Raw genomic sequence first — 72089 nt, forward strand, 5'->3', positions numbered from 1 at the left:
ATGAGTTGTCATTTGATTAAGGGATCACATCATTAGAGAATGATGTGATTGACTTGACCCATCCCGTTAGCTTAGCACTTGATCGTTTAGTTTGTTGCTATTGCTTTCTTCATGACTTATACATGTTCCTATGACTATGAGATTATGCAACTCCCGAATACCGGAGGAACACTTTGTGTGCTATCAAACGTCACAACGTAACTGGGTGATTATAAAGATGCTCTACAGGTGTCTCCGATGGTGTTTGTTGAGTTGGCATAGATCGAGATTAGGATTTGTCACTCCGATTGTCGGAGAGGTATCTCTGGGCCCTCTTGGTAATGCACATCACTATAAGCCTTGCAAGCAATGTGAATAATGAGTTTGTTGCGAGATGATGCATTACAGAACGAGTAAAGAGACTTGCCGGTAACGAGATTGAACTAGGTATTGAGATACCGACGATCGAATCTCGGGCAAGTAACATACCGATGACAAAGGGAACAACATATGTTGTTATGCGGTTTGACCGATAAAGATCTTCGTAGAATATGTAGGAACCAATATGAGCATCCAGGTTCCGCTATTGGTTATTAACCGGAGATGAGTCTCGGTCATGTCTACATAGTTCTCGAACCCGTAGGGTCCGCACGCTTAACGTTCGGTGACGATCGGTATTATGAGTTTATGTGTTTTGATGTACCGAAGGTAGTTCGGAGTCCCGGATGTGATCACGGACATGACGAGGAGTCTCGAAATGGTCGAGACATAAAGATTGATATATTGCACGGCTATGTTCAGACACCGGAAGTGTTCCGGGAGGGTTCGGATAAAACCGGAGAGCCGGAGGGTTATCGGACCCCCCCGGGAAGTTATTGGGCCCTTAGTGGGCTTTAGGGGAGAGAGAGGGCAGCAGCCAGGAGGTGGCGCCCCCCCCCCTCCCCCACAAGGGAGTCTGAATTGGACTAGGGGAGGGGGGCGCAGCCCCTCTTTCCCTCTCCCTCCCCCTCTCCTTCCTTCCCTCTCCTAGTAGGACTAGGAAAGGAGGAATCCTACTCCTACTAGGAGGAGGATTGCTCCCCCCTTGGCGCGCCCTCTAGGGCTGGCCGGCCTCCTCCTCCCCTCCTTTATATACGGGGGAGGGGGGCACCCCATAGACACACAAGTTGATTGTTTAGCCGTGTGCGGTGCCCCCCTCCACAGATTTCCACCTCGATCATATCGTTGTAGTGCTTAGGCGAAGTCCTGCGTCGATAACTTCAGCATCACCGTCATCACGCCGTCGTGCTGACGAAGCTCTCCCTCGACACTCAGCTGGATCTGGAGTTCGTGGGACGCCACCGAGCTGAACGTGTGCAGATCGCGGAGGTGCCATACTTTCAGTACTACGATCGGTCGGATCGTGAAGACGCACGACTACATCAACCGCGTTGTCATAACGCTTCCGCTTTCGGTCTATGAGGGTACGTGGACTACACTCTCCCCTATCGTTGCTATGCACCACCTAGATGGATCTTGCGTGTGCGTAGGAATTTTTTTGAAATTACTGCGTTCCCCAACAGTGGCATCCGAGCCAGGTCTATGCGTAGATATTATATGCACGAGTAGAACACAAAGAGTTGTGGGCGATAATAGTCATACTGCTTACCAGCATGTCATACTTTGATTCGGCAGTATTGTTGGATGAAGCGGCCCGGACCGACATTACGCATACGCTTACGCGAGACTGGTTCTACCGACGTGCTTTGCACACAGGTGGCTGGCGGGTGTCAGTTTCTCCAGCTTTAGTTGAATCGAGTGTGGCTACACCCGGTCCTCATTGAAGGTTAAAACAGCACACTTGACAAAAAATCGTTGTGGTTTTGATGCGTAGGTAAGAACGGTTCTTGCTCAACCCGTAGCAGCCACGTAAAACTTGCAACAACAAAGTAGAGGACGTCTAACTTGTTTTTGCAGGGCATGTTGTGATGTGATATGGTCAAGACATGATGCTAAATTTTATTGTATGAGATGATCATGTTTTTGTAATAGAGTTATCGGCAACTGGCAGGAGCCATATGGTTGTCGCTTTATTGTATGCAATGCAATCGCCCTGTAATTGTTTTTACTTTATCACTAAGAGGTAGCGATAGTCGTAGAAGCAATAGTTGGTGAGACGACTATGATGCTACAATGGAGATCAAGGTGTCGCGCCGGTGACGTTGGTGATCATGACGGTGCTTTGAAGATGGAGATCAAAGGCACAAGATGAAGATGGCCATATCATATCACTTATATTGATTGCATGTGATGTTTATCCTTTATGCATCTTATTTTGCTTAGTTCGGCGGTAGCACTATAAGATGATCTCTCACTACATTTCAAGGTACAAGTGTTCTCCCTAAGTATGCACCGTCGGGTATGATAAGCTCTACGTTCACATACAACGGGTGCAAGCCAGTTTTGCACACACAGAATACTCGGGTTAAACTTGATGAGCCTAGCATATGCAGATATGGCCTCGGAACACTGAGACCGAAAGGTCGAGCTTGAATCATATAGTAGATATGATCAACAAAGTGATATTCACCATTGAAAACTACTCCATCTCACATGATGATCGGACATGGTTTAGTTGATTTGGATCACGTGATCACTTAGATGATTAGAGGGATGTCTATCTAAGGGGGAGTTCTTAAGTAATACGATTAATTGAACTTTAATTTATCATGAACTTAGTACCTAATAGTATTTTGCATGTCTATGTTGTTGTAGATCAATGGCCCATGCTACTGTTCCTTTGAATTTTAATGCGTTACTAGAGAAAGCTAAGTTGAAAGATGATGGTAGCAACTACACGGACTGGGTCCGTAACTTGAGGATTATCCTCATTGTTGCGCAGAAGAGTTACGTCCTAGAAGCACCGCTGGGTGCAAGACCCGCTGCAGGAGCAACGCCGGACATTGTGAACGCCTGGCAGAGCAAAGCTGGTGACTACTCGATAGTTCAGTGTGCCATGCTTTACGGCTTAGAACCGGGACTTCAATGACGTTTTGAACATCATGGAGCATATGAGATTGAAGTTAATATTTCAAGCAAATGCCCGGATTGAGAGATATGAAGTCTCCAATAAGTTCTATAGCTACAAAATGGAGGAGAATAGTTCTGTTAGTGAGCATATACTCAAAATGTCTGGGTATCATAATCACTTGACTCAGCTGGGAGTTAATATTTCGGTTGATAGTGTCATTGACAGAGTTCTTCAATCACTGCCACCAAGCTACAAAAGCTTCGTGATGAACTATAACATGCAAGGGATGGATAAGACGATTCCCGAGCTCTTCGCAATGCTATAGGCTGCGGAGGTAAAAATCAAGAAGGAGCATCAAGTGTTGATGGTCAACAAGACCACCAGTTTTAAGAAAAAGGGTAAAGGAAAGAAGGGGAACTTCAAGAAGAATGACAAGCAAGTTGCTGCTCAAGTGAAGAAGCCCAAGTCTGGACCTAAGCCTGAGACTAAGTGCTTCCACTACAAAGGGACTGGTCACTGGAAGCGGAACTGCCCCAAGTATTTCGCGGATAAGAAGGATGGCAAGGTGAACAAAGGTATATGTGATATACATGTTATTGATGTGTACCTTACTAATGCTCGCAGTAGTGCCTGGGTATTTGATACTGGTTCTGGTTCTTATATTTGCAACTCGAAACAGGGACTACAGATTAAGCGAAGATTGGCTAAGGACGAGGTGACGATGCACGTGGGAAATGGTTCTAAAGTCGATGTGATCACCGTCGGCACGCTACCTCTACATCTACCTTCGGGATTAGTTTTAGACCTAAATAATTGTTATTTGGTGCCAGCGTTGAGCATGAACATTATATCTGGATCTTGTTTGATGCGAGACAGTTATTCATTTAAATCTAAGAATAATGATTGTTCTATTTATATGAGTAATATCTTTTATGGTCATGCACCCTTGAAGAGTGGTCTATTTTTGTTGAATCTCGATAGTAGTGATACACATATTCACAATATTGAAGCCAAAAGATGCAGAGTTGATAATGACAGTGCAACTTATTTGTGGCACTGCCGTTTGGGTCATATTGGTGTAAGGCGCATGAAGAAACTCCATACTGATGGACTTTTGGAATCACTTGGTACTTGCGAACCATGCCTCATGGGCAAGATGACTAAAACTCCATTCTCCAGAACAATGGAGCGAGCAACAAATTTATTGGAAATTATACATACTGATGTATGCGGTCCGATGAATATTGAGGCTCGCGGCGGGTATCGTTATTTTCTAACCTTCACAGATGATTTAAGCAGATATGGGTATATCTACTTAATGAAACATAAGTCTGAAACATTTGAATAGTTCAAAGAATTTCAGAGTGAAGTGGAAAATCATCGTAACAAGAAAATAAAGTTTCTGCGATCTGATCGTGGAGGAGAATATTTGAGTTACGAGTTTGGTCTTCATTTGAAACAATGCGGAATAGTTTCGCAACTCATGCCACCCGGAACACCACAGTGTAATGGTGTGTCCAAACGTCGTAACCGCACTTTATTAGATATGGTGCGATCTATGATGTCTCTTACTGATTTACCGCTATCATTTTGGGGTTATGCTTTAGAGACAACTGCATTCACGTTAAATAGGGCACCATCTAAATCCGTTGAGACGACACCTTATGAACTGTTGTTTGGCAAGAAACCCAAGTTGTCGTTTCTTAAAGTTTGGGGCTGCGATGCTTATGTGAAAAAGCTTCAACCTGATAAGCTCGAACCCAAATCGGAGAAATGTGTCTTCACAGGATACCCAAAAGAGACTGTTGGGTACACCTTCTATCACAAATCCGAAGGCAAGACATTCGTTGCTAAAAATGGATCCTTTCTAGAGAAGGAGTTTCTCTCGAAAAAAGTGAGTGGGAGGAAAGTAGAACTTGATGAGGTAAGTGTACCTGCTCCCTTATTGGAAAGTAGTTCATCACAGCAATCAGTTCATGTGACTACTACACCAATTAGTGAGGAAGCTAATGATGATGATCCTGTAACTTCAGATCAAGTTACTACTGAACCTCGTAGGTCAACCAGAGTAAGATCCGCACCAGAGTGGTACGGTAATCCGGTTCTGGAGGTCATGTTACTTGACCATGACGAACCCACGAACTATGAAGAAGCGATGATGAGCCCAGATTCCGTGAAATGGCTTGAGGCCATGAAATCTGAGATGGGATCCATGTATGAGAACAAAGTGTGGACTTTGGTTGACTTGCTCGATGATCGGCAAGTCATCGAGAATAAATGGATCTTCAAGAAGAAGACTGACGCTGATGATAATGTTACTGTCTACCAAGCTCGACTTGTTGTGAAAGGTTTTCGAGAAGTTCAAGCAGTTGACTACGATGAGACCTTCTCACCCGTAGCGATGCTTAAGTCCGTCCGAATCATGTTAGCAATTGCTGCATTTTATGATTATGAAATTTGGCAAATGGATGTAAAGACTGCATTCCTGAATGGATTTCTGGAAGAAGAGTTGTATATTATGCAACCCGAAGGTTTTATCAATCCAAAGGATGCTAACAAAGTGTGCAAGCTCCAGCGATCCATCTATGGACTGGTGCAAGCATCTCGGAGTTGGAATAAACGTTTTGATAGTGTGATCAAAGCATATGGTTTTATACAGACTTTTGGAGAAGCCTGCATTTACAAGAAAGTGAGTGGGAGCTCTGTAGCATTTCTAATATTATAAGTGGATGACATATTGTTGATTGGAAATGATATAGAATTTCCGGATAGCATAAAAGGATACTTGAATAAGAGTTTTTCAATGAAAGACCTCGGTGAAGCTGCTTATATATTGGGCATCAAGATCTATAGAGATAGATCAAGATGCTTAGAGCATCTCCACTAGTCCCCCCAAGAAGCCTTTCCCAGGCACTTTTTCACCGCCGGCGAGTAAAATTCCTCCCACTCGTCATCCCAAGAGCACAGTTTTCACCGGATTCGAGGAAAAATACGGCTGGCGCGCCCAGGCGAAACCCAGCCCCCCGGGAGGCAGCTGGGGACGCCGGCACTCTTATTTTGCATGCAAATGGTCCACTTTCAGTGTCCCAACACCCTCTCTCTCTCCCTCTCTTTTCTGCAGGCCCACTCACGTGCTCACACTCTCCCATCCCCCACCCACCGAAGCAGGCGCGCACGGGACGGGACAGGTGCGGCGAGCAGGGCGCCGAAGCTGGGGCACGGGCAAGGCGTCATGGCGGGCGGCCGCCGGAGCTCGCGGGGAGGGAGGGCGCCGGAGCAGGGAGGCGGGGAGCTCTCGGGGAGGGCGCCGGAGCAGGGAGGCAGGGAGCTCGCGGGGAGGGCGCCGGAGCAGGTAGGCGGGGAGCTCTTCCATGGCGTCCTGCTCGTCCATGGGGATGTTGTAGTCGTCATTGCTGGCGAAGGACACGTCAGGGGCCACGACGGCGGCCCAGCTCGCGTCCGTCACACGACGCTCTGCAGCTCGAGCCGCTTGCCGGCGACGGTGCAGGCGGTGCCGCTGGGCTGGTGCACCATGGACATGGACGACGAGCGGTCGCGCTGGAACAGCACCGGGCCGCGGTAGGAGGCGGCGTCGGAGTCGGCCAGGCACGGGAACGGGGGCTCCTCCTCGCCTTGACCTCCTTGTCGATGCGGAGACGTGTGCACCCACACCTTGCACCTGTACCATGAAGCCGCCGGCCCATCCTCGTCCGCGGCCGCGCTCACGTGCACCACCTTGACGCCACGCTCGCTCGCCACAAGCAGCCCCGCCCTCCGCGGCCAGCAGCCGCCGCCCCTGCTCCACCGCCGCCCTACCCGAGCTGGCCGCCATGCTCCTCTCCTCGCCGCGCTGCCTGCTCGCCGCCGGGCTACCTTGCTCCTCTTGCTCGCCCCGGGTACGTGCGTCGGGGGGTGGGGTGGCAACAAATGGATATTTTTCCACCCCCGGGCTAAATTTTTCGTCGGTAGCCCCCCAGGCGGCGAAAAAAATGCCTCCTGGGGGGCTCAACGGCTGGAGATGCTCTTAATTAGACTTTCACAAAGCAGATACCTTGACAAAGTTTTGAAGAAGTTCGAAATGGATCAAGCAAAGAAAGGGTTCTTGCCTGTGTTACAAGGTGTGAAGTTGAGTCAGACTCAATGCCCGACCACTGCAGAAGATAGAGAGAAAATGAAAGTCATTCCCTATGCTTCAGCCATAGGTTCTATCATGTATACAATGTTGTGTACCAGACCTGATGTGTGCCTTGCTATTAGTTTAGCAGGGGGTACCAAAGTAATCCAGGAGTGGATCACTGGAGAGCGGTCAAGAACATCCTGAAATACCTGAAAAGGACTAAGGATATATTTCTCGTTTATGGAGGTGACAAAGAGCTCGTCGTAAATGTTTACGTCGATGCAAGCTTTGACACTGATCCGGATGACTCTAAGTCACAAACCGGATACGAATTTATATTGAACGGTGGAGCTGTAAGTTGGTGCAGTTCTAAGCAAAGCGTCGTGGTGGAATCTACGTGTGAAGCGGAGTACATAGCTACTTCGGAAGCAGCAAATGAAGGAGTCTGGATGAAGGAGTTCATATCCGATCTAGGTGTCATACCTAGTGCATCGGGTCAAATGAAAATCTTTTGTGACAATACTGGTGCAATTGCCTTGGCAAAGGAATCCATATTTCACGAAAGAACCAAGCACATCAAGAGACGCTTCAATTCCATCTGCGATCAAGTCAAGGAGGGAGACATAGAAATTTGCAAGATACATACGGATCTGAATGTTGCAGACCCGTTGACTAAGCCTCACTCACGAGCAATACATGATCAGCACCAAGACCCCATGGGTGTTAGAATCATTACTGTATAATCTAGATTATTGACTCTAGTGCAAGTGGGAGACTTAAGGAAATATGCCCTAGAGGCAATAATAAAGTTGTTATTTATATTTCCTTATATCATGATAAATGTTTATTATTGATGCTAAAATTGTATTAAGCAGAAACTTAGTACATGTGTAAATACATAGACAAACAGAGTGTCACTAGTATGCCTCTACTTGACTAGCTCGTTGAATCAAAGATGGTTAAGTTTCCTAGCCATAGACATGATTTGTCATTTGATTAATGGGATCACATCATTAGAGAATGATGTGATTGACTTGACCGATTCCGTTAGCTTAGCACTTGATCGTTTAATTTGTTGCTATTGCTTTCTTCATGACTTATACATGTTCCTATGACTATGAGATTATGCAACTCCCGAATACCGGAGGAACACTTTGTGTGCTATCAAATGTCACAACGTAACTGGGTGATTATAAAGATGCTCTATAGGTGTCTCCGATGGTGTTTGTTGAGTTGGCATAGATCGAGATTAGGATTTGTCACTCCGATTGTCGGAGAGGTATCTCTGGGCCCTCTCGGTAATGCACATCACTATAAGCCTTGCAAGCAATGTGACTAATGACTTAGTTGTGGGATGATGCATTACGGAACGAGTAAAGAGACTTGCCGGTAACGAGATTGAACTAGGTATTGAGATACCGACGATCGAATCTCGGGCAAGTAACATACCGATGACAAAGGGAACAACGTATGTTGTTACGCGGTTTGACCGATAAAGATCTTCGTAGAATATGTAGGAACCAATATGAGCATCCAGGTTCCGCTATTGGTTATTGACCGGAGATGAGTCTCGGTCATGTCTACGTAGTTCTCGAACCCATAGGGTCCGCACGCTTAACATCCGGTGACGATCGGTATTAGGAGTTTATGTGTTTTGATGTACCGAAGGTAGTTCGGAGTCCCGGATGTGATCACGGACATGACGAGGAGTCTCAAAATGGTCGATACATAAAGATTGATATATTGGACGGTTATGTTCTGACACCGGAAGTGTTCTGGGAGGTTTCAGATAAAACCGGAGTGCCGGAGGGTTATCGGAACCCCCCCAGGAAGTTATTGGGCCCTTAGTGGGCTTTAGGGGAGAGAGAGGGCAACAGCCAGGAGGTGGTGCCCCCCCCCCAAGGGAGTCCGAATTGGACTAGGGGAGGGGGGCACAGCCCCTCTTTCCCTCTCCCTCCCTCTCTCCTAGTAGGACTAGGAAAGGAGGAATCCTACTCCTACTAGGAGGAGGATTCCTCCCCCCTTGGCGCGCCCTCTAGGGCCGGCCGGCCTCCTCCTCCCCTCCTTTATATACGGGGGAGGGGGCACCCCATAGACACACAAGTTGATTGTTTAGCCGTGTGCGGTGCCCCCTCCACAGATTTCCACCTCGGTCATATCGTTGTATTGCTTAGGCGAAGCCCTACGTCGGTAACTTCATCATCACCGTCATCACGCCGTCGTGCTGACGAAGCTCTCCCTCGACACTCAGCTGGATCTAGAGTTCGTGGGACGCCATCGAGCTGAACATGTGCAGATCGCGGAGGTGCCGTACTTTCGGTACTAGGATCGGTCGGATCGTGAAGACGTATGACTACATCAACCGTGTTGTCATAACGCTTCCGCTTTCGGTCTATGAGGGTACGTGGACAACACTCTCCCCTCTCATTGCTATGCATCACCTAGATGGATCTTGCGTGTGCGTAGGAATTTTTTTGAAATTACTGCGTCCCCCGACAGGAAGCCATCCACTTTCGATCTCACCCGAAACTTGACCACAAAATCCCCCCGAACCACGTTAAGCACCTCAAGCATTTCGCACCGAACCCCTAGTAATATCCCACCAGATCTTCCTCTAGGAGGTAAAACGTGCCAATCGAAATCAATTCCTCCGGATAAAGTTCCAAGGAACTGTGAGGTGAAATTATCTCGTCCTGTTTCGAGTAGAGCAATAAAATCTTTTTTTTCTCTATCGTTGTCTCTGCCAAGAACCTTCGTTTAGCCAAGTCAGCTAGACCTCTGCCATTCCAAAAGATTCATTTCATAAGTCATCATGGAATTTTTTTCTTAAGCTTAACCCTGGCACTTCTACGAACCGCCGAAGTAGGATAAATTTTCCGTTTCCAGGGTCTCTTGGGCTTCTCCCCATTGCCCATCTGGAACGTAGGATCTACAGAACACGAGACAGTGCCCTCCATCATTAGAGGCTCTAAAGTGTCCGCAGTCTTCGACCCCTCCTCATCTTCGGCTTTCGCATTCGACAATAGATTATTACATATGTTTTCAAGAGCAGCCATTCCTAAATATTTCATGTCGTCATCATTCATAGGTTTGATTGATGCGAGATTTCGAATTATTTCAGAAGCCCTCTCCGCTTCTAAATCTAAAAGATAATTTATAGATTTCGCAACCTCCTTATCATTGGAACCCAAAGATATACCTAAGTCGTTTGCCTTATCAATAGTTTCATTCTCGGTGAAATGCAGAATTGAACAACTCTTATCGAAAGACATACCTGTAGTTGCCTCGACATCTCGAAGCTTGGCTGCCCTCATGGCGCGCGCTAGCTGCAGGTCATCTGCATCTGGCTGTCCTTGGATCCGGTTGCTGACACGCCTTCCAGCCGTCACCGGTTCCGTGATCCCACTGAAAGCGATAAGCTCGTCCGTAGTCCTCTCCCGAGGCGTGTGCTCCCCGCTCCCACGCCCTTCCCTTGTTTCCGGTGAAGAAGGGTAAGGCGCAGTCGAGCGGGAATCACCAACCGTAGTAATGGGAGAAGGAAACCATGGAGCCACCTGCTTGACAGTCCCACTCCCCCCCAAACCGTCAACGCGACGTTGAGTCGACACACGAGAAGGGGAGGTGCGGGCCTCCTGCCCGTGCCCCTGTCCGTGCCACCCGGAGCTACCCGCGGAGAGAGGGCGCCGCGGGCCTCCTGCCCGCGCCCCTCCCCAAGGTGGCCATGGACCATCGTGGGTGGGCTGGTGATGCGGGCCTCCTGCCCACAACCCCCCCCCCCACACACACACGTACTCTGCAGTCCGATGCCCGGAGAATCCTTCGGCCCGAAATCAGCCCTCTAAGATGAATTTACCTTCGGCGACACAACATCAGGGAGCATCACTGGCGGTAACTCGAGATCCTCTGGATCGTGCGCCTCAACTCGGTTACTCCATAACCGGCTAGGCGCAGACCGCGCTCCAAAACAACCAAACCGAAGTGTATTCATCGGTGTCGTGGAAGATGACGCCTCCTTGGCAGACTTATCCGCCTTATCGGACTGCGCCTTCGGCCCCTTAGCCGACTCCCGTGGCGTGCTCTCAGGCCCCTTATCCTGATTCCCGGGGGCTCCATCCCCCTCTGTCGTATCCATATCCTGATGCTCATCCCCCTCCTGAGGTATCGGTGTATCCTCAATCTCAATCTCTAGCACGTAAGTGACCCCGGCATGAGTCCACTTGACCACATCCGGCACGAACTCAAGACTGACTATGCTGACAAGTAACCTCGCAGCTCCATGTGCACGAGTGAATGGCATATCAACTTTTTCTGTCTTGCCAATGAGCGATCCCAAGATCCAAGCTACCAAAAAGTGATTAATCAGTTTGGGTGGTGCACCATAGAACCGAACCCAGACCTGCTCCAAAGGTGTGCCCTCGGGCTCTTTCTGCTTCCATTCGTCAAAAGCCATGATAATGTTCGTACTCGGTACTCTGCACATGCCAAACTTAAGAATATGCAACTGATCCTCTTTGGTAGGGAAATCGACCTTGTAAGTCTAGGGAATACGATAGCCATGTAAATTCACGCAAAAACTATTAGCCAATCTTGGAAACAAGCAGCATGCTTGTCCCTAATCATGTGTCCAAGAAGCTCTGTATCTGCTTTACAGAAACCGGTCATATTGTCTAAGAAACCTGTAGTAATTATTTCCCAATCGATTTAAAAAAATATATTTATCAGTCAACATTCTCACCCGTGGGATACATAATGATATAAATTAGATAAAAAATGGTTCTCAACGTTTTGATTAGGCACTAAGTGTCAATTTGGAATTGCTTGTTTTTTAGTCGAGTGAGTAAGAGGAAAATTATATAAAATAGATAAATTAAATGGTAGCGAGTTTTAATTTGGAATTGCTTGTTTCTTAGTTGGCTGAGTAGGAGGAAAATTATAAAATAGGTAAATTATACACACTTTGTGAATGAGACATTTTTTTATTTACAAATAGAATGTGCACAGCAGATGGTCATTCCCCCGGCAAAAATAAGGTCGATTTGATTATATGTTGTTCAAGGAGGTAACTATCAGCATGATTTATTAGGGCATGTTTCCTTTGAGAATTTATTAGGGAACATTTGATTTACATGATTTCTAAATATAGAAATAGAAACACACATCCTACATAATTGAAAATCTACACAACTAGCACCCAAGAGTGTTTAACACACCACATGACGTGAGGATGCATAAATTATTGCAAAAGATATGAGGGTTGTAAATTTTCTTCTAATGTAGAGCAATCCTTTCTATATAGAGTGTCTTCAAAATGTCATGTATATTTGCTTTTGGTCAAAGGAGTAGTAAGTAGTTTTTAGTGCAAACGAATGGACTTCCTGTAAATTGCGCACATACATGTCTCCACAATGTTACTTATTTTTAAATTCACCACGCTTTCTGAGTTTGAAACTCTCGCAATCAATTGAGGTATCCAATTTCGGATTTTGCCTGCAATTTTGACTGGATCATAGTCACAGAATCAGCCTGGGGATTGAATCCTTTCTTGGAAACATACTTTTCAAAACAAAAACGCGGTGTGCAGTAGCCCCCAAGACTCAGGTCGGGTGCGACCGACCGACCTAAGGATCGTAATCTTCTTGGAAACCATATTGCACCTTAATTTTTCGCATTGAACCATCAATGTAGTAGCCCCCGAGACTTGGCTTGGGCAACATTGCCGACCCTAGGAACGTATCTCCTCGGGAACTTGTTCAGCCGAATACCAGCATGTGTGTTGTGCCATTACCGAGGTGCAGCTCGGCAGGGAACAGCGGGAGTGGTCCTGCGAGATAGCTCTGGGATTTTTTGGTAGTGAGTAAGAATATAGCTAGTGGTTGCATGGACGTTTTCATGGCAGAAGGCCTAGCTTCCCGGTTTGGGCTAAACTTGGCAAATTCTATAGGATGCACAAGATTGATCATGAATTATGATAGCATGGACGTAAGGGCATCTCCAACGGCAACCCGCAAAAAACCTCCTGCATCCGTCCACGGACAGAAGGGGACCAGTCCGCGGACACGGATGCGGGAGATAGCTATCCAATGCTAGTCGCATACATTTCAGACCGCATTTTAACAAGGCAGACGAAATTCATGCAAACCAGTCGATATTCATCAAAGTTCGGATAGAAAATGGCACAAATCATCCACACATAGCATGCAAATTAAGTCTAGTACAACAAGGTCTCAAATTCGACTAGATCCCGGATGTCCAACGGGTTTTCATGAACGGGTCATGTCCTCCCACACATCAACATAGCAATGGGTACCCGATACCCGCGAACCCAGCGGGTAAAAACCCCATTAGGGTAAGGGTATGGGAAATAAAAATACCCATGGGTTTCTTAATAGGAAAAAATTATGCCCAATGGGTAAGGCGGGTATGGGTACGGGAAGGCAATACCCATACCCGTGAACCCGCAAACCCGTATAATAAAACACCTGTCAAGTAGGTCCCATATGTCATTGACATAGATTGAGAAAAACCTAAGCTAACTAGACACGCAACCACACCCTCACCCTCTGAATTCCTGATCCAAAATGCGCCACCCCCCTACTTTTGTGTCATGTTGGTTTGGTGTTATGTGCTGAAATGTTTGTGCATATATGCTGAAATGTTATATAAATGTGCTGAAATGTTGTATAAATGTGCTAACAATGTTGTATAAATGTGTTGTAGTGTCGTATATATGTGTTCAAATGTTAAAATATGTGCTGAAATGTTCTACATTTGTGCCGAAATGTTGTATATATATGTGTGTGCGCGCTGAAATGCTGCCAATATGTGTCAAAATGCTGAAATATAAATGCTAAAATATACACGGCTAGATGAGTATTTTTACCCCCGGGTATTACCTGTACCCGGCCGGGTACGGGTATGGGAACAGTTTGAAACCCAGGGTGCGGGTACGGGTACGGGTATGGGTGGAAATTTTGGAGGCGGGTGTGGGTTTGGGCACGTAATACCCATACCCAAACCCTGCGGGTGCCATCTTGACCCACACATACTTCCCCTTCAGCTTCATCCGACAATGTGTGCACGTAATGGCCGTCCCTCTGACTTGTGGTGCACCACGGCGGCGTGTGCGGGCTAATATAATGTGTAGACCAACATCGAGTGAATGAACCAATCAACAAGTTGAGCAAGAGGAAGTAAAACTTACCATCTCCTCCATGTCCGCGTGCAATGGCCACCCTTGCCTCGAGCTGACTAACCAAGTTGCAAAACTTGATGATGCTGACCTGGATAGCGCGCCAGCGATATGACAACGACCTCATGTTGCGTCGTTGAATGATGTACATGTTGTAGGGCGCAACGTCCTTTCCTGCGTGCAACTTTTCATGCACTTGCTCCCAGAAGGGCGGCCCTCTGGTCCTGCCTATGAAATCAGCGGATACGGCCAGCCATGCATCGCACAACAACTCGTCCTCCATGGTTGAGTAGCCCACCATCCTCCGTACTCTAAAAAATGACATAGCATTTGAAAATAAGCTCAATGACATTTGACCGAACACCTGCCGAGCGTGGTGTCCGCCATGGAGGTCGTCGACAGGGGGCGGAGTGTACCTGGGTACAAACAGCTCCAGGGTTGAAAGCTCCGTCAAAACGACGAGCGGGCGTGTTGGTGCTGGTTGTGGCGTCCGGTAATTCCTCTATGGCGGACGGTGACGAATAGCAGCGGTGGCGGAGGTGGAGGGTGCGGATGCAAAGTAAGGGGAGAAGGGGCGGAGTGGAAGGAAATACCAGGAGGGAGGATTGGGTGGGCCGGGGGTGTCGGAGTCCTAAGTTTCGGGTGTCTGGACTCCCGCAAAGCTTCCACACTTTTATCTCCAATTTGCACGAGAAATCGCGTCCGGACCGCCCCGCGGACCGATACAGGTTGGTGTTGGATGGCTTCCGCGGTCCGGACAGCGTGGTCCGGACGGTTGCGGGAGCTTTACAGATCCGCCTTGGAGATGCCCTAATAACAGCAATGCAAGATGGTGGTATCTCTTCAGGACCGTCTACTGCCATTCTAATGATTGTTTTCATATGACGAGGGATTTGACACATGCTCGGTTTGAACATTGTGACAGAGAAGCAAATGATGTTGCTGATGAACTAGCAAGGCTATGTAAATTGACTCTCCCCAACTCTTGGTTTGATGAGTCCCCAAATGCCATCATGCCCCTACTTGTAAACGATGTTCTGTTGATCACGAATTAATAAAGGGGTGTTGAAATGTTTTAGGGGTTGTTTGGTTTGTGACCAACTTTGCAAAGGTTGCTACACCTAAGGTTAGACAAGTTTGACTAACATAGGTGAGTGTCGGCGTTCTGGGATGGGGAGTACCCAGGCAGGCTTGCCTGCAGCCCAGCATGTGGCGCCATCAACGGCCTGACGCGACCCAGCTACGAGTCTGCACGGACAAGACCCTCGCGAGGCCTCCCGCCTCGCGAGGCGAGCAACACCAAGGCCCCCTGGGGGCGGCCTCCCGATGAGCAGAGATCTCTATGCGTGCCTCCCGCCTTGCGAGGCGCGCGATGACGTGAGTCGTGACGACCAAGACTAGACGGGCGCAGGAGAGGACAGTTTCCTCTTTGGTGCTAAGGAGGCAAGGATGCACGCGAGTTTCCAAGGAATTCCCCAAAGGTTTCCATTCCGGTGCAACAAGACCAAGATCACGAGCTCGGCAGGACGGAGGTCATCGCCGAGCCCACCACTGCGTCATGAGCAGAAGCTTTGCAGATGAAGACCACCTTTAGTCAGGGTAGGGTGTACTCCTGTCCCTTTTCAAATTGGCCGTTGTGGAATCCCTTCCGTCTAAGCTATGAGGGAAGAGGTCCAAGGCACTATAAATATAGGCTAGTCTCCACCGTAGAGAGGGATCGAAATCCTTTGGCCATTGAGCTCTCCCGAGGCAGCTCATCCTCTGTACCAGTTCATCCTCATCCTCCTCGCGAGGCAATCCACCACAAAAGAAGGAGTAGGGTTTTACACCGCAAGGTGGCCCGAAACTTGGGTAAACTGTCGTGTCCATCTCTTCTTCCCGCTCGCTCGAACCCGACGAGGCTAGGCCGCGAGGCAGTGAGCTGAGAGCTGTAGCTAGGCGAGATCCTTCGTACACGCTCCTGAGTTCGAACCTTGTTTGGGTCTGCGGAGCCCCGATCCCGACATTGGTTCAAACCACACCTTAGACAAGTCACACTAGGGTCCCACATGACATACACATAAAATGTGTGGTAAGATTTATTTAGGCTTGCCAACTTATGGCTCTCATTTTGATGAATTAACCTTAGACAAGCTTGGCAAAAATGTACAACTTGTGGCTCTTATTTTGATGAACTAACTTTAGACAAGTTTAGCAAAAATGTATTGCAAAATACGGCAATGCAAGTCCTAGAACCAAACAACCCCTTAGAAAGAAAAACCTTGCTCTTATGTTTCGACAGCCGGCAGCTTTTGAGGAGCACCTCTGCCACTCTGGCAACCCGTGAGTGGTTTCCGTTATCTTGGTCCGGGCCACGAATGATCTACTGCACCTTGGAAATGAGTACACGGGCGAAAGTGATGGGCATTGGTCCTCCTGCGTGCACCGCAGCAGCGAGGCCGGCCGGTGTCGCGGAAGAGATAGCAGCAGCAGAGCAGCAGATACTCCAAGATTTCATGGGAAGTCGTACCATATCAAAATGGAATGCATGGCCTCTTGCAGTTAATGGCTGGGTCGGTCGGTCGATCCATCGCCCAAATGCCGCGACTAGTCCGCTCCGGACACGAGGCCACCACGCACGACGCACAGCGGGGGAAAAGGGAGCAGAGAGGATTGGAGCCTTGCGGTGCGTCCTGGCATGCATGGGCATGGTTTTACGGAGTGCTGCTCCTCCTCCGGTACTTTTCTCGGGCGCCGTTGTAGTACTGGGCTGGGCGCTCCATGCTCGAGAGTGCACGCTAGGCTAGCTGCTGGTGAAGCTGTTTTTGGTTACGAAGCAGGCAACAGCGACGGTGGCGAAAGCTGCTGCAGGCGGGGTCGTGCACGGCCACGTGAACTGTGATGCATGATTACCGGGCTCAATTTTGGGATGTCACAACCACCAACAGCCCCTGTGCCGCCATTATTATTGCCCGGGCACAAGGCTGCAGCACCCTGCATCTCACTCACGCGCTCCAATCACTAGTCAGAGTCGTCAAAAGTTGAGTCGGGTTCGGGACAGACCAACATGACCCTCATCGGTCATCGCTTGTGTGGTCATGGCCAAAGTTTGTTGCGCTTTCGCATCATCTCTACAGGTGCTGTGGTTAACTGGAAGAGTCCACATGGACACTGTACGAATCCAACTTTTACATACTAGTACTCAGTCGGAAAGGGCATGGAAATTTTACCAAATACGGCAAACTTATTGTTTGGCCCTCTACAAGTGTCCCGCGAATGAATCGCACAATCCAGATGTAGTAGAGCAGAACTAAGGCCAACTCCACCGCGCGACCCCGTCTTGTTCGGGTGCGTCCGTTTGAGGTAAAACGGACGAATAGCGCGGCCCAACGTGCGGCCTTAAACGAAAAATGTCCGAATTTCGTCCGTTTTCGACCCATCCCTGGCCCAAACTTGCGCCGAGTTTGGGGTGAAATGGACATCGGGCGGACGGGCTCGCCGCACGCCCTTGTCCTCCCGTGGCCCGCCTGTCGGGGACACAAGCAGTCCCTTCGCTTCCAACGCCTACACCCCTCTCCCCGCCCCGCCCCGCCGCCGGCGCCGCCGCTATTCTCCGGCCGCCTCCTCACCGTGCAGCCGCCGGCTGCCCATCCCAAACCACGTCCCGACATGGCCGCCACCACGCCCGCGCTTTCGCCGTAGTTTTGGCCGTCGACCGGAGGAGGTTTGGTCGTTGCCGGACGGCAGAGGGGCCAGTAGCTGGCCGGCAACCACCCCTGCTGCGTCGAGTTGATCATCGCGGCCTCTTTGCCACCACGACCGCAAGGTGTTCGACACTTTGCCCACAAATGTATGGACAGTGGAGATGAGTTTTTCTTCCACCACTTCATTTGTTCATCGGACGATTCGTCATCGGATGATGAAGATCTTGTGGTGGCTGCACTGGTCGTTCACGACCACATTCAACGGCAGCTACCTCGGTACAGGGGGTCAGTCCCTGGCCGTGCTCCCAACCTGAACCGCAACAGGGAGAGAGGCCACGCCCTGCTCTATGCCTATTACTTTTCCAACACCCCGCTCTTCAAGCCGGATAAATTCCGTTGCCGTTTTCGAATGGCAAGGCATGTGTTCAATCGTATCCGAGAGGGAGTGGTTGCTCATGACCCATACTTCGAGTGCAAGACGGATGCCCTTGGCAAGCTTGGATTCTCCTCTTACCAGAAATGCACCGCGGCCATCCGCATGCTTGCATATGGAATTCCAGGCGATCTGGTGGATGAGTATGTGCGTATGAGTGAGACAACATGTCTGATGTCAATGTACAAGTTCTGCCAGGCTGTGATCGAGGTGTTTGACCCTGAGTACTTGAGGCAGCCAACTGCCGCTGATACAGAGAAATTGTTGGCGACCAACGCAGCTAGAGGCTTTCCAGGCATGCTTGGCAGCATAGATTGTATGCACTGGGAGTGGAAGAACTGTCCATTTGTTTGGCAAGGCCAGTACAAGGAGCATGTCAAGGTGTGCACTGTCATATTAGAAGCGGTGGCTTCGCATGATCTTTGGATATGGCATTCTTTCTTCGGCATGGCAGGTTCTCACAATGATATCAACGTGCTGCAGCGTTCTCCAGTCTTCGCAAGGCTTGTAGAAGGCCACTCCCCACCTGTAAACTTTGAGATCAACGGCCACCAGTACAACAAGGGATACTATCTAGCTGATGGTATATATCCTCAGTGGTCAACTTTTGTGAAGACAATCTCGAAACCTCAAGGTGAGAAGAGAAAGAGATTTGCCCAAATGCAAGAGAGTGCTAGAAAGGATGTGGAACGTGCTTTTGGTGTGCTTCAATCCCGGTGGGGTATCGTTCGAAACCCTGCACTGTCATAGGATGAAACGAAGCTTTGAGAGGTGATGACTGCTTGTGTGATCATGCACAACATGATCGTCGAGGATGAGCGTGACGAGAGTATCTTCGACCAAGGATTTGATTATCAAGGTGAAAATATTGAGCCCCTGCACCAAAACCCGGCCACATTTGAACGGTTTGTCCAATTCCACCGTGAGATGCGTGATTGGCATACTGATTTGAATCTTTAAAATAACTTGGTTGAGCACGCGTGGGATCACATTGGCAACCAATAGATGTATTGGTTCATTTTATGTTCAGTCAAGACAATTTCGATTTGGTTGTAAAACTATTTTATTAGAGACAATTTCAATTGGGTTGTAAAACTATTTTAATTTTCAGACAAATATTTGGACGTGCAAACTAGTTTTGATGAAAATAAGGGCATTTTTGGCCCTGACGAACAGGATGGGGCAAACGAATGCGGCCGCGCGCTGGGCGCACGGCCACCGCATCCCAGGACACGCCCGGACACGACCCCATTGCCCTACCCAAACGGACAGAATCCGGACAAAAGAGACGTCCGTTTGGGGTCGCGCGGTGGAGTTGGCATAAGGGCAATTCTAAGGCATCGACCCAATTCGCCCTCGCGTGTTCTTTTAGGCCGAAACGAACCAATGTACCAGCCCAACACGCAGACCCAAACCGCGTCCACTCGGTGTCCGTCTGGACGCATTTCAGGCCTAAATTTGCGCATGGTTTGCGTCCACGCGGACACGAAAAGGACAAGGCGCCCCCTCATCTGTCGACCGCCTAATTGCCGCCCAGGGTCATATTAAACGCGACAACCTACCTTGAGCCCGCCTGGCAGTGGGTGGAAGCGCTGCGTGGCCTTCCTTTTTAATGCAAGTGTGTGGATGAGGGCGGCCTCATCCACTTCCATCCCCCGTTCACATTTGGACACGCTTGCTCCCTCGCCGGTGACCGAAACCCTAGCCAACCAGCCATGGGCTTCTTCAGCGGGAAGGGGAAGTTCAGCGTTGGCGCGAGCTCTTCCCACACGCCTCCTTCCACGCTCCCCACTACGTCCTGCCGTCGCCGCCTGTCGTCAAGCCCAAGGCCGAGCCGGAGCCTGAGCCCACTCGTAAGTGGTCGCCGCCGTCGCCCGCTTGGCCCAAGGAGTCCTACTCATGGACCGGCGAGCTCCGCGAGTGGGTGAGCGTGACTCCCGTCCGCGACGCCGGAGGAGACGGCCCACCTGAAGCACTGGAAGGCGCACTGGCTCGCCGAGGAGCAGGCTGACGGCTAGCGGCAGATGCTCTTGGCGCGTGAGGAGGAGGGCGCCCGCGGCGCCGCAATGCCGCCGCCGCAACAGACATCGGAGGATGATGCCTTGGTGGCCTGGCAGAGCGCGTTTGAGTGGGCTAGGCCGCCGCCTGCCTTCATCGACCTCATCAGCAACGGCGGCGGCGACAAGGGCAAGGGAGAGGCTTAAGGCAGCCTGCGGGCACGGATTTTTTTTAACATTTAAGTAGACTTTGGCCGACGTTTGACCGGCCATTTATGTTTAATTAAGTTTATTTCGACCGTGTGTTTACGATGTTTTATTTTTTGACACGCACAAATATGGTCCTGGCAGCCGTTGGACACACCGGCCAATCCAAATCAAAATGCGGATGCATCTGTCCGCTTGGCCGACCCGAACGAAAAAAAACCGCGTCCGTTTGGGTTTGGGTCAGCTCATTGGAGTTGCCATAACACTCCTTTCGGCTAAAGGGGATGGTCTCGAAGGATAGGAACGCGTCGAAATTCTCTTCTTTTCTTCACTGCGCGCAGTGGATTCGGTGCGGTGAAAACGCATGCACAAACTATACTGCCTGCCTGCACAGAGGACAGCCTGACATCTCGCCCCACCCTATTTACAGCTCAACTCCTGACAACTAGCCTCTTACTTTCTTGAACTAAGACGCAAATTTGAAGTCCCAACCCAAATCATCATATTCATAGTACACAGCAAGCCGCTACTGGCGTTATCATTAGTACTACACTAATCGATTATTTTGACGCCACCTGAGAGAACCCCTGCGCATGATCAGTACTAGTACGGGTGTCCGGCAAACAGGCGATGCCCACCCAAGCACGCAACAGGTAAGCAATTTAAAGCACATCGCAAGCACCGACCTGGCGGCAGGTGGCGACATTTATCTGAATCCAAAATATGCAACACCAGTTCCATGTTCCAAGTCACTGCGCCAGGTGACACAGTTGAGCAACGAGTGCCAGTTTGACAGACACACACACCTGGCGGGCACACACGCACAGATCGAGAATGTTACAAGAGGGACTCCGGCGACCCATCCGCCGTCTTGCATTACATGGCATACCTCTGCGTCCAGGTCCTGGCGGTGCTCTCGTACTTGTGCCGGTCCGTCTTGTACATGTGGGCGATCTCAGGAACCAGAGGATCATCAGGGTTTGGGTCACACAGCAGGGAGCAGATGGACAGCAGCACCTGTATGTATGTAACCCGACAGAGTAGCAGATGAGCTCAACTCTCACCGTGAAGAACAAAGCAATTACAACCAACTTGCACCGGAGAGGGAGAGGAAACTAGCAAACCTTGGAAATAGTCAGAGCGGGGCTCCATTGGTCCTTGAGGATGTCCAGACAAATGCTCCCGTTGCTGTTGATGTTTGGATGGAACACCTTGGTGCGGAATGCCACCTGCATGTTGCATAAGGAAGAGGGTTCATACTTTGCATTTTTTTGTAATGTAAAAGCTATGGATGATATTCAGTATGGCAAGTAAACCTCCCGACTGAAACCTTTAAGCTTGCATGAGATAATCAGAAACCTCCCGACCTTTCAGTTACTTGTTTGCCTTACGAATAAGCAGATGAACACCTAGGCGATTAATGTGGCCATACAACTACTGCAAAGCAATTCTGTAGTTATAAACAGCCGAGAAAAAGTGTTTGTGTGTGTACACTGCAAAGACTTCAAACTTCATGAGAATATAACTGATGTAGCACTACAGACACTGCAGTTTGCATTCAGTTTTGTAGAACCACACGCGTAATTTGCCAACTCTATATATAAGAATCTAACTGAAGCCTCATCTTATCCAAACACATACATCAAATCCACCTTGCTTGGTAATTGCCGCCAAAATTTGTCATTCAGAACCACTTCACATGAACATGATGAAATGGCTCCTTCTAAGCCATCAAATGTCTTCAGCAAGTGTGCTTAGAGGCATGGAGCCTGACCGTTAATCTATTGCAGAGTACTTATAAACATGGATTTCTAAAGCTACCACACATTTGAAACCCATGTAAGGCTTTATAAAAGACCAGAAAAGAAAGGCAAAAAGATAAACCGAACCAATGAACTAAATAAAATTGTGTGTTACCAACACAAACAGAAATGAACCACATCTGTCAGAGTTCCATTCTTAGATGTGAACTGTGAAATGACCTCAGGCATATACGATTCGAAATTTTACAAAATACATATGAAACAGAACAGAAGAAATGCAGAGAAACAACTGACAATTAGGCTAGTGCCAAGTACCTTTGGTGGTTTGAAAGGATAATCAGGAGGGAAGTGGATAGTAACTAGGAAAACTCCACCAGAATATGGGCTGTCAGATGGGCCCATTATTGTTGCCTGCCAGTGGAACATATCTTCACCCACAGGACCTGTAAAATAGTATCATATCATCATCAACTAGCTATATTCGCATTATAACCATCTTATCTGATAGACATATCGACTAGCTATATTTGACACAGAAATGAATTTGCAAGAAGACTAGGGGTACCAAACAATGTCAAACAAAACAAATTGATGGGAAAAAATGACTATAACAAAATTTACATCAGTGTTACTTGATTGGCACAAGATAACTGGATTTCAAATTCACACACCATCCAAAAAGCATTGTGCGGTCAAGTAAGAAATATTAATTGGCGATACATCTAAGACAATTCTACATACAGTTGTACCCTGAGATAATTCTGCGTAATAAATTTTAGATAATAAAAATGGTATTATGCAGACATTTTTTTTCTTGAAGCCACAGAAACAAAAATATTTTTGAACTGCTAGCCCGTGTGGTTGCATGAGTTGGTAGTAGTTACACTAGTGTGCCGAGCTCATAAGATTGCATATTCAAGTGCACATCGGCAAACAAAATGCAGAATAGTCACAAGCATGGTCAAACTTTTGCTTAAATAAAACCCAAATTGCGACATAGTCATTAGTTGCTATTTGGTAATTAAATTAAATGCTGCTTGGACCTCAGTTGAGACAATAATACAATGCACGACCCTCAAGTTCAGGGACCATCAGATTGAAGTGAGATATCTGTGCCAGTGTAGAAACATAGGGGACAGTTTGCAATAGAAGTTATAACCATGTCATGCCAACCTAGTAGTGCGATGAGTAATACATGGGTGAGCTGTACCCTGCTCACTCTGCATATATACAACTGATCTAGAACTAGAAGTAACAACTTAATTTATTTTCTTTTCAATAGTTTGGTGTCATCAATGTGAAAAGATGATGACGTTGCTGCAAAATAAGAAGGGAATGCACCTGGTCTCATTATCAGATCTAATACAGCCAGTGTTCTAGACAACAATATAACATTGCTTCACACGTTACCCACAGAAACAGCGTCGACATAGCTAGTTCTAGTGTAAGCATTTGTTGGGAAACATAAAAACAAAACACAAATCGATAGATAGCTAGATCTCCCCAGAAATAAGTCAAGCCATCCCTTATCTTTTCTTAATGAACACCTGTTTTAACTATCTGAATCTTACTGTTAAACGATGTATTAATTTGGAAATAATAGCTCTTTAATCAAAACCTTATAAGTTACAACTGAAGTGTATTCAGAAGCCCATCCTCACATATCAGATGTTTAATTACTTTGAACAATTTCGAAATGGCTGCCGCTTATGTTCGGGCCAGCTTGGAACTAAATCCCACCAAATATCCCATATCCAGCCAGGGATTTTATGATCTAATTGTATTGACAAGACATACAGTATCCACCATGACGAAACTAATGTCGTTTGTCAGATCGCCTAAGAGTAAACACCGTATCTCCGTGAATCACTGTGATATTGATTACTGATTGCGCGATTGCATCAGTTACGCGTTGGACAAACTGTGTCATGTTACCCTGAACTACGAGCTGTGGACACGAGAGAACGAGCAAGACATTGAATTTTGCGCTGTGTAATATTGCAGCTTTTCTGCTCTTTCTTCCTCCTTTTATTTCTTTAGAAAAGGGAAACAAGTCGTAGCTCATGCAGTCATGCCCAAGTACCGAACGTGCAATCACATGTCCCGAGCTAGTGCTATGCGGATACAAAGTCGTCGGGGAGTGCACAGACCGCGTCCTCTGGGCAAAAGTTAACTAAACTGCTGAAAAAATTCTAACAAAAACCGGACCGACGGTAAAGGGCTGCCATGGCAGCAGTTTTTGGGTTGGGCCAAAAACGCTGCCATGGCAGGCTTATTTGCCTGCGACGCGAGCAGCAGGGTTTAACAGGCCACAATCTCACCCTTCAACCCTGTCGTGAGAGGATGGCGATGTCGACGATGCCGATCGAGGCTCGAAGCTCTGAGAATCGTACACGCCCAAGGGACTTCGTCAGGGTATCATCCCGATGAACTCCACGGTCACATTACCGTTCTCAATGATGTCATAGCGGAGATCGATATGCTTGCTGCGATCATGGATTACAGGGTTCTTGTAGAGTGAGATTGCAGACTTGCTATCAATGGGGCAGCCTCCTGGTTCAGAATTTCTCCGAGGAGGTATGAGAGCCAGATTCCTTGGCATGCCGCGGTGGCGCAGGGATCATCGGCCCCTCTAGCATGGAGTCGACGCAGACCATCACCAGCCCGGTCCCTTGCCCTCCTCGGTCTGGACAAGGTTCGCCGCCGCCGCCGCTTCATCGCGCTGCTTCTTGCGAGCCAAGTGGCCCTTCTTGCCGTAATACCTGCACTTGGGCTGGCCTGGCTTCAGCCCACGGTTGCCACTGCCGCGTCAGCCACGGTCACCACCACTCTCGAGGCGCCGCAGCCCCGTGGTTGTTTCTTCCACGCCTCCCACTAATCTTCCGTGAGAAGCAGGCGGCCGCTGCTGGCACTCTCCCGGCCGTCGTCCAGGCAGTCCTCGACCACCCGCAGCCGCCCCATGAGCTCCTCGATGGAGAGCATGCACAGATCAAGCAAAGTCTCGATGGAGATCACCTCCTACACAAAACGGGAGGAGACGACGCGCATAAATTTTTGGACGACCTTTGTGTCGTCGACAGTGTCACCTAGGGAGCGGAGGGACGTCGTGAGGCTGGTGGTCCTCATAGCAAAGTCGTCGACCCAGTCGCTGTCCCTGAAAGCGATGGATTTGAACTCCACCCACAGCCACTGCTTGTTAGCCTCGCACGATCGCCGCCGAGGCGTTGGGTTTTGCACCGGAACACCTCCTTGGCGATCATCTTCTCGGCGAGCATGTTGTGGTTCTCCAGCGGGGTGGACGGGATCAGCGCCGCCATCGCCTCTCTGTCCTCCTTCCGTGAGACAGTGTCGTCTTCACTGGTGTCCCGCAAGCTTGCCGCCTGCAGGTTGACCTCCATCATCAGCGCCCAATCGTTGTAGTTTGTGCGGGTCAGCATCGGGAAGGAGAGGTTGGTGCCACTCTCGCGCACCACCTTCTGCACCACGATCTCGCCACCCGCGCATCATCGTGCCCTACTGCACCCTCGGCTTGGCGAGCGTTGTTGTTGCTGCCGCTGCGCAGATGGCGTCTTGGAGCCGTGCGAGGCACACCGCTCGGCTGCTCTCTACCACTTGACATGGCCACCGGATCAAGCTCTGATGCCAATTGTTACTCTGAACCACGAGCAAGCAAGACACTGAATTTTGCGCTGAGTAATATTGCAGCTTTTCTGCTCTTTCTTCCCCCTTTTTTCATCAGAAAGGGAAATAACCCGTAGCTCTCCACGTCCTGAGCTAGTGCTAGGCATCTCTCGTAGTCAACCGGGACTGCACAGACCGCGTCCTCTCGGCAAGAGTTAACTAAAGGGGCAGCCCGGTGCACGTAGCTCCCGCTTGCGCAGCAGAAAGGGCTGCCATGGCAGTGGTTTTTGGGCTGGGCCAAAATCGCTACCATGGCAGGCTTATTTTTATCGAAAAGGAGGATAACCCTCGGCCTCTGCATTGAGCGAGGCACAGCCATATATTATTTATTTACTTCAAATCCAGCAGCCAAACAATATCGACCCGGAAAAAATACATGAGGCCGCATGCCTCGTGGCGGTAACTCCACCAAACAGCCAGTAACCCTATGATAAAGACAAACGAAATGAAAATACACAACTCCTAGGCTAAGCTTTCAAGAAGGAGTCTCCGCACATGCGCCGATGATGACGAGTCCAACCCAAGGCCAATCTCAGGATTTTCATCCCTAAAGCCAAGCTTCGATCCACCACCTTCAGCATGGGTACGACGCTGGCACGCGTGACATAACCTGATCGGAGATCTAGTGTTTCCACCGGAGTGCACATGCTCGTCATTGAGGTCAACTCTACCATCAACACTTGTTCGGCTACCGACACCTAGCTAGCCAAGTACAGCAGGAGAACAAACCGGAAGTCAAAAAGTCCCATACCGCCTCGCCTCAGGTCACTAAGTCACTAAGCACCACCTTCGATCCAACAGCAACATGCATAACATGATACCTCCACCAGAGCCACCATGCAGCACCTGCTGACAGGCATGACTTGACATCTCCGCATGAGACATCGTGCGTAGCACCCGCCGGTGGCTTCACCTGCCGGCGACAGGCAATGCCCTGACGCCTCCGAAAGAGACACATGTCACTCACCGAGCCGCATCGAACCCGATCTGTTGGTGGAGGGGGCGTCCCATATCGCCGTCAGCCTTATGGAGGCCGTCACCACTGCAAGACCCAACCACCGCATCATCCACTTGACAACGGAGGCCACCGCCAATGAAGAAGCTGGGCCGCGGCCCCATCGCACAACTCCCACGGCGCCATACGATGCCACATCAAGCAAGAACACTGCCGCCAAACCGGCTGCAGGCTACTGTGTTGCCACGACACAACAGCCGCCGACAGCCACCACACGGGGGCGACGAGAGGAGAGAGAGAGAGAGAGAGAGAGAGAGAGAGAGAGAGAGGGGGGGGGGGGCTTTTTGGCCCGATCCTCCAGAAACCTTAATTTGGGGAGAGAATTTCACTTCCCTGCACCAACTAGGGATGCACACACCGTTTTTAGTATGAGTACCAAGATTTTTATCTTGAAGTGTAGTCTCACCACATATCAAGCATGGTCCCCAAATATATTATTTGTGAGTACCAAGATTTTAGCTTGATGAGTGACCACACATCAAGCTTGGTCCTCAATAAATGGGGGGAAACCCTTGTGCATCACCTGTCAATTCTAAGAATTGAACCCGGCTGGTTAGACTGCACAACCGCATACCTAACAATCTCATTGCAGGCAGCCTTATTCGGCTGTGACGCAGGTTTAACAGGCCACATGTCAGTTCATACTACCATTGATCCAAGTCCAGATTCATGTTCCCCGCTAAAAAAGAAAAAGAAAGTACAAGTCCACGCGTAGTCTTCATCAAGAACTCTAAACATACATCGCACCTTCTCTCCTTCCCCTTTTTGGGCAAGCAGAGCATACAGCGTTGCTCCAAATATCTGCGAAGCAAAGCATTTTTTTCCCCAGACGTACAGTTCTGTGGGAGGACGCGAGCATGTGCACAGCAAGTCATTCCGAAGCATAGCATATGCACAAAAATCTGACTCTTGACACAAGGTCATGCATGTCCTGGAAGGAAGCGCAAAAATCCAGGCCAAAAGAAGCAAGCAAAGCGAGAAAGGAGCAAGACCTGCACTGCATGAGGTGGGGGGATCCTTCTGCAGATCCTTGAGCTCCTTCTGTATCCTCTTGGACGCCATCGCGCCCTCCCTCGCCGCCCTGTTTTCCCCCCCAAGAACCAGAGCAGAGAAACCATCAAATCTGCTGCCATAAACAGGTTAGTACACATCACAAGAGGAACTGAGACGGAAAGAACAAACCTCTGTGCTTGAAGGGCTGGCTGATCTCCTCTCCGCCTCCTGCTTCCGTTTCTCCGCCCCCTCCTCGCAAGAACCAATAATGGGATGGAACTGGGGAAAGGGGCCAGGAGCAGCAGGGCTATATATGTAAATGTAAATGGGCCTCCCCTTCCTTTGCTCGCTGTCTGTCTTGATGCAGGTTTGCGTGCTGGTTTTATTTATTCGTTTCCGTCGAATCGTCCTTCAATGCGGTTGGGACCTGCTTCCTTACTTTTTAGTGGTGCGGTGCCATGGCTGAACGGCAAAGGCGGGTGGCATCAGATCAAATGCCCCATCCATCCGCTGCACTTGCACTGACTCCCTTTCGTATTAGTGGCTGCTGATGAACAGAGTTATATTCTCCCTTCTTTTCTTCTATCAATCAACGCCAATAAATTAATGGATGGAGAGAACTGACGTGGAGTGAAACTGACGGAAAGGCAGCCGCGTCTCCTCCTGATATAATAACCGTGAATTGAAAAATAAAGAATCTGCAGATTCTGGTGGGAGGCCCTGCCGACGGATTGATTCCTCGTGGCCTGCATGTCAGTGACGGGGCGAGAGAATCCAATTCATGCAGCCCAAGTGGACATGAGTGGAACCCGGCTTTTTGTTTGGGTGGCTGATTGCCTGACAACCGATAGTGATGCCAACACAAGAAAAAAAAAACCTCCCCTCGTTATTCCATAGTGTAAGATGAGAGAGGAGAAACGGTCCAAAACAGGTACTCCCTTCATTCCTAAATTTAAGTCTTTGTAGATTTCACTATGAATTACTCTCTCCGTCCGGAAATACTTGTCAACGAAATGAATAAAAAGGGATGTATCTAATGTATTTTAGTTCTAGATACATCCCTTTCCATTTTGATGACAAGTATTTTTGGACGGAGGTAGTACATACGTAGCAAAATAAGTGAATCCACACTCTAAAATGCATCTATATACAACAGTATGTACTCCCTCCGTTCCTAAATATAAGTTTTTTTAGAGATTCCAATAAGTGACTACATACGGAGCAAAATGGATGAATCTACACTTTAAAATATGCCTACATACATCCGTGTTGTAGTCCATTTAAAATGTCTAAAAAGACTTATATTTAGGAATGGAGGAAGTAGTTCATAGTGAAATCTTTACAAAAACTTATATTTAGGAACGGAGGGAGTATTTAGCATGCGTCACAAGGATCTGCGGTAATTGAACTGCAATATGCAAGAAACTGACATTAGTTTCTAGAATACATTCCTTTCTTCCAGATGAAGCGTGCTATCTTGATAAGCTTACCCTACTTTATTTTATTTTATTTGTTCAAATTCCTTCCATTCTAACAAGCCATATATCAATCAACGATTGGTTCTGAATATATGATGAGACACTAGTTGAGCCTTATGAGACACACAACAGGCAGTTTTATAGGTATATATGCTGAAGATGAATAGAAGGCTAATTACAACAGTCCGGGAAATGTGAATAGAGCAAATAAATACCAAGGTTTGAATGATGCCGATAAACACGCCAGAAGGATGTGATCAGTGTACGGGTAAGAAGGGATGTATCATGTTCAAGGAAACCGATCGAGATTATTCATCTGTTAGTTGGGGGCTAGTACACAAAGTTTAAACAGAAAATTTGACGCCTTCATCATCTGCTGAACTGCCCTTAAAGATAACTGCCTTTCCCTTCTGTTCCAGCAGCCTCAAAGCTCGCATGAGGACACCACGATCAATTCCCGCAAGTTCTGCAACAGGCGCCACAGGAGAGAATGATTCAAACTGGGCACAATACTAAGACAACTTTTATTATGAGCAAGGGGCATGGCCTATGTATTACTTTTCTTTTCTTTTTTGCGAATTATGGGCTGTGCATTAGTAATGAGGCACCAGCACCAACTTATGTCACGGCCTAAGCTCCAGAGCGTAGCTGTGCAGGGGAGGTTGCATCATGGCGTGATAGCAGCTGGAATAGGGTTTTCGGAGGATAACCTCTGGCTTATTCATTCATCATATAACATAGATTATCCCTAGCTTTATAGAATAGCCATCCCTAAAAGGAAAACTGTAACTGCATAATTCCAATAGATTCTTATCCAAACTAACCGACTAGGGAATCGAGAAAAAGTAACTTATCACTAAGCGTAGGCTTGGCCAGAAGGCTCCTCCTGAGGCTTGTGCCCGCTATAATACCAAGCCCACATGACAAGTTGGGTAAACATGGAAATATGTATCCAACAGCTAGCTAAGTCTAAATCCTACATGTATTTTACCGTTTCTATTTGATCAAAAAATTTACCGCTTCTACCGCAAATTGCTTCGAAGCAAGAAAATAAGCTTAGCCTCACGGAAATATTGAAAATGGAAAATCTAATCTTGTTGGCTAAAGGGGGGAGAATCCCTCCATTAACTGTGTGCTCATTTAGATAGAAATGAGCCTTCCGCGGATCGAACGCGAGTGGGTGGGCTTACACCATAAGCTCCAAGCCAACCGAGCTAGCGCTCGGTTCTTAATGGAAAATCTAATCTCATCACCATGAAGTTTGGTATACTTACCGGTCCCATGTGTTTCAATTCCAGAGCGTATATCTTCAATTGTTGTTACTTCCAACCCATTTTCCTTTACCTACAAGCATAACAGAGATAAATATGAAGTCACTGCCACTACTCATTGATAAATTGATAGCTTCGAAAGAAACATGTTTAATAGAATACAAAGTCTTACGAAGTCTAATATGTAGTTAGCCCAATCTTGAATCCGCAGCCAAAGAATGAGACACTTCTTGTGACTTTTGTCAATCCACTCTGCGCGCCCTGCAGTTTGAACTTGGCTTTAAGTAGTTGCACACAGGCCAGGGGTAATGAAGGCATCCATTACCTAGAAAAACAAAACTACACACAGCTACAACAATAACTAAAGATTTAATGTTGTGCAGAATAAACCTTCACTAACAAGAGCTGCAAGGAACACTTCCTTTGCTTCATAGCTTAGAGATCCTGAAAGCATGCAAGTTCAGTGCAACGTCAATAGGAATGTCCAAATGGATTGGAAACTCGTCGAGTGAACAAAATTTTCATGTATACACTAGTCCCGCATGCTCAAAAGGCTCCATAGTAGGCCTTAGGAACACATTACCATCATGCCAAATCACTATGTTATAACACTTTCAACACAGTAAGACATATTTTTGCTGAATTGCAGAAGAGTAGTAGTCAAAACACAAGGTTCAGACAAATACGACTTACTCTCAATCTTTGGATTGGAGAACAACGGAAAATCTTCTTCCAGGGAGATTATATACATCTTTTGACTTCTACAGTAATCAAGTATCAGCTCTTTCCATAGTTGCACTTGCTTTTCACGTGTTTCTCTCACAGGCTGCAAACTGGGAACAAATGTTGTCATGATATTATTATCAGTCCATGTACATATCAAAGTTAGTGTTTAACAGAAGTTTTCAGAGTTGGTTTTAAGATAACATACACAAAAGTTCACTTACATTACTCAAACAAATGTAAGAATTAGTAAAGCAAGGAAATGCTTCAACTGCTACACACACTGTTGGGATATGAAAGAAAGATGCCAGATTTTAACATCACATATCAAAATAGATAGGCTTAGACACTCTGAACCAAATACCATGTTAAAACTTTGGGGATGCTATGAAGTAGAAATTTGCAAAGAGAGGCATTTGAGTTTTAACCAACGGCAGATTCTCTGAAGAAACAAGTGCTTAAGCTTACTAACAATATTCCTTTAGTGATCCTGATCTACAAATCCTGCTTACATATTCATTCTTCACTTACACAATAACATTAACCACAACAGCAACAACAAAGCCTACAGTCCCAAACAAGTTGGGGTAGGCTAGAGGTGAAACCCATAAGATCTCGCAACCAACTCATGGCTCTGGCGCATGGATAGCAAGCTTCCACGCACCCCTGTCCATAGCTAGCTCTTTGGTGACACTCCAATCCTTCAGGTCTCTCTTAACATGGATAGCAAGCTTCCACGCACCCCTGTCCATAGCTAGCTCTTTGGTGATACTCCAATCCTTCAGGTCTCTCTTAACGGACTCCTCCCATGTCAAATTCGGTCTACCCCACCCTCTCTTGACATTCTCCGCACGCTTTAGCCGTCCGCTATGCACTGGAGCTTCTGGAGGCCTGCGCTGAATATGCCCAAACCATCTCAGACGATGTTGGACAAGCTTCTCTTCAATTGGTGCTACCCCAACTCTATCTCGTATATCATCATTCCGGACTCGATCCTTCCTCGTGTGGCCACACATCCATCTCAACATACGCATCTCCGCCACACCTAACTGTTGAACATGTCGCCTTTTAGTCGGCCAACACTCAGCGCCATACAACATTGCGGGTCGAACCGCCGTCCTGTAGAACTTGCCTTTTAGCTTTTGTGGCACTCTTTTGTCACAGAGAATGCCAGAAGCTTGGCGCCACTTCATCCATCCGGCTTTGATTCGATGGTTCACATCTTCATCAATACCCCCATCCCCCTGCAGCATTGACCCCAAATACCGAAAGGTGTCCTTCTGGGGAACCACCTGGCCATCAAGGCTAACCTCCTCCTCCTCACACCTAGTAGCACTGAAACCGCACATCATGTACTCGGTTTTAGTTCTACTAAGCCTAAACCCTTTCGATTCCAAGTTTTGTCTCCATAACTCTAACTTCCTATTTACCCCCGTCCGACTATCATCAACTAGCACCACATCATCCGCAAAGAGCATGCACCATGGGATATCTTCTTGTATATCCCTTGTGACCTCATCCATCACCAATGCAAAAAGATAAGGGCTCAAAGCTGACCCCTGATGCAGTCCTATCTTAATTGGGAAGTCATCAGCGTCGACATCACTTGTTCGAACACTTGTCACAACATTATCGTACATGTCCTTGATGAGGGTAATGTACTTTGCTGGGACTTTGTGTTTCTCCAAGGCCCACCACATGACATTCCGTGGTATCTTATCATAGGCCTTGTCCAAGTCAATGAACACCATATGCAAGTCCTTCTTTTGCTCCCTATATCTCTCCATAAGTTGTCGTACCAAGAAAATGGCTTCCATGGTCGACCTCCCAGGCATGAAACCAAACCGATTTTTGGTCACGCTTGTCATTCTTCTTAAGCGGTGCTCAATGACTCTCTCCCATAGCTTCATTGTATGGCTCATCCGCTTAATTCCACAGTAATTAGTACAACTCTGAACATCCCCCTTGTTCTTGAAGATTGGTACTAATATACTCCGTCTCCATTCTTCTGGCATCTTGTTTGCCCGAAAAATGAGCTTGAAAAGCTTGGTTAGCCATACTATCGCTATGTCCCCGAGACCTTTCCACACCTCAATGGGGATACAATCAGGGCCCATCGCCTTGCCTCCTTTCATCCTTTTTAAAGCCTCCTTGACCTCAGACTCCTGGATTCGCCGCACAAAACGCATGCTGGTCTCATCAAAGGAGTCGTCCAGTTCAATGGTAGAACTCTCATTCTCCCCATTGAACAGCTTGTCGAAGTACTCCCGCCATCTATACTTAATCTCCTCGTCCTTCACCAAGAGTTGGCCTGCTCCGTCCTTGATGCATTTGACTTGGCCAATATCCCTCGTCTTCCTCTCTCGGATCTTGGCCATCTTATAGATGTCCCTTTCGCCTTCCTTCGTGCCTAACCGTCGGTAGAGGTCCTTGTTAGGAATAAGCAACTTCTATTCCCATGAGGCCATAGGCCGATATATATATACATGTACAGGTGTGGAACATATGCAGGAAACCCCTTATACAATGGGATAAATACAAAGGAGTACATGACTTATAGTATAACTCTAACACCCCCCCTCAAACTCATGGTGGAGGAACAACACTGAGTTTGAAGAGATAAAAGCCATGTTGTGCTCTAGTCTGGGCCTTCGTCAGGAAATCCGCCAACTGTAACTCGGAAGGCACATACTGAAGAGCAATAACCTGATCCTGCACACCAGCGCGCACATAGAAAGCATCAACACCAATATGCTTGGTGAGCTCATGCTTCACAGGATCACGCGCAATGCTAATAGCACCTGTACTGTCAGATAAGAGCAGAGTCGGTGTAGTGACAGAAACACCAAAATCCTGAAGTAACCACCGTAACCAAGTCACCTCTGCCGTCAAAAGAGCCATGGCTCGCAACTCAGCCTCAGCACTCGAACGGGAAACTGCAATCTGTTTCTTCGTCTTCCAGGCAATGAGAGAACCGCCAAGAAAAACACAGTAAGCAGAAAGTGAACGGCGATCAGAAGGATCACTAGCCCACGTAGCATCCGAATAGGCCTGAAGCTGTAAAGAACTGGAGCTAGGAAAGAATAGACGGTGAGAGATCGTGCCCCGAAGATATCGGAGAACACGAAGGAGATGACTATAGTGAACCGATGTGGAAGCAGAGACAAACTGACTCAGAATATGAACCGGATAAGAGATGTCCGGACGAGTGACAGCTAGATAGACAAGACTGCCAACGAGATGACGATAACGCGTCGGGTCAGGGAGAGGATCACCATCAGTAGCACGGAGGTGAACATTGAGCTCCATAGGATTCTCAACAATGCGCTCGTCAGTAAGAGCAGCACGAGCAAGAAGATCCTGGATATACTTTGCCTGGGATATAAAAAAGCCATCAGAGGTAGAAGAGACTTCAATCCCAAGAAAGTAGCGAAGAGGTCCAAGATCAGACATAAGAAACTGCTCACTAAGACGGGCCTTTACAAAGGCAATATACTCGGGGTCATCCCCAGTGATGATCATGTCATCAACATAGAGAAGAAGAAGAGTCCGACCACGAGGAGAAAGGTGAATAAACAATGCTGGATCATGAGCACTTGCTGAAAAACCAACAGTAGTGACCACAGAGGCAAAACGCTCAAACCAGGCGCGAGGGGCTTGCTTAAGGCCATAGAGAGAGCGACGAAGACGACATACCATGCCATCAGGAACAGAATACCCAGGTGGTGGCTGCATGTACACCTCCTCACGCAGCTCACCATTAAGAAAGGCATTCTTAACATCAAGCTGAGATATAGACCAGTGGCGTGCAGAGGCAACGGCAAGAAGTGTATGAATAGTGGTCATATGGGCCACAGGAGCAAAAGTCTCGTCATAATCACGACCATGCTCCTGCTGAAAACCACGAGCCACAAGACGAGCTTTGTGACGCTCAAGAGAACCATCGGAGCGAGTCTTAACCTTGTAGACCCACTTACAAGTGATGGGCCGGACTCCGGGAGGAAGAGAAACAAGATCTCAGGTACCAGTGCGTTCAAGAGCAGCAATCTCCTCTGCCATCGCAAACTGCCATTCAGGATGAACAACAGTCTGACGATAAGAAGTTGGCTCAAGAACAACAGCACCAGCGGTGGAAATCCAAATCGATCAACAGGCGGACGAGGACGAGAACGCAAGCCATAAGTAGGCTGAGAGGAAGAGGACGACTCATCCAATGAGGCATCCACAGGTCGTGAACGACGAGTGTAATGCTGAGGAAAAGATGGAACAATAGAAGGAGGAATCGCCAAGGTAGGATCGGGGGGTGGTGACGAAGAAGTCACCGGAGATGAAGGTGTAGAATCCTGTGACATGCTAGGCGAGGAGACCGGAGAGGATGGTGGCTGCAAATCGACTAGAGGTGGAGAAGCAGAGGGAGTGGAACGAATAGACACAGGCGCGACGGGGGTGATAGGTGAGTCAGGAAAAGTGAGGAAAGAGATATCCTCCACTGAAAAAATCGAGGAAGATGGGCGTGGGTAAAAGGGACGAGACTCATCAAAAGTCACGTCTCGAGAGATACGCATCCGATGACCGATAGGATCCCAACAACGATAGCCCTTATGCTCATCACTGTAGCCTAAGAAGACACACTCAACAGACTGAGCGGTCAGTTTGGTGCGTTCGCGAGGGGCAAGAAGAACATAGCAAACACAACCAAACAAGCGAAGCATCGAATAATCGGGAGAACGGTCAAAAAGATGCTCAAAAGGAACGCCACCCTGCAAAGCAGCGGACGGCTGAAGGTTGATGAGATGGGCAGAAGTGGAGATAGCCTCGGCCCAAAAATGAGGCGGAAGAGAGGCGGCGATCATCATCGCATGAGCCGTCTCAAGAAGGTGACGATGCTTGCGCTCAGACACGCCATTCTGAGCATGAGCACCAGGACAAGAGAATTGGGCAAGAGTACCCTGCTCAGCAAGGACACCACGCAACATCTTAGAGATATACTCGCCAGCGGAGTCAGCACGAAAAACACGAGTGGGTGAAGAAAACTGAGTATGAACCATGGCAGCAAAACGCTTATAAATAGACAACACCTCACTACGAGAAGTCATGAAATAAAGCCATGTGTAACGAGAGAAATCATCTATGAAAATAATATAGTATTTATGACCACCTTTCGAAGCGAAAGGAGCCGGACCCCATACATCAGAATGGACTAAATCGAAAGGACGCTTAGACACTAACTCACTATGTGAATATGGTAACTGAATCTGCTTGCCAAGACGACAACCCTGACACTCTAAAGAGACATCTCCTGAGACAGACCCCAGAAGACCTCGACGAACTAAAGACGACAACCGAGAACCACACAGATGACCAAGTCGATGGTGCCACTGCTTGAAGGAACCAGTAACAGAGGCGACAGAAGCGGAGGAACTGGCGATGGTGGTGGCAGCGGAAGGAACATGAAGCCAGTCCAACTCCCAAAGACCCTGAGAATCACGGCGGCGAGGGCCAGCACCAACCAGAGTGTGCGTGCGACGGTCCTGGACAGAACAAGAGTCAACATCAAGGATGACACGACAACCAGAATCAGTAAGTTGACCAGCAGAAAACAGATTCATGGTAAGTCGAGGAACATGAGCAACATCAGGAACAGAATAAGGAGTGGAAAGATTGCCTCTACTAGCAACAGAAAGTGGAGTACCATCAGCAGTGAAGACATGAAAAGGATAATCCAGCGATCGAAGAGAGGACAAAGCGGAAGAATGAGAAGATATATGAAAAGAAGCTCCAGAGTCCAAAACCCATGGGGATGTACCTGACTGTGTAGAGGGCGGTTGCTCAGTGCGGGAAGCATCAGTCACAGAACCAGCAGTACCCGTCGAGGAAGAACCTGAAGCCGCGAGCAGACGCTTAAGTCTCAGAATATCCTGCTCAGTCAAAGCAATGGCTGAAGCTGTCGAGGGAGATGACGAAGTCCCTGAGGATGATGATCGCGCCTTGCGCAGGTGTTTCCGCTTTGTGTAGCACTGGGACTCAATATGACCATCATTGTTGCAGTAGTCACAATGTGGACGGGGGCGACCTGAGCCTCCAGAAGGAGTGGGCAAGAGCGGCGGAGCACTTGAGCGAGAATGGGTCGGTGCAGCAGGTGGAGTGGAAGAAGCCCGAGTAGCGAGCACAGAGGGAACCTCCAGCAAACCAGCACCACGTAAGCGAGTTTCCTCAGCACGAATCTCCGAAAGCGCCTCCATGAGAGAAATACGGCCACGAGCAAACAACTGAGCACGCCGGGGCTCAAACTCCTTACGGAGCCGAGACAGGAACTCGTAGACGCGATGAAACTCCAAATTGGCCTGGACAGCCTGGCAGCAGGGGCAAGTACGACAACCAGCACTGCGGAGAGAATCAAGCTGGCGCCAGATAGCAGAACTCTGTGCATAAAAGTCATCAACAGTAGAGTCACCCTGCTGAAGAGCATGCTCCTGACGAACCACAGAAAGGTATAAAGCATCACCAGAGGGCTCATAGCGCTGACGAAGACAGGTCCACATCTGAAAGACAGTAGGAAGACCCAGAAACTCAGAAGCAAACTGAGGCAGAACACTAGCAGTGAGAACAGCTGCAGCACGAGCATCATCATCAAGCCACTGGGAGTAAACAGACAAAGCACCATGATACGTCTGAAGAGCCTCCTCATAGGCCAAAACCCTCTCATCATAAGCACGATCAGCAGCCTCATCAGCAAGCTTAGCCGCATCCTTGGCGGCCTGATTAGCGTCCGTAGGAAGAACCAGTGGAGTCGGCGGAGTAGGGGCCACTGGAGGAACCGGACGTTGCGGACAGCAGACCTCGCCAGAAAGAACACCCCAGAGACGAATGCCACGCATGTGAATGCGCATGAAGCCAGCGAACTCGGTGTAGTTAGTACCATCGAAGATCACCGGACAGCGAGGGACAGCTACATAGCCCGATGCAGCAGACATTTTTTTAGCAGAGATCCGAAGAGAGAGCTTCCAATCGGGAACGGGATGCTCGATCTGGGCAGGGAAATCGATCGAGGCGGTCGGGCCGAGCAATCAGGGGCAACGGCAGGAGTCTTCGATCGGTAGGGAGCGAGGCCGGTTGGGGAGCGGGAGCAGCTTCGGCGGCGGCGGGCTTCGAGCGGGAGGGAGCGAGGAGCGGGCTTCGAGCGGGAGGGAGCAGCTTCGGCGGCTGCGGGCTTCGAGCGGGAGCAGCTTCGGCGGCGACGGGCTTCGAGCGGGAGGGAGCGAGGAGCGGGCGGGAGCAGCTTCGGCGGCTGCAGGCTTCGAGCGGGAACAGCTTCGGCGGCGGCGGGCTTCGAGCGAGAGGAAGACGAGCCGGACTCGATCGATCAGATCGGGAGATCAAGGCCGACGCCTTCGATCGGGGAGGATAGACAGATCAATAGCACGAGTTGCAGCGTGCAAAAAATTGACCTAGCTCTAATACCATGTTAGGAATAAGCAACTTGTATTCCCATGAGGCCATAGGCCGATATATATATACATGTACAGGTGTGGAACATATGCAGGAAACCCCTTATACAATGGGATAAATACAAAGGAGTACATGACTTATAGTATAACTCTAACAGTCCTCATATGCCCGACCCCTTGCTTCACCAACAGCTCGCTTTGCAGCCTTCTTCGCCATCTTGTACTTCTCTATGTTGTCTGCACTCCTATCCAGGTATAGGCGTCTGAAGCAATCTTTCTTCTCTTTAATCGCCTTCTGGACATCATCATTCCACCACTAGGTATCCTTATCTTCGCTTCTCCTTCCCCTGGACACTCCAAACTCCTCAAAGGCCACCTTACGAATGCAAGTCGCCATCTTCATCCACACATTGTCCGCATCCCCACCTTCCTCCCAAGGGCCCTCCTTAATGACCCTCTCCTTGAACACCTGAGCTACCTCCCCCTTGAGCTTCCACCACTTCGTTCTAGCGACTTTGGCACGCTTATCCCGCTGGACACGAATCCGAAAGCGGAAGTCAGCAACCACCAGCTTATGTTGGGGTACAACACTCTCTCCAGGTATCACCTTACAGTTTAGGCACGCACGCCTATCTTCTCTTCTCAAGAGGATGAAATCAATCTGGCTAGAGTGTTGGCCACTACTAAAAGTCATCAGATGTGATTAACCACCCCGTGTTTTTCATTTCGGATCTATAAAATGTCATTTTATACCTTATTGACAAGCTAGCTCAGAATAAAACAAGGGATGAGAGATTAAAGAAATTTACATGATTTACAATGTGTTCACATGATTACATGATACTCCCTCAGTTCCAAAATATTTGAGGTTCTAGGTTTGTCCTAAGTCAAACTTCTTTAAGTCTGACCATGCATATAGAAAATATATTGGCATCTACAACATCAAATATATATAATATGAAAATATATTTTGTGACGAATCTAATAAAACTAATTTGGTGTTCTGGATGTTGGCATATTTTAATAGATATGATCAAATTTAAAGATGTTCGACTTAAGAGAAACCTAGAAATTCAATTATTTTGGAATGGAAGGAGTATATCCGAAGTAGGAATAAATAAGTTTAACTGTTACAAAAGGGCAGGGTATAAACAAAAATCATGAACCACTTTTTTGTACAATTTGCACAGTAAATCATTGCCAAACAAATACTCCATAGTACTGGTAAGTGGTAACAAATACTCCCTCCGTTCACAAATATAAGATGTTTTGGATATTCCAATATGGACAACATATGGACTGAAATGAGAGAACAAACGCACTAAAATGATATACATCCTATTGAGAAAAAAGTTAGAACATCCTATATTTGTGAAGGGAGGGAGTATTTTGGAACGAAGGGAGTAATTCAATGAAAAGCAATTTCATTAGTACCATAGTACTTGGAGCAGAAGTTAACTGCACAACTTTGTTACCAGGCACTGATTAAGAATCTCCTACTTCCCCTATACGGCTACACATACTGCAGAATCACAAATCATGCAAAATGTTCAAACGTGTGACACTACTGCTGCTGTTAGGGGGTTGGAGGGAGGAGAGATTACGTAAAGTAGGGCGGGTAGTTGAAGAAGTGGGGGAGCTTGAAATCCACCGTCCTCTGCATCTCCGCTGAAGCGCGGGCTTGCGGAGCGGTCGGATGGACGGCGGGGCCAAGGAGAAACTGCGAGCGGGGACGACGATGCAGGGCCTGCTATTTTAGGTTGGGTGGAAACGGATCAGATTAGATAGTGTTCTGCCTAAATAATGAGTAATTCTTGGACATACCTAGGTTTCCTAGGGTTACTGTGACCGTGGCGATCTGATCGCCGGCGGGACTGATCTTCGACCTCCTCCAATCAATCTGCTTGCCGCCTCTTCTCTCCGCTCGGGCTGATCCAGGGGTGGCTCGTCCACCTGCCCGGCCTTGGTAGGGAGGTTCTGGCCGCTGGCTTTGGTTCAGATAGGGAGAGATGGCAGCGAGTTCATTGGTGACCGATGGAAGAACCAGCCCGGGTCGTACGCCGTGGTGGTCGAGTCGTCAGGGATACGAGCAGAGGAGCTACCTCGGCGCACGAAGCAGGTTTCCGGAGAACACAGTACAGGCGTGCAGCAATAGCAAAGAAGGAGCTGCTAACAGCAACTCCAACAGCCCCGTAAAAATCTTCCCGTGCCTCTGTCAAATTACATATTTGACATGAGGGCGAAATCAAATCACAAATTGACCTGCTTTCGAAAAAAAATCACTCTGCTGACCCTTTCATGTGGCGCCCGACAGCGAGGCGCCGCACACTACTATGCAGCGCCCTTCCCTTAAGCGTCGCACATCCAGCCAGCGTGGCAGCCCTGGGCCAGTTTGCGGCCCCACAGACAGCAGTGCAGCGCCTAAGGCATGGGCGCCACACTGTGTAAAGTGCAGCGCCTATGGCTTTGGCGATGCACATTGACTTAAGCCGCATCGGGCCAGCCCCTCCCAGACAGTTCTTCCCCCTCTGAGGAAGTTGCTCTCTGTACAAAGAGCGGCGGCGGCGCCCCCTTCGGATCCCCCCACACCCCTCTCAGATCTGAAGTTTTGAGGCCCGGATTTGATCTCCAATCCCTCCTACTAGGTAAACTCCTCCGTTCCCTTTCTTTTCCTCCGTTATTTCGTTGCATTTTTATGGATTTGCCCAAGATTAGGTGGAACTTTTGATTTACTTGGTTTGGATCTTTGTTTGCCCCCCCACTATATGATTCTTGTTAGTGACACGTAGATTGTATATTTTTTTAGATATATATGAGATGCCTAGTTTTGTAGATAATTATGAGACGTTGAGTTTTGTAGCTATATGTGAGATGTTGATTTTTTTAGATATATATTAAATGTTGAGTTTATTTGAAATATGAGATGTTGATTTATTTGAACGCATATGACATACTAGATATATATATGAGAATTTGCAATCATTTGAGATGAACTCATATATGTTTATTTGAGATGAACTCATATATGTTTATTGTTTGAACTTTGTAAGGATGGTTTGGCTTCTCAACAATGCCATTGACACACAACACCGGGCCTACATGATGCGCGAGAAGGGGCCGGTAATAATGAGTAATCTAAATATTTAGTAAATTTGCCTTTAGTTGAAATTGACATGCCCTAAGATTTGTCATTACTTGTTTTTTGCAGAAGCTTGAACCTCTGAAGATTCGGTATCACGGGGTCTCTGGTCCTGCCATGCCTTACGATGAGCGGTACACACCGTACATCAAGCAGGCAGGACTACTCCCGTGGATTCAGTTGGTTAGCCGGTCGACGCCGAATCTGAACGCTCCACTGGTGTCCGCTCTTGCTGATCGGTGGAGGCCGGAGACGCACAGTTTCCATCTTCGGACTGGGGAGATGACCGTGACGCTCGAGGATGTCTCGCTGATCACCGGTCTTGCTATCGACGGGATGCCTCTCTGTATGAGCACCGATTCTGATGGGTGGCGCGAGCAGATGATTGCTCCTATCGGTATGGCTCCTACCGAGGCTGAGGCTGATGTAGAGGAGTCAGAAGAGCCGAAGAAGAAGGAAAGGAAAGCAGCCGGAGCTGCTTTCACGTGGATTCAAGCAAACTTTGCGCATTGCCCGGGCCACTGATGATGTGATACAGACACATGATCGTGTCTATATGCGGTATGTTGTCTCGAGGACTTTGTTTCCTGACTCCACGGGCAAGAACGCTCCATGGATGTGGCTGAAGGCGTTGACCGTCTTCGATAGCAAATGGAGCTGGGGTTCAGCGACTCTTGCATACTTGTACCGACAGGTAGTTGGTTTGTTTTGTTATCAACTCATTTGTTCATTACCAATGCAACCTTGTTGTCAACTTAACATTGTTTTTCTTTCATATGCAGTTGGACGATGCGTGTTGCAGGATCACAGATAGGGCAGGCATTGGTGGTAATATGCTTCTACTTTCTATATGGAGCTGGGAGCGTCTGCCTGTTGGACGCCCGAAGAGCGTCAGGTTTAATCCTTGGTATGAAGATGAAGATGACGACTTACGGCGCCCACTTGGGCTTACAAGTGGGATGTGGTTTCCGAGATGACGAACGATGTCAATCTCATGTACCAAAAGTACATTGCCGAGTTGGACACGATTACGCCTGAGCAGGTAACGAGGTCATTACTTCAGTCATTTCTCATGCTTGCCTGAAAAAAAGTCACCAATTTTGCATTGTTGCCCTATTTCATAGGTGGAATGGCAGCCATATGGCGCCGATGACAGACTTGGGTACACCCCGGAGTTTTCCATCAACCCGATGTGCTTGCGGGATAGGGATCTCTGGCTTATGCGGTGCCCACTAATATGCAACTGGGCTGTTGAGTTTTATTTGCCACATCATGTGTTTCGTCAGTTTGGTCTGTTCCAGCCTCACCCGCCGGAATGGGTGGATACAGACAAAGCACTTCATAGGTAAGAGAGCGTATTGACTAAGCATCGTCAGTCCTTCTTGATTTTGCTAATGTTTGGTATTGTACCATGCAGGTTGGACAGGAGAAGGCAGCGGAAGATAAAGGACTGGGACAAGCATCATGCTTCGTATGTTACCCGCTTCCAGCTTTGCGTGGAGCAAGCTCGTAGTAGTGCACGCGCCCAGCTTCGTGAGCATAACCCACTTGCTTTTGATAACTACATACGATGGCTTCTTGAAAATACTCGAGTTGAGATATGCCCGCCGGCATATAATGAGGATATTCTTGAAGAACCCGTGAACTTTGAGGATCTATCAAAGGGGAAGTACAACAGAGATGTCAGGGTAGGGCAAGGAGTCCCTGCTGTTCCGGTGATTAACTATGTGGTAAAGTGTTCCTTCTTTACTTTCCCGTTGGCCGTATTACACATGTCTGAATGGCTAACGTGTTCATTCTTTCTCATCCGCAGCGCACCGAGATCAAGAAAGCAGCTGATGAGAGCCAGTCTATTCTGGAGAACACACCGGTTGGAAAAGGCAATGATGATGGTTCACTACGAGCATTCCTCAAGGTACATATCGCATTCACTATGAGAGCCAGTCTATGTTGCGGAGTTTGATATCTTCCACACTTGTTCATGTTACAACGTCAGGCCAGGAAGTTAAGGCGGTTATCGAATCTTCTCGGTTGCCGTGATCCCGAATTTGATGAACCATCTGCCTCCAGGTCTGGTACACCATCAGACCCCTCATCTCACCATCAGGGGGACGATGTGAGTTCCTCATATGCTTATCTGGATGATGAGGGTGCGGTCACCCAAGAGGTATGACTAATCCTTTAGATGTGATTCTCACTTGATTACGACGCTGGTCTTCACCATATTGTTTGATTGTGTGATAGGGCCATGACATTGATGATGACATGACTTTGGCGGACGCTCAACTTCGGTCCCCATATGTGTTCAAGCCTAGGCAGCCCAGACGCCGGTACACGCCCAACGACTTTGACAACAGAGGCAACCCAAAGGTGGTCGTAGGGACCTCGCGGATGGCTAGCTTGGATCATGAGGCGGAGGCGGAGGCGGAGGAGGAAGTGCAGGAAGAGGAGGCTCGTCCACCCAGGAAGAAGAAGATTGCCTCCAGGCGTGGCACCAGGAACACGCGCGGAAAGCATTAGTGCTTATGTTTTTTAGTGCTCTTGTAGCCGTTTCATTAGGTTGATGAACTTGTGAGGTTATGTTATATGTTGGTGAACTCTTACTAGTGTGGTATTTGTGTTTGCGAAGTAGTAGTAATGTTGAATTGTCCTAAATGATGTGATGTTCAAGTTATTAGTTGTCTTTGTTCAGTATTTGTGTTTACAGTAATTTTAGTTATGTTGAACAAGTTATGTGAGTGCTGCATGAGCCCAAAATGGCATCTGTTTCTGTAGTTTGGCAATTAACAGCACTGCAGCGCCCAACAGCCAGGCGTTGCACTGTACTGTGCAGCGCCCAACGCTTAGGCGCCGCACCATACAGTGCAGCGCCCGTCTCATAGGCGCTGCTCAACTGGCCATGGCTATCCAAAGAGCCACAGAAGGCTTGCAGCACTGACCATCCACGAAAATTACCAAGTCAGAGTGCAGCGCCCGAGAGCCAGGCGCTGCACTGTACTGTGTGACGCCTATCCCTTGGGCGCTGCACAGTATAGTGCAGCGCCTGTGTTCTGGGCGCTGCACGGCTGTTTGGAAAAACAAAGTTTACAACACGTTCATTTCACCGGAACATCATAATACTTACAATGACTGCAACATCACAACAATTTGAACAAACACAAATTTTATGCCGATGAGTTCACAACTTCAGACAATTCAAACATTACTACGACATGGTTCATGACACATTCATTACAAATGACAAATGGCAGCTTGCCCTCACAAGTTCACCAACATCTCACATGCCCTAGAAGATAGTTCACCAACATCTCACATGCCCTCACAAGTTCACGACACATTCATTAGAAGATAGTTGACGACGAGTGCACCCAAGCGAAGTCCCTACTGAGTAGAGCGAGGCCATTCCCCTTCTTGTCACGTGTCGAGTCCTCCTCTTGCGCCTCGCGAGCCTTTGCAAGCTTTCTTGCCCTCTCCTCCTCACGAGCAAGTTTCGCTTGGCGTGCCCTCTCCTCCTCTTGTTTCTTCCGCTTCATCCTCTCCTTCTGACGACGCTCTTCCTCCAAGCCTCTTCGAAACGATTCTTCGAACCGCCGTTGCCGCCTAAGACAATCTTGGTATTGGTCCTTTTTGACATCTTCTGGCACTTCAAGATCTATCCACGTGAAGTACTTGCATAGAGGAGGCGGTGACTGCATACAAAATTTATGTTAGTGTCGACACGCATTTGATAGTAACATTTTACTTCTCGAGTTTACCGGTGGTTGGTCATAGGCGTTAGTTGGAAGTGCACGATCATAAGCATAGTTCAAGCGTACAAAATATCTCCGCCCTTCCGTCCATGATTTCTTTCGGTCGGTGGACACCTTCACCTTGCAAACATCTCCACACCAACATGGCGGGATGTTGACATCTTTCTCCTTCACCTTGTCCAAAGATGCGTCCTCCCACTTGTTCGGCATGTCTTCTTGGTTAGCACACGGTGGCCTTGTCATGGAACCGGATGAAGCCATGCCTACAAAACCGAGAATTCTTGGTTAACCTAACCCCCCACTTAACAATAACCACAACCCTAACCATAGCATAACCCTAACACCAACATCAAACACACATAACCCTAACCCTAGCATACTATGAAAGCCTAACCATACCAAATTAGCAAAGAAACATAACATGATTCAACACAAATTTGCAAATCCAAGCCAAAACTAGGGTTTCCCCAAAGTAGCAAGATTTGAGCAAATGTGACAATTCCTATGGATGAAAACGAGGGGATCGGAGGAGATTACCTTAAGGGAGGGGTTGGCTTCGAAATCCATGGTCAAATACTCCGGATCTGAGAAGGATTTGACAGGAGGAGAGAGGAGGGCAGAGGGGAGGCACTGAGCTTCGGGTTTGTGTGGGGGTGGGGGTGTGTGGGGTGGGATAGGTGGGAGGGGGTGAGTGCAGCCTAATAGATGTCCAGATGTGCAGCGCCCAAGGGTAAGGCGCCACACACCAAAGGGAAGCGTTCCAGTAGCTTTTCGACCAAAAAATTTGCTAAGTCTGTGGGGCTGCAACTGGACCAGGGCTGCCACGCTGGCAGGAGGTGCGACGCCTAAGGGAAGGGCGCTGCATAGTAGTGTGCGGCGCCTAGCTGTCGGGCGCCACACGAAAGGGTCAGCAGAGTGATTTTTTTTCGAAAGCAGGTCAGTTTGTGATTTGATTTCGCCCTCAGGTCAAATATGTGATTTCTGCCCTCTAGCAGATACACCCGTCCCGCAAAAATTGTTTACTACCGCCGTAAATCTTTTCTACGGGACAAATTTACGGGAGCTGTTTTACCGGAGGTAGTCCTAGCCATGGGCAGCCCGGCCCGGTCGGCCCGAAAAAGCCCGACCTTGTCCACGGGTCGGGCTCGGGACTGGTTTTTTAGCCCGAAGCACGGGCCAGGCCGGGCCTGGGCCCGTCGTTTTCGCCGTTTAAGGAAGAGGCCCAGCCCGTGGCCCGAGGCCCGATGGGCTTTTAGCGTGATGGACCGGGCTTGGGCCTGATTTTTAGGCCCGACAGCCGGGCCGGGCCGGGCTTGGGCCTGGGTTTTTTGCGTCGGGCTTTGGTTGGCCCGGCCCGGCCCGAGGGATGGCCAGGTATAACCTGAGGGTTCACGGTACCATAGATTCTACACAGCTTCGTAGATTAGAGATTTCAACAACGAAAATTGAATGGAATCATCATAATATAAATTAAACATATGTCCGAAAAACAATTCACAATACAACAATCTTTTTAATTACAACAAATGTTCAAATTCGAATAATTACACAAATACACATGAATGAAAATGGGAATCTACCCCCAATAAAGTTGCCAAAGATGCTCAATAAGATCATGCTTGAGTTGGTTGTGTGAATCACGGTTCTCGATCTTTCGGTAGGTCTCGAAAAATGCAATGATCTCGTCTGTATCTCTCGCATGCTTCACACGGTTACCAACATCATCATAATTGTACTCTAAGTACAAATCCTTCTCATCCTCGATGATCATGTTGTGTAAAATTACACAAGCAGTCCTGATGTTTCTAAGGGATTTTTTATCCCAGAAGCGAGCAGGACCTCAAACAGTGGCAAATCGAGCGTGCAACACATCAAATGCCCTCTCAATATCCTTTTCGGCAAGCTTCTTGTGCTTCGACAAAAAAATTGTGTTTCTTGGTTTTCGGGTCACAAATGTCGATCAGGAAGAATAAATACCGTCGGCAAGATAGTACCCTATGGTATACTCATGGCCATTGATGGTATAGTTGCAAGCCAGAGCTTTGCCACTAGCTAGCTGAGCAAATAGATGAGGTCGTTGCAAGACATTGCTATCATTGAGAGACCCGGCAAACCAAAGAAACAATGTCAAATCCATAAATCATTTGAAGCCACGGCATCAAGCACAATCGTGGGTTTTCATCTATGCCATTGTATTGCCCTGCCCAAGCCACCGGGCAGTTCTTCCACTTCCAATGCATGCAATCAATACTACGTAGCATGCCCGGCCATTCCCTTTCTTCGTTCATTGCCATGAGTTTCTTCATGTCTTCTGGATAGAAGAGATATTTGCCGTGATAATCCTCGCTACATTGGGCTGTTTATATATAGTACATGTACATGTTCAGTTACAAGTCATTAGGACGTGGAATATCAAGAGAGACGTCTCTAGACCTTCTACATTCTAGCACTAAGCTGTAATTGCTAGGTGTTGCAACTCATTATGCTAGACAACACTAACTTGTAACATTTGACACGCCCCCTCACTCTCAACCAACAGAGACAAGATTGAGATTGCGACGACAACGGTCTAGCATCAGCTTCGTGCATGGTTTGGTGAAGACATCCGCGACTTGATCTTTTGAAGCAATGAACCGAACATCTAGAGCCCCTAGTGCCACCTTCTCTCGGATGAAGTGGAAGTCAGCCTCGATGTGTTTTGTCCTTGCATGAAACACTGGGTTCGCGGTAAGATAGGTACCTCCAAGGTTGTCACACCACAGTACAGGAGGGCGTGGCTGCGATATATGCAGCTCTTTTAGTAATGATTGTACCCAAGTAACTTTAGCAGGCCTATTTGCGAGTGCCTTGTACTCTGCCTCTGTAGATGAGCATGACACGGTTGGTTGTTTCCGTGCACTCCAGAAAATTAAGGTTGGTCCAAAGAAGACCGCAAAGCCACCGGTTGAGCGCCGATCATCTGCGCATCTAGACCAATCAGTGTATGTGAAAACGCTCAAGAGTGTAGATGTTGATCTCCGTATACTGAGCCCACAAGATATTGTCCCCTTGACATAGCGGAGAATTCTTTTTACAGCTTCCCAATGAACCTCCATTGGTTGAGCCAAGTACCGACAAACCTTATTGACGGCAAATGAAATGTTGGGTCTGGTGAGCGTCAAGTATTGCAAACCACCTACAGTAATGCGATAGACAAAAGCTTCTTCATCATTTAGAGCTTGGCCAACATCCCGCGGTAACTTCTGTTGCACATTCATGGGGGTTGACACTGCCATGCAATTCTCCATGTGTGTACGTCAAAGTAGGTCAGTAGCATACTTCTTTTGAGTAAGACTCAACTCCCCAGAATTCGAAGCCACTTCAATGCCCAAGAAGTACTACAATGGCCCAAGGTCCTTCATTGGGAAGGACTGAGCTAGCTGATCCAATAGACGCTGAACAGCAGTCGGGCTGGAACTGGCGACGACGATGTCGTCGACATAGACGAGCATATACATGGTGATGCCGGCATGAGAGAAAATAAACAGGGATGTATCTGCTGTTAATGGAGCAAAATCAAGTTGCTGGAGACGATCACTGAGCCGGGAGTACCATGCGCTCGGTGACTATTTGAGGCCATAGAGAGCCCGCTGAAGTTTACACACATACCCCGGGTACCGAGGATCCTTAAAGCTGGGTGGTTGTTGCATATAGGCTGTCTCAGAGAGTTTGCCATGGAGGAAAGCATTGCTAACATTAAGCTGGCGAAGGCTCCAGCCGCGCGAGACGGCAAGAGCAAGGACGAGTCGGCCGGTTGCCGGTTTTACAACCGGACTGAAGGTGTCGAGGTAGTCGACCCCGTAATGCTGAGTGAAGCCCTTGGCCACGAGATGGGCCTTGTACTTGAAAACCCATTTGCACCCGATGACGTTCTGTCCCGGCGGTGGAGGGACGAGCGTTCAGGTGCGGTTCTCCTGTAGAGCGGAAAACTCAAGCTCCATGGCCTTACGCCATGAGGAATCCGTCATCGCGGAGCGGTAGGAAGTGCGCGCTGCAAGGAATGCCCGACGGCGTGGGTCGTAGAGGACCGTGCCATCAGTAGGCACTAGAGGCTTGACAATGTTGTTGCGAAGCCGAGTAGTGACACCACGCTGCTCGGGCTGCTGTGGAGCAGCTCCAACCGGAGATCGTGCCGACGCGCACAAAGTCACGGTGTCGGGCAGACCGGTATTGGACGAATCAGAGGAGGACGGCTCGGTCCAAGCAGGCGCATGCTCAGCCACGATAGGCAAGGCCGGCGACGCAGGCTCATCCACGACAACGTCGGGCTGCATGGTATGGCTCACATCAGCAACCCCGTCAACAGAGGGCTGCATGGCACTGCCGGCATCAGCAGAGGACGTACGTGAGACGGCTGGAGAGGTACCTGCACCAGAAAAATCGCTCGAGGCAGGATGATTAGTATCCAACAAAGAGGTAGCAAAATCTCTTACGTGATCAACCTGTGCTACTTGCTGGAATGTGGAAAAGGGATAGATGTAGATACAGGTTGAATGGGTGTTGGCATAATGGAATTAGCAAATGGATACACATGTTCATCAAAGATAACATCACATGAGATATAGACCCATCCGGTGGATCTATCCAAACATTTGTAACCTTTGTGCATGCTGCTATATCTGAGAAAAAACACATTGGCGAGATCGAAAATCAAGTTTATGATTGTTGTAGGGTCATAAATTAGGCCAGCATGCACACCAAAAGTACGTAGATGAGAATAATCGGGAGTTTCATTGAACAACATGGTAAGAGGTGTAGAGAATAATCGGGCTAAGGCAAGGGGCTCCGTTGTCCCCAATGATATTCATACTATGCATGGAGCCGCTTCAGCGCCTCTTCAAGTTGGCCGTGGCCAGAGGAATGCTAGCACCATTGGCCCGTTCCGGTGCACATCAAAGGTGTCCATGTTTGCGGATGATGTGATGGTCTTCTTCAAGCCTTCGGAGCTTGAGTCCAGGGTGTGCAGAGCCATACTAGACGAGTTTGGGCACGCTTCTGGACTATGGGTGAACATGGCAAAAAGTGCAGCAATGGGCATAAGGTGCCCTCAAGAGGACCTCAATGTGGTGTGCGCTCTGCTTGGCTGTGCAAGTGGGACATTCCCTTGCAAGTATGTGGGGCTGCCGCTAACAATTCTGAAAGTGCGTTATATTGACTAGAGGGGGGGTGAATAGGCGATTTTTATAAATTCTTCACTGAGGAATTTGTGGGTGAGGAAATTCCTTAGCGAAGAACTACTTGCAGCGGAATAAGTACTCAAAAGTATGCATAGCAGAACACAAGCATAGTCATCATGATGAAATGAAAACAAGCACAGAGTACAGAAAGCGTAAACACATGATAACACAGGATGAAGACAAACAGACTGAGGAAACTGAACTGAGGAAATTGAGAAAGTCTTCAGTCAAAGTCTTCAAACACAGATATGAACAATTGCACAACACAGGAATGAGGAAATGAAAGAGTTGAGGAAATAGAACCAGTTGGCTTGGTGAAGACAATGATTTGGTAGACCAGTTCCAACTGCTGTCTCAGTTGTACGTCTGGTTGGAGCGGCTAGGTATTTAAACCTGAGGACACCCAGCCCGGACACACAGTCCTCACCGTATTCTCCATGAACTAAGGTCACACAGACCTCGTCCAATCACTCGTGGTAAGTCTTCAGGTGACTTCCAAACCTTCACAAACTCGGTCACTCGGCGATCCACAATTTCCTCTTGGATGCTCTAGACCATGACGGCTAACCGTCTGGAAGAAGCACAGTCTTCAAAGGTAACAAGCGTCGGATCCATGCAGGATCAATCTCTTCAGTGATGCTCAATCACTTTGGGTTTGTAGGTGTTTGTGTTTGGGGTTTTTCCTCACTCGATGATTTTCGCTCAAAGTCCTCGGAGGATGGGATGCTCTCAATTGACAAGTGTCAGTTTCTCTCGGAGCAGCCAACCAGCTAGTGGTTGTAGGGGGCGGCTATTTATAGCCTAGGGAGCAGCCCGACATGATAAGACATAAATGCCCTTCAATGATATGACCGTTAGGTGGGTAGATATTTTGGGACAGCTGGCGCATAGCACAGCAACGGTCGAAAATTTGAGGTTCAAATTCCTCAGGGCTATCATGTTCCTCACTGTGTAGGCAATCCGCACTGGCGAATTCCTAACTCCTCAGTCAGAACAAATTCCTCAGAGACCAGAAGAACTTCATCTCTGTCACTGAAGAATATGACTGAACTGTATGAGATTTCCAATGGCTTCACTCGAAGGGATTGGTAGCTGTAGGATTTTGAGTTGAGCATCACATGGAAATTTTTCCTTAGTATTTCCTCGACCCCCTTTAACAGTACGGTGTTTCCTATGACTCAAGAAAGAGAAAAATGAAACTACGAAAACAAAAGTCTTCATGCTTCATATTCCTCAAATGAATACCAAGTCTTCAAGGTCACACCAATTTCTTCACTTTCAAAGTCTTCAGAAAGTCTTCAAAAATCCAAAGTCTTGAGTCAAAGAACTTCATTTTTAGGGGTCGACTTTATCTATAAATATCAAACTCCTCATAGACTTATAGACCTGTGTACACTCATAAACACATTAGTCCCTTAACCTATAAGTCTTCAATACACCAAAATCACCAAGGGGCACTAGATGCACTTACAAATTCGCAAACAAACAGCTGCGCAGCTTCAAGGTCTCGTGGACCAACTTGCAAACTGCCTCCCAAACTGGCGGGCACCACTAATGCCCAAGAGTGGATGGCTAATACTAATTACATCAGTGCTATGTGTGATTCCCATTCATGACATGCTTGCACTGGATCTACCCCCCAAGACATTATCAACGATGGTTCGCATTTGCCGAGGTTTCCTATGGTGTGGAAAGAAGGAGGCCAATGGAGGAAACTTCTCGGTTGCATGGGACATGGTCTGTTGACCTAAGTGGGCTGGCGGTCTAGGCATCCCGAATCTTCGTTGGCTGAACACAACCCTGCAAGTAAGATGGTCGTGGCTCCAGAGGACAGACAAGTTGAGGCCATGGTTAGGCCTACCTATCAGAGTGCCAAAGGAATCAATGGCATTGTTTCATGCAGCGACTAGAGTCGTGGTCGGGGATGGGCATGAAACGTTGTTCTGGGAGGACCGATGGTTGCAGGGCTTCCGCATCCGTGAGCTTGCACCGTTGATTTATGATAGGGTTCCGAAGCGAACAAGATTGGCGCGAACAGTCTCGGCAGCCATGGAGGGCGCATCGTGCGCATGAGACATTGGGCCAGACATAAGTGAGGTTGCGCTACAGCAGTTCCTGCTCCTCTGGTCGAGAGTAGAGACTATGCAGCTGGATACGGATGCACCAGACTCGGTCATCTGGGCGTGGGAAAAAGACGGCATGTTCTCGGCGCGCTCGGCGTATGCGGTAAGGTTTGCGGGGCTCGAAGTGGCGCCTACGGCCTCATTCACATGGGGATCGAGAGCACCACTGCAATGTCGATTCTTTGCGTGGCTAGCTCTCAAAAATTGGTGCTAGACATCCGACAGACTAGCTAGGCGTGGGCTACCTCACCAGGATGCATGCCCTTTCTGCGATCAGCAAGACGAGACAATGAGTCATCTCATGGTGAGCTGCACCTTCTCTAAGGAAGTGTGTGTTGGGGAATGTAGCATGCAATTTCAAAAAAATTCCTACAATCACGCAAGATTTATCTAGGAGATGCATAGCAACGAGAGGGGAAGAGTGTGTCTACGTACCCTCGTAGACTCACAGCGGAAGCGTTAGGTTAATGCGGTTGATGTAGTCGAACGTCTTCACGATCCAACCAATCTAGTACCGGATGTACGACACCTCCGAGTTCAGCACACGTTCAGCTCAATGACGTCCCTCGAACTCTTGATCCAGCAGAGGGTCGAGGGAGAGTTTCGTCAGCACGACGACGTGGTGATGGTGATGGTGATGTGATCTGCGCAGGGCTTCACCTAAGCACTACGTGAATATGGCCGGAGGAGTAAACCGTGGAGGGAGACGTCGCACACGGCTTGGAACAATTGGTGTAACTCCAAGGGGCGCCCTGCCCGCGTATATAAAGGAGGGAGAGGGAGGAGGCCGGCCCTAGGGGGCGCGCTATAAGGGGGGAGTCCTACTAGGACTCCTAGTCCTAGTAGGATTCGCCCCCCCTCTTTTCCTTCTCATGTAGGTGGAAAGGGGGGAGGAGAGGGAGTAGGAGAAGGAAAGGGGGGTGGCGCCCCCTTCCCTAAACCAATTCGGCCTCCTCCCTTGTGGGGGGCGCACCAGCCCCTTGTGGGCTGGTTAGCCTCCCTCCTATGGCCCATATCTTTCCCCGGGGGGTTCCGATAACCCCTCCGGTACTCCGGTATGTACCTGATACGCTCCGGAACCCTTCCGGTGTCCGAATACTACCTTCTAATATATCAATCTTTACCTCTCGACCATTTTGAGACTCCTCATCATGTCCGTGATCTCATCCGGGACTCCGAACAATCTTCGGTCACCAAAACACATACTCATGATACAAATCATCATCGAACGTTAAGCGCGCGGACCCTGCGGGTTCGAGAACTATGTAGACATGACCGAGACATATCTCCGGTCAATAACCAATAGCGGAACCTGGATGGTCATATTGGTTCCTACATATTCTATGAAGATCTTTATCGGTCAAACCGCAATGACAACATACGTCATTTCCTTTGTCATCGGTATGTTACTTGCCCGAGATTCGATCATCGGTATCCTTATACCTAGTTCAATCTCATTACCGGCAAGTCTCTTTACTCGTTCCACTACTGCAGGATGCTGCTAACGCGACACTACAATCAGAGACCCTTCGAGAAACTGTGTGCGATGCAATAATCGCAAACGGTGCTGTATGAAAACCGTCAGAAATGATGCAAAATGTTTGTGATGAATGATACATCAAACATGGTTCAGATTATAGTTGCGTGTGCGATGAAGGGCATACGGTTGATCTGTACGAATTGTTTGCGATGAGACAGAACAACAGAAACGGGCAGTCAGATCAAGGTGTGTGCGATATACGGCATACAGTTCACTCCGATGAACCATTTGTGATGAGTGAGGTGAACACAAACAATTCGGCGTAACAAGATGTGTGTGATACCCGGCAAACAGGTCGGTAATCAGAATTGTGCGATCATTATAGACAGCCCATACGGTCATTTTTGTGAATTGTGTGCTCGTCAAGGCACACAGTTCAACAAACCAACCTGTCGGCGATAATGTAGAAGATCTCTGTCGAATACATGTTACTAACCATCTGCGATGAGATTGACAGGATAAACAGAGATACATACAGTCTACTTAATTTAGTCCTTCTTCTTGTTGTTGTTCTTGTTGGATGGCCCCGCAACATCGTCTTGGCGAGGACGCTTCTTGCCGCTGACCGTTGGCTTTTCATCGCCGCCGCCGTCATCATCGTCGTTGTTGTCGTCGTCCTCCTCCTCCTCGTTCGACCATTCCTCCTCCTCATCATCGTCATCCTCTTCTTCATCCTCCGACGGCTCTTCGTCCGTCTGGTTGTCGTCTGACGACTCCGGAGGCAGCGTCCCTTCCATGAACCGGATATAATCAAGGTCTGGGCTCGACGGCGGACTCATGAAAGACGAGCGGGATGATTCCGGTGTTGACCTATCATCGGGCGCCAGACTGCTGGCCGAACTGTCGTCCTCGCTATCGCTCGACATGGTTGCAGAGTGTGTGCCAGTGTGTAGCGCGGCCTGCCGGGGACGAGGAAGATGGTGGACACTTAAGTGGGGTATGCAGAGAAGAGGAACTGCCAATTGAAGCGGGGATTGAAGCGGGGGTTGACGTATTATCTAACCGCCGATATAATCAACCGCAATTATTTGTACCTAGTCGCTCCAAATTCCCGGGGTTGCTCAGGACTCCTATTGGCTATTTGGCTGGTTTCCTTTTTCAGGACAAAAACAAGGAAAGAGTTTTGGGATTATGCACCGGTACCGGTACGAACGGAGTAGGACAGTTGGCAAGCAATACATTGATCTCTTCTTATTAATAAAGCCAGTAATAATCAAACTAGAAAGGAAAATAAAAAAGACAAAGAAAAATATTTGCATGAATCTTCATGTAACATCAATGGCATAGGACCTAGATATGCATTACTTAGAGCACATCTGGATGTGCTTTAGCAATACTGTCAAACAAAACCCCTAATCATCATTGCAAACAGCGCATAGAACATGGCTAATGCGACAACCACACTACACATGCTAGTTCCTTCTTGTCTCTTGCTTTCATCTGTTGCCTGTGATTGATTCTTTCTTGCTTCATCGTACTAATTGTACATTCTAGATCAGCCAATTTCTTCTTCAGCTTTACGTTATCTTCTGCGAGCTTGGTGATAACACTCCGAGCCCTGCCATGCCATTCTTCATCCAGCCAGTTAACAAAGGCACAAGCCTCATATCCCCGCCAATGTTAAATAGTATTCTGGATGAGCGGTGGCATTAACTGAAGTAAAATGATGAACTTAATTAGCACTAACCTCTAAGGGGCAACTGAGAAACCGCCTGCCAATGTGGAATCCCTCCATGCATACACGTCGAGCGGGAGTGTGCCCGTGCACACAACTCAGCTTTTGGTACTTCTCGGTGGCGCAAAACTTGGAGTCGAACTCGTGTTGCGGGAGTCTGGAGTCAAGCTCCGGATCCAGCGGCAGATCGCTTTCTTGGGGGGGGGGTCATTCAGGACGGATTCAGCAAGGATCTATACTTTGGACATGCTAAAAAAGATTGGGATAGATTGGAACCTGACAGGACGATTCCGATCCGTACTACACCTGCCTTCTGATGACCTTAGGCAAGTGCTCGGCAGCGACCGCCGTCGTGGCAGTGATACGAGCAGGAGCAGCTGCACCGAAACCATCAGCACCACTCGTCCGCATTCCCCCAATGTCAGCGCCACGCGAGGGAATTTGGAGGCTATGTGGGGATTTGGGGGAAATGGGGAAACTGTCACTGGTGCGCGTCGGTCCTAAACAAACGGTTTTTAACCCCTTTCCGCGACGGCATTTGGAACCGTCGCCAAGGGGGTCCTTCCCACACGACCCAGAAACCGTTAGGGATAGGGAGCCTTGATGCATACAGTTGTCCCTATATAACCGTTTCCGATATCTCGAATATCCCAAATGCTTCATCCTTGCTACTCGTTTGTGCTCGCATTGCCATCGCAGTTGGAGTTTTGTGGTTCTGCCTAAAACCAGGCATATTCTAGGCACGGGAGCTTTCCAGGCAGATTCCAGGCAGGTTCCAGGCACATGAGATTTACTATGCCTGACACATCACAAACAGTTCATGATTATAAACCGTGTATGATAGGTAGACAATCACACACATTTAGTTTTCCCGCACCATATGTGATAGTGTCGACATCACACACGCTTTGCGAACGGCAACTGTGTGCATGCTTGCAGACGTTTCCTCTTTGTGAACCATCTCAGATTATGGTGTATATCGCAAACATTTGTGTTTTACCAACTGTGTGTGCCGTAATGACCTGCACAACGTAATTTCGCCCTAATTTAATTGCTGCTATTTAAAATTGTAGCTAATTTAAACTTGAAAGTAGGCTATAGCTTTATTCATATCCATCAGGTTCAAACAACCAATGCATTATTCGATTCACAGGTACATATGTTTAAGAATTACAGAAGCATCAAATAAAGAATGATGTACCAGGGTTCAATACTTGTACTATTACAGATGGTAAAGAAAGAGGCGACAGACATTCCAGTTGCTGAACAAGGTGAAGCGGAATGGCCCTATTGTGCTCTCCTGGATGCAGAAGGCATGCAGGACTCTAGTCCAACCCCTTGTGATGGCCGGCCGCCAATCATGTAGTTTGAGAGGTAATCTTGAGTAAACTGCTTCAGGATCCACTGCAAAAGAAAAAAGATTCAGATATTGTCATCTAACACAACTCATTACGGGCAGTAAAAAGAAGGCTACAGGGTTCTTACTTACCATCCTGCAGTTCACTATTGTCTTGCATTAAGTGTAAACAAATAGTTCGATTGACATCTTTTGAACCATTTTAGTAACAATCTTTATCTGTTTCCTCACTTGATGCTGGTTCATGAATATCTCATTGCCCCATACGCAGAAAGGGTCGAAGTGTGGATCTTTGGCAATGATTTATGTACCTAAAAGCACCAAGTTAATATTAGAAGCTAAACAACAATTGAAAAATGATGTACTACAACACTCCATCCATCCCATTATATAAGATTTTATTACATGTATATCTAGACATCATCAGAACATTAAGGTAACACTCTTCCTTGTTGCTCTGTAGCATGGGATTGCATATTTAGTCATTCAGTACAATGCATGTTGCTAAACAACAATTGAAAAACGAAAAGGCATGTTAACTGCAATATCCTTAACAACAACCAAATATCGTAATTCATAGTGATATTGTTGAAACTGTTATTGATGAAATTGAACTGCACAACAAATAATTGCACATATAGAGCATCACATTGTGAAGAACTGAAATAAACAAGTCATAAGGACATCTCTAGGTGATCCTTAAAAAGTTAAAGGACTAAAACCCTTAGTGGATATATATATATATATATATATATATATATATATATATATACTCCAACAATTTTTGCCCTTTTCTAGTCGATCCCCTAAACTTAAGGTTGTAAACTTCAATTTGATCAAGTTCAAAGCAGGTTCAACCAAAAGTAGCATGCATTCAAACATAAACATAGATAGTTTTGCATAACCGAACATAAAACATAAATTTAAACTAAGCTAAACTACTTTTGGTTGAAGTAGAGGTCGAGCCAATCCTTCCTCGTCATGTACGGTGTGCCGTGAGCCGGGTCCGGGCCAGTACCGTCGTCGGGGTTGTTGGGGAAGGCACTCCTCCACTCGTAGACGTCGATCTCCTCGTCCTCGGGGCCCACCTCGACGCCCTCCGTGTCGCCGTCGCCGCCGCCTTCGACCTCGTCATCAGAGGAGAGCGCGATAACCTCGCCGCCCTCGGCGCCGCCGTCCTCGCCGCCTTCGACCTCGTCATCGGAGGCGAGCACGATAACCTCGCTGCCCTCCGCGCTGGAAAAGATTGCCCGCTCCGCCTCCACGAGCTCCGGGTGCTGCCGGCGGAGCTCTTGCATGTAGGCCTTGCCGGCGGCCTCAGCCTCGAGGCGCTCCCATGCCTCGCCGTCCTCCCGCGCCATAGCCAAGCTCACCACCCCTGGCTCCGGCAGAACGATGTGGACCGGACGTGTGCCAAAGGGGAAATTGAGCCTAGCCGCCGCACCGTGGTAGCGGACCTGCCAGCGATCGTACTCCATGGCCGCGAGCTCGGCCATGTGGAAGCTACCGAGCCACCGACGGGTGTGGGTCTCTCGATCTGTAATCTCGGTGACCCACGTCCCCCACCGCCGCTGCCGGGCCCCGAGGTAGGACTTCGTCGGCTGCCTGGTCCGAGGGAGGACGGGGAAGTCCTCGAACCGGCGTAGGGCGCGACGGCGGGCGAATCGGGGGACCGGCGACGGCGGATCAGGCCCGCGGAGGACGACGGGGACACCTCGGCGGCCACCTCGCCGGCGTCGGGAGAAAAGGCCGCGATAAACCTCTTTTTGGCCATTGGATCCTCGAGCTCCCCGACACACAGGCAGAGGTTGAGGATGGAGGCATCGACGATGGCGGTGACCTACCAATGGTTTCAAGGGTTGTGTGTGTCTGTGTGAGCGGAGGTTTTGGGGTGTGTGTGTGTGGAGGGAGGGGGAGCAAGGTTGTGTTTGAGGAAATACTGCGGCAACTGAAAATTTTACTAGTCGGGAGTAACAAGGCGGGGCTACCAAAAATTTGGATCAAGGGCGAGCAAAATTTTTTGAGATTGCGAGGGATGCAGAGGCGGGAGTAAAATGCTAGGGCTACTAAAAATTTGAATCAAGGGACTGAAGCAGAGCGGGAGTAACAGACATCGCACACAGTCCACACATACCAATCGTGTGATATCAAACATTAAAACCTTCCAAGCGGTAGATATTTTCGAGATTGCGAGGGATGCAGAGGCGGGAGTTTTTGGGGAGTGAGCTAGTGTGCTTGACACGCCGGCTGTGGGCTGTAGCCGACGCACCTTCTCGCGTAAGCCATAGGCGTACTATACACCGACGGTGCTCCAAGATATTTTGTACTACATCTCACACGGTTGGTGATAATAAACTGTGTGGGATCTACTTGATTTGAATTACAAAATGGGGTCATAGCGGCAATGGACATTGTTTGAATTGCTAGACCTTTTATCCGCAGTGAACATGCAACTATATGTGTGTTGTAAAAGAATTGGAATTATTCAGGGTTCGTTTGGACATTTTATAAAATAAACTGGTTTTTTTAGCCATTTCACGTGCACAATTCAAAATTAAACTACATGCACATGCTCCGGTGCATACAAATTGGTTGAAAAATCAAATCGGTGTCCTTCAGCGCATGCTTAGGTCCCATGGAAGAAATGGGAATGAATTTTTTAGGGTTCGTTTGGCCTTTTTATACATTAAATGGGGTTTCTAGGCATTTTATGTGCGTAATTCAAATTTGAACTACAAGCGCATGCTCCAATGCACCAAAGTTGGTTGAAAAATCACATGTGTGTCCTTGGGTGAATTTCTAGGTCCCATTTAAGAGATGGGAATGAATTTCAAACACCAGGGCACTGTTGATTGCCGGCAAAACATTGAGATACCTGGTTTTTAAATTCTAGTAAATCCAAAACTCGTCTGAAATTCATGAAACTTGGCATGCTATGATGGAGCGGCATCAACATGCCGTGGTGAAAATTCTGTCCCATTTGGGGCAGGTTTGAGTATAAGCTTCTCACAAACAAGAGCTTCTCAGCACAAGCATGATGGTTTCGATAGGGAACATACCACCTTTGGGGACGGGACGATATCCGTTGCCTCTTATTTCTTTCATAAAATTTCTAGTGTCAACATAGAACAACAGGAGTATTGTGTTTAATCTTGGAATTTTTCGGGGTTCGTTTGGCCTTTTTTATACATTAACTAGGTTTTGTAGGCATTTTATGTGCATAATTCAAATTTGAACTACAAGCACATGCTCCAGTGCACTAAAGTTGGTTGAAAAATCACATGTGTGTCCTTGGGTGAATTTCTAGGTCCCATGCAAGAGATTGGAATGAAATTCAAACACCAGGTCACGGTTGATTGCCGGAAAAACGTTGAGATGCCTGGTTTTTAAATTCTAGTAAATCCAAAACTCGTCTGAAATTCATGAAACTTGGCATGCTATCATGGAGCGGCTTCAACATGCCGTGGTAAAAAAATTGTCCCATTTGGGGCAGGTTTGGGTATATGCTTCTCACAAACCAGAGCTTCTCACAACAAGCATGATGGTTTCGATAGGGAACGTCCCACCTTTGGGGATGAAACGATATCCATTGCCTCTTATTGCTTTCAAATTTTTCTCGTGTCAACATAGAACAACAGGAGTGTTGTGTCAATTTTTGGGATTTTTCGGGGTTCGTTTGGACATTTTTATGCATTAACTGAGTTTTCAATGCATTTATGTCCATAATTCAAATTTGAACTACATGCACATGCTCCAGTGCATATAAATTGGTTGAAAAATCAAATATGTGTCCTTAGGTGCATGCTTAGGTCCCATGCAAGAAATGGGAATGAATTTCAAACACCAGGGCACCGTTGATTGCCGGCAAAACATTGAGATGCCTGGTTTTTTAATCTAGTAAATCCAAAACTCGTTTGAAATTCATGAAACTTGGCATGTTATCATGGAGCGGCATAAACATGCCATGGTAAAAATTTGTCCCATTTGGGACAGGTTTGGGTATATGCTTCTCACAAACCATAGCTTCTCACAACAAGCATGATGGTTTCGATAGGGAACGTCCCACCTTTGGGGATGAAACAATATCCATTGCCTCTTATTGCTTTCAAATTTTTTCTCGTGTCAACATAGAACAACAGGAGTGTTGTGTCAATTTTTGGGATTTTTCGAGGTTCGTTTGGACATTTTTATGCATTAACTGAGCTTTCAATGCATTTATGTGCATAATTCAAATTTGAACTACATGCACATGCTCCAGTCCATATAAATTGGTTTAAAAATCAAATATGTGTCCTTGGGTGCATGCTTAGGTCCCATGCAAGAAATGGGAATGAATTTCAAACACTAGGGCACCGTTGATTGCCGGCAAAACATTGAGATGCCTGGTTTTTAAATTCTAGTAAATCCAAAACTCGTCTGAAATTCATGAAACTTGGCATGCTATCATGGAGCGGCATAAACATGCCGTGGTAAAAAAATGTCCCATTTGGGCCAGGTTTGGGTATATGCTTCTCACAAACCAGAGCTTCTCACAGCAAGCCTGATGGTTTCGGCAGGGAACGTACGTCCCACCTTTGGGGGCGAAACGACATCCATTGCCTCTTATTGCTTTCAAAAAATTTCTCGTGTCAACATAGAACAACAAGAGTGTTGTGTCAATTTTTGGGATTTTTCGGGGTTCGTTTGGACATTTTTATGCATTAACTGAGTTTTCTAGGCATTTTATGTGCATAATTCAAAATTGAACTACATGCACATGCTCCAATGCACCAAAGTTGGTTGAAAAATCACATGTGTGTCCTAGGGTGAATTTCTAGGTCCCATGCAAGAGATTGGAATGAAATTCAAACACCAGGGCACTCTTTATTGCCGGCAAAACATTGAGATGCCTGGTTTTTAAATTCTAGTAAATCGAAAACTCGTCTGAAATTCATGAAACTTGGCATGCTATCATGGAATGGCACCCGACATGCTGTGGCATTTTTCGTGTCCATTTTGAGAGAAGGTGCACTCGAATAATGACAGCCAACAAAGGCATTTTGAAAAAATAGCTGCCACTTTAATATCTCAAACGTTTGTAGAATTCAAACAATGTGCGTTATTATAACCATTCACGTGACGCCACGTGTCTTGGTTTTAATGGCTGTAGGAGGTGCCGTGCGGACATTGGCTTGACCTTGACTGAACGGGAGGCGTGCGAGCGCAGTCTGGTGCGCAGGCTGACCAAGAGGCGTGCAAGCTGTCATCCAATGCGCAGGCTCGACGAGAAGCGTGCGAGTTGTACGCTGCGCAGGCTCACTGGGAAGCGAGCCCTTTGACTTCCATGGCTGCCCGCCTTCCTCTCCATTAATGGCGCCCGAGCCGCTGTTTAATACGGGCGGCCTTACTGTTCGCCTCCCATTCCCCTCCCTCTCGCAGCCGCAGACCTCCACCAATGCCATGCCGCAGAATGATCATCTGCCACTAGTCTTCAAGTTTGGTGAAGTCGACTCCGAGCCGGAGGAGATAGAAAATAAGGAGGAATGGGGCCTCATGGACATGGCCCAGAACGAGTTGGCCGCGGCGGTTGCTGCCCCCACTCCCGTCCCCGCTCCCATCCCCGCGCCCGCGCCAGCGACCATCCCTGTAGCATTGACGGGCTGGTCGCCGAGCACTATCGCAGAGCTGGAAGCCGCGGGCGTCAGCAAGGTCTCCACGGACCCGCGCGAGCTCGTGTACATGCCAGCGCCAGCGCCCGTGCCCGTGCCCGTGTGCGCCCCTCCACCCACCGTGGCACTGGCCCCCGTGCGTTTGGCTGCACCCGCCGCGCCCGTGCCTGTGCCCATGCGCGCGCCCCCCTCAGCGGCATGGGACGCTGCCGTCGACCGCTACCTCTCAGCGGCGCCAGTTGCCGTCCTCCCGCGCCCCGCCCGTCGATCGCGCGACGACATGATGTTTGATTTACAAGTGGCTTGAAGACTTCAATAACGGCGTCCCGGAGGATGACAATGATGGCGCGGCACGCCGACTCCGCCTTCGCCGGAAATAGTTTTTTTGGGGTTTAATACTGTATCTCGAATTCTCGATCATATGAGTATAAATTTGCAGTGTGACTGAATGAAAGATATGCTTTGAACGAACTTGCATTTTTCTCTCTTAATGTACAGACTTATCAAACGATTTTCTTTTGAAAAAAAGTCAATGGTTTTTAAATATAAAACACTCATCGCAAACGTTTTAGTTAGAACACCCGGATGCAAACCGACAGCTTCCCTAGGAAGCCAAGGGAAAATGTGCCGAGCAAGATTTCTGCATCCCTTCAACGCAAACGGTTCTTTTGCATGACTCGTGTGCAAACACGTACAAACAATTGGGTAAGATTTGCATATCTATCATTTTGGGTATGTTGCCATTTGTCAAACTGGAAAGATTGGCATTTGTTTATCTAGTAACATTGCCATTTGTCAACCTTGTAACACTGCGATTTGTCAAAATATGCAGCTAAAAATCACTAGCACTATCTAATTGTTGCAACTAAAATCACTAGCACTGTTCATATGGACACCACTAGCAGGCGTGAGTTGATGGACGCATATGCAAATGTACCATTGATTACATACAACAAGTCATCAGCCCACAACGACAACGAGGATACACGTTGGATTATAGATCATTTCCAACAAAACATTCTAGTAAAGTTTTTCTCACACAACAAATAACAAAGCGATGAAATGAACTTCAGCTCAACCACTCGTCGGCGTTGGAAACACTTGCTTTGAACCAGAAGTGATTCTCTGGGAAGGGCCAGCTACTGTCAATCTCGAGACCAACGCAGGACTGATCATCCAGGCTGAAGCGACCTATGTTAGGACCCATATTGGCACGGTAGGGAAGCATAGCAATGTCCGAGGTATAGATACAGTTGCTTCTCATGAATGGTAGTAACGTTGTGTCAACAACAGCTGGATCGCCTTCCACCATCATTGGATAGTTTTGTCCAAGGAAGAGCGAGTTTCCTCCAAGACTTTCAATACTGAACCAGGGAGAAGGTGTTGGCGCTAGTACACTAGTATCCATCCCGAATACCCTGCAACGGATGTTGGAATAGGTACGGAGAGTGCAACCATGCAAGACAACACCTGCTTCCTTAGTAACATCAGCAGTGCCCTGTATACAGACAAGAAGAACAAGAGGTGATCCATCGGAATAAGTTGCCAGGCGCCACTGAGTATATGGGTCCAACTCGTTCTCATGCTCGTGATCATCAGCATCGTCATCTCCCCCTTGGTTAGAAAAATTTAAAATTATAGGTGGTCGAATGTTCACATGACCTTGGAAACACAAGAAGGTTAATTAATTAGTAAAGGGAAACTAGCTAACCCGCATGCATGTGGATGAAACAATTATAATTACGGTGGAAGACAAACGTACCGAAAGCATGATGATTCCATGCAAAAACAGTGCCACGAGTGGTGGCAGCAAACACACGACCCTCGTATTGAATTGCATCACAGTACTCACCTGTGTACATAAATTGATTTTTGAGCAATATCCATCGAGGCGTGGAAGTAAGGAAGGCAACAAGCTTGTCGAAGATAGCAATAACTTCATAGTTCGAGTAATCCCAATAGCGGCTGGGAACTCGACAAATTGCTATCTTCCATAGACGACAGTCACCATGATTGTATTTGAACTCACATAGAATACCGGTGTACTCAACCTCTGGGCAGTCGTCTGAGATTTTTGGAAGTGGAACCCGGTGACGAGTGTACACATTCACAAGTTCCCACTCGCAGTTGTACCCAATGTAAACAACCCAATCTCCATTAGCGCCTGCCCAAGCCTTGCCCTCAAGCGATGGCATCTTAACATCATACATATCATTATCAAGCGGCATCAACTTGCACAAGGCGAGGCTTCCCTCGTCCCCGCGCCAGTCAGCAGGGTCACGGCGAAGAAGATAGGGGAGATCAAACCGCTCCTGGACCCTTGGGTTCCTTGTAATGATGTTATTAGTTGAGTCGAGAATGGTCTTGAACGAACCTGCCATGCTAGCCGAGGTGATGACGTCGCACCGATCAATGAGTTCCTCCACCGCGTCATCATTCAGATCGGGGCAAGAATAACGGGGTCGTTTCCGGCCTGTTCCCTCCATGGAGAAGATGATCGAACAATAGCAGAAGGAAGGGTGAAGGCGAATGGAGGAGGGAGGAAGAGCGTGCGATAGTAGTTCTAAATTGAGAGGGAAAGGCGAAGAGGCAGTGGACAATTGCCACGGTACACGAAGAGGCGCCTGGGGAGCGAACGGTTGCCACAGAGGTCACACACTGACGACAAGGGCCGAGTGAACCGCATGCGTATATCACACACACGTTGATCTGGTTGACCGTTTCTTTTGTGTTGCCTAATCACAAACAGTTCATCCGAGTGAACCGTATGCTGTATATCACACACACCTTCAGCTGGCTGACTGTTTCTTTTGTGTTGCCTAATCACAAACAGTTCATCCGAGTGAACCGTATGCTGTGTATCGCACACGCCTTCATACGGATGCCCGTTTCTTTTGTTCCTCCTCATCGCAAATAGTTAATTGAACTGAACCGTATGCCCTTCATCGCACACGCAACTAAAACCTGAACCATGTTTGATGCATCCGTCATCGCAAATGTTTTATACATTTCTGACGGTTTTCATACAGCACCGTTTGCGATTATTGCATCGCACACAGTTTCTCGAAGGGTCTCTGATCGTAGTGCCGCGTTAGCAGCATCCTGCAGTAGTGTGTGGAGATAAGCTAACGGTCGGGAACTACTAAGGCACTATATATATGTTGTATACATCACACTATTTGTACATGTCGTTTGTGTTAGGTATTACAACATCACACACGATTTCCGCACCAAACCGTGTGAGAAGACAACGTAGGTTAGACACGGTTGCCGTTACATAACCGTATGTGATGTACTACCCTGTCCATATAATTGAGTTATGGTGAGATACCGTGTAAACAACCGCTCCATGGATATCCGTAAAAAAAATAGCCACTCTGCATATAGAGATGGCGGCGGCGGCCTAGGCAGCGGCTACCGGAGAAGAGGTCAATCCTCGATCGGTGGGCGGTGGCGGCATCATAGGAGGTCAATCCTCGGTCTGCGGCGGGAGATAGGAGGAGCTCAACCATCGAGGTCGGCGGCGGCGTAATTCGAGCACATCCATCGCGGTCGATGGCGGGATAGTGGAGGTTGAACTTCAGGCGGCAGCCGCACTAAGCTTTGCTCCTTGACCCTGCTGTGTCGGCGTGCCGCCGCATCGCGCTTGTCTGTCTGCTGGGTGGAGGTCACCGCGTGGCTAATTAATTAAGGTATTCTTTTCGTGAGTGGCTTAATTAAGGTATTCAATTCCTAAGTGTAGTGTTGTACTAGTACTCTGCGTGTAAATTGATTGGCCATTAATTTTTGTCATTGCACGTCTGGATAAAAACATGGAGCGCCCTCAGTAATTATTAAAATAAAACCTTGTGATTTATGCACGCATCTCTGGGCATCAGTTAATCCGTGTATTAATGTTGTTGTTTTGTTTTTAATTACCATTCGTCTGCTGCAGATGGAACGATCTTGATGGATGAAGAATCGGAAAACCGCAGATTTTATCAGTGGCGTGACAGAGTTCATGAATTTGGCTGAAAGTACAAAGAGGAGAATTGGTGATGCGGATTACATCCTGTGTCCATGTACTGATTGTGCCAATACAGAGTCACATGAAGTTGCAGATGTCCAGATGCACTTAGTCTCTAGGGGATTCATGGATGGATATACACGTTGGACCAGACACGGTGAAGAGGAGGTCATGGATGAAGATACCCAGGGTAGCGAGATGCCAAACCCTGATCAGTGTCACATGGATGTTGAATCTAACATCGGGGCAGTGGCATCAAGCTACCAATGGAACACCAAAAAGCCGAAACGCCCACTGGAAAACCAAGACGTCCACGCAGATGACGACGATCTTGATATGCCAGATTTTGCTACTATGATTGCAGATTTCGAGGGCCCAGAAAAGGATATGATTGGGTACAAGGATCTGCCAACCATTGATGCGGACTCCAAGAAAGAATTGTATCCAGGTTGCAAAAAGAAATATTCCAGGTTGAGTGCCACCCTGGCGCTTCTCAGATTTAAAGCAGCGAACGGTCTATCAAACAAGGGCTTCACAAAGATGTTAGGACTTTTGAAAGAAATTCTTCCGGAAGATAATGTGCTCCCCAGAAGCACGAATGAAGCGAAGAAAATTGTTTGCCCATTGGAACTTGAAGTATAGAAGATACACACTTGTGTGAATGATTGTATATTGTACCGCGGTGAGTACAAAGATTTTTGTGCATGTCCCACATGCAAGCATGCACGATACAAGCGCAGGAGAGCAAAGGACAAGTACAAATTGGATGACGAGATCAAGACATGAATCCCATTCAAGGTTGTTTGGTACTTGCCTTTAATTCCAAGGTTGAGGCGTTTGTTTCCAAACCCTAGAGAGGCAAAGAGGTTGCGGTGGCATCATGATGAGCGAATTGCGGATAGGTTTATGAGGCACCCGAAAGATGGGGCTCAGTGGGAACTAATCGACAACAAGTTTGAATTTTTTCCAAGGATCCTAGAAGTATAAGGCTCGGGGAGTGTACTGACGGGATGAATCCTTTTGGCGATATGAGCACCAATCACAACACATGGCCGGTGCTTTTGTGCATATATAACCTAGCTCCTTGGTTGTGTATGAAGAAAAAATACATTATGATGTCAATGATTATCCAAGGCCCGAAGCAACCTGGAAATGACATCGACATTTACTTTCAGCTACTGGTAGAAGAACTGCTGACAGTGTGGATAGATGCGCCTGCTGTAAAATGTTATGATGCTTACAGAAAGGAGATTTTCAATCTACATGCGATGCTGGTGCACACCATTCAAGATATGCCGACATTAGGCAACACATCGGGGCAGAAAACAAGGGGAGATGTAGGGTGTGTCACATGCATGGATAGGAACGGTGGCCATCAGGAATCTGATGGACAAAGATATAAGAAACACACTCATTGACCTGTGTGATTTCTTCAACCAACTATGGCAGAAAGTTGTAAATCCTGAAGAGTTGGATCATATGCAAGATGATATTGCAATAATATTGTCCAACCTAGAGATGTTTTTCCCACCGTCATTCTTTGATGTCATGGTCCATCTCACTGTGCACCTTGTCGATAAGATAAAGTATTGTGGTCCTGTGTTTCTTCGCAACATGTATCCCTTCGAGTGGTTCATGGGAATACTGGAGCGCTTTTGTTGGAACCGAAACCATCCAGAGGCAAGCATCCTACAAGGTTATACCGCGGAGGAGGTGGTTGAGTTTTGCATCGAATACATGAAACAAAGACCTATAGGTTTGCCCCTCTCTCGCCACGAGGGAAGGCTGAAAGGTAAGCCGGTCCTTGCTGGCACGCAAATGGCTGCACCCGGAGAATTGGCAGAGAAAGCCCATTTGACGGTACTGCTTAACAGCCCAGTTCTCATTACTTATGCCGAAGAACACTTGGCGAAGATACACCAAAGCTTCTTACCAATGGTGCCTTCATCAGAAGTGGAGATGAAGGAGCACACTAAGAAGTACGCCAAATGGCTGAAGAATCGTTTGGCACAAGGATCCGTCGTGGACATTGCTACGTGGTTGGCACAAAAGCCATCACCTACGGTGTTGACGTACCAAGCGTATGACATAAATGGATACACGTTCTACACTGTGGAACATGATAAGAAGACCCCATATCAGAACAGCTCTGTTCGAATAGAATGCATGACTGTAAATGAAACTGATAAAAGGGTATGCTATGGAACCATCAAAGAGATTTGGGAGCTTGACTATGTGAAAGTTAAGGTGGCATTATTCAGGTGCGCATGGATCCCTCTTGGTCAGGTAAGGATTGATGAGTACAGGAAGACCCGTGTTAACAGGACAACGATGGCATATCATGCGGACCCATTCATTCTTGCTAGCGATGCTACCCAGATTTTCTTTGTGGAAGACCCCTTGCATAAGAACGGCAATTTAGCGATGCATGGAAAGAGAAGGGTACTGGGTGTCGACGATGTTGCCGATGAGGACGAGTACGATGAATTTGATGAGTTGCCAACCAAGGAATCACGCAACCGTGCAACAGAGCAGCGTAAAATCATCAAAAAAACCCGTTCATTCGGGGTCAACTTAATGATCCCAGTTCCCCCATGTACATGGGAATTAAGCCGTGAGACTAGTCTTTATGCCTACCCTGCAACTTAATTCGTTCAATTTAGAACTGTCGCATGTACTGAATTTGTGAGTTATGCCCGGTTTTCTATTGATGTAAGAACCGTTAATATGTTGACCTTGATATGCTGTCAGCTCAGGCAATGAATATGAACTGTATTTTGTTATTATTATTATTATTATTATATCATAGAGGTAGCACACTCAATCGATCTCAGTATAGTATGTGTGAACAAAAATATGCAATCTGGTTTGCGAATAGCACACGGTTCGTTGATGAAAGCCGTGTGCCGACAAAACCCCGCCACCCCACCCACAATCTGAGTCGTGCTTTCTGATTGGCCAAAACCCAAACCTCACGCATCGTACGTCTGCACCGTTGGATGCTCCCAGATCGAACGACGATCCTCATCCCTTTCGACAACACATGCAGTTCCGGTTGTAATTTTATTTTTATGCACAAAATGCACGTTAATCTCAAAAAATGTCTTAAATATAGCTAAGGATACCTGAAATACGCCAGAAAATCAAACCCGTGGTATAATGGTGATTGCGTACCGTGGAATTTTTTATGAGGCCAAACGATGAAGTCACCGGCCACAGGAGTTTGACACGTCTCCTTTTGGAAAACCATGATCCTTCATGTGAGATGCTCCGGTTTGGAAGGAGCGGTCATCAAAACTTGTGCCAAACTTTACCAATTTTTTCCACGGGGTCGTTGTAACGCCCACGATGCGGCTATATCTCCCACGTGTCGAGGCACAACTTAGAGGCATAACCGCATTGTGGTTTTGTCGCAAGAAGGGTCATGTTCACACAATCCCATGTAATGAACAAGAATGGGATAAAGAGTTGGCTTACAATCACCACTTCACACAATACATAAATAAATCATACATCAATCAGAGTACACACATAGGTCCGACTGCGGAACCAAAATAAAAGAAGACAACCCCAAATGCTAGATCCCTGATCGTCCCAACTGGGCACCACTACTGATCAACATGAAAAGAAACAACACAACAAACAAGATCTTCATCGAGCTCCCACTTGAGCTCAGTTGTGTCACCTGCACTGGTATCCTCGACACCTGCAACTGTTTGGAAGTATTTGTGAGTCACGAGGACTCAGCAATCTCACACCCGCGAGATCAAGACTATTTAAGCTTATGGGTAGGAAAGGGGGTAGTGAGATGGAGCTGCAGCAAGCACTAAGCATATATGGTGGCTAACATACGCAAATAAGAGCGAGAAGAGGAGCAACGGAACGGCCGTCAACTAGTAATGATCAAGAAGTGATCCTGAACTCCTACTTACGTCAAACATAACCCAAAAGCCGTGTTCACTTCCCGGACTCCGCCGAAAAGAGACCATCACGGCTACACACGCGGTTGATGCGTTTTAATTAAGTCAAGTGTCAAGTTCTCTACAACCGGACATTAACAAATTCCCATCTGCCATATAACCGCGGGCACGGCTTTCGAAAGATAATACCCTGCAGGGGTGTCCCAACTTAGCCCATTATAAGCTCTCACGGTCAACGAAGGATATTCCTTCTCCCGGGAAGACCCGATCAGTCTCGGAATCCCGGTTTACAAGACATTTCGACAATGGTAAAACAAGACCAGCAAAGCCATCCGAATGTGCCGACAAATCCCGATAGGAGCTGCACATATCTCGTTCTCAGGGCACACCGGATGAGCCAGACGTCGGGTTGGCATAGACCCTGGTTGCCGAGGGGCGCCGGACATCGCTCGGTTTGGACCAGCACTCGAAGGAGCACTGGCCGGGGGGGGGGGTAAATAAAGATGACCCTTGAGTCTGCAGAACCCAAGGGAAAAAGGCTTAGGTAGGAAAAAGGTAAAACCAAGGTTGGGCCTTGCTGGAGGAGTTTTATTCAAAGCGAACTGTTAAGGGGGTCCCATAAATCACCCAACCGCATAAGGAACGCAAAATCAAGGAACATAACACTGGTATGACGGAAACTAGGGCGGCAAGAGTGGAGCAAAACACCAGGCATAAGGCCGAGCCTTC

At 47.8% G+C, this 72089-nt stretch overlaps 3 protein-coding genes, 1 long non-coding RNA gene and 1 pseudogene across 5 annotated transcripts; 2 read left to right on the forward strand and 3 right to left on the reverse strand.

The window, feature by feature from the left end:
- Positions 1-18387: 18387 nt before the first annotated feature.
- Positions 18388-19161, forward strand: LOC109770398 (uncharacterized). Its single transcript, XM_020329099.1, has one exon. The coding sequence runs from the start codon at positions 18388-18390 to the stop codon at positions 19159-19161; it is 774 nt and encodes a 257-aa protein (XP_020184688.1).
- Positions 19162-21276: 2115 nt separating this feature from the next.
- On the reverse strand, positions 21277-28899 carry LOC109770392 (ubiquitin-conjugating enzyme E2 5A). The gene is made up of 6 exons (XM_020329095.4): positions 28693-28899; positions 28257-28611; positions 28067-28155; positions 22694-22821; positions 21740-21844; positions 21277-21632 (listed from the first exon to the last, which is right to left on the reverse strand). Exons 3-6 carry the CDS (start codon positions 28134-28136, stop codon positions 21492-21494), a joined length of 444 nt encoding a protein of 147 aa, XP_020184684.1. The 5' UTR covers positions 28137-28155; positions 28257-28611; positions 28693-28899; the 3' UTR covers positions 21277-21491.
- Positions 28900-29681: 782 nt separating this feature from the next.
- Positions 29682-41179, reverse strand: LOC109770393 (vacuolar protein sorting-associated protein 25). 2 transcript variants are annotated; one of them, XM_020329096.4, is made up of 7 exons: positions 40812-41179; positions 40592-40737; positions 31510-31649; positions 31207-31260; positions 30989-31077; positions 30820-30889; positions 29682-30011 (listed from the first exon to the last, which is right to left on the reverse strand). In XM_020329096.4, exons 2-7 carry the CDS (start codon positions 40648-40650, stop codon positions 29890-29892), a joined length of 534 nt encoding a protein of 177 aa, XP_020184685.1. In that variant the 5' UTR covers positions 40651-40737; positions 40812-41179; the 3' UTR covers positions 29682-29889. The 2 variants fall into 2 exon arrangements, with proteins under 2 accessions (XP_020184685.1, XP_020184686.1); XM_020329097.4 differs by having other exon boundaries at positions 40592-40734; positions 40812-41134.
- LOC141042403 (uncharacterized) lies at positions 37269-39298 on the reverse strand (annotated as a pseudogene).
- Positions 41180-44116: 2937 nt separating the features above from the next.
- Positions 44117-44836, forward strand: LOC120975816 (uncharacterized). The gene is made up of 2 exons (XR_012180987.1): positions 44117-44293; positions 44371-44836. It is a non-coding gene; the product is annotated as an uncharacterized lncRNA (long non-coding RNA).
- Positions 44837-72089: the final 27253 nt, after the last annotated feature.

This window comes from Aegilops tauschii, chromosome 3 (genome assembly GCF_002575655.3).
Source record: "Aegilops tauschii subsp. strangulata cultivar AL8/78 chromosome 3, Aet v6.0, whole genome shotgun sequence".
NCBI lineage: Eukaryota > Viridiplantae > Streptophyta > Magnoliopsida > Poales > Poaceae > Aegilops > Aegilops tauschii.

Excerpts from the sequence above, each read along its gene's own strand:
- LOC109770398 (XM_020329099.1), top strand. The coding sequence starts at position 18,388 with ATGGCAAGGCATGTGTTCAATCGTATCCGAGAGGGAGTGGTTGCTCAT.
- LOC109770392 (XM_020329095.4), bottom strand. The coding sequence starts at position 28,136 with ATGGCGTCCAAGAGGATACAGAAGGAGCTCAAGGATCTGCAGAAGGAT. Across the intron at positions 22,822-28,066 it reads CCCCACCTCATGCAGTGCAG|GTCCTGTGGGTGAAGATATG; the intron begins GTCTTGCTCCTT and ends ACTATTTTACAG. Across the intron at positions 21,845-22,693 it reads ATCCTTTCAAACCACCAAAG|GTGGCATTCCGCACCAAGGT; the intron begins GTACTTGGCACT and ends TGCAACATGCAG.
- LOC109770393 (XM_020329096.4), bottom strand. The coding sequence starts at position 40,650 with ATGCAGAGGACGGTGGATTTCAAGCTCCCCCACTTCTTCAACTACCCG. Across the intron at positions 30,890-30,988 it reads CTAACTACATATTAGACTTC|GTAAAGGAAAATGGGTTGGA; the intron begins GTAAGACTTTGT and ends TTATGCTTGTAG. Across the intron at positions 30,012-30,819 it reads AATTGAAACACATGGGACCG|AACTTGCGGGAATTGATCGT; the intron begins GTAAGTATACCA and ends CGCCTGTTGCAG.